The 71585-nt window shown below is 42.4% G+C and overlaps 3 protein-coding genes and 1 long non-coding RNA gene across 8 annotated transcripts; 2 read left to right on the top strand and 2 right to left on the bottom strand.

The window, feature by feature from the left end:
• Nucleotides 1-4778: 4778 nt before the first annotated feature.
• cebpb (CCAAT enhancer binding protein beta) lies at nucleotides 4779-6433 on the bottom strand. Its single transcript, XM_064299188.1, has one exon. The coding sequence runs from the start codon at nucleotides 6218-6220 to the stop codon at nucleotides 5330-5332; it is 891 nt and encodes a 296-aa protein (XP_064155258.1). The 5' UTR covers nucleotides 6221-6433; the 3' UTR covers nucleotides 4779-5329.
• A 7356-nt stretch (nucleotides 6434-13789) lies between these two features.
• On the top strand, nucleotides 13790-38913 carry peds1 (plasmanylethanolamine desaturase 1). Of its 3 annotated transcripts, XM_064299186.1 has the most exons (8): nucleotides 13823-13994; nucleotides 17230-17349; nucleotides 18656-18747; nucleotides 19211-19355; nucleotides 20845-21057; nucleotides 31845-31993; nucleotides 35240-35365; nucleotides 37435-38913. In XM_064299186.1, the coding sequence occupies exons 1-8, from the start codon at nucleotides 13838-13840 to the stop codon at nucleotides 37579-37581; spliced, it is 1149 nt and encodes a 382-aa protein (XP_064155256.1). In that variant the 5' UTR covers nucleotides 13823-13837; the 3' UTR covers nucleotides 37582-38913. The 3 variants fall into 3 exon arrangements, with proteins under 3 accessions (XP_064155254.1, XP_064155256.1, XP_064155255.1); XM_064299184.1 differs by lacking the exons at nucleotides 31845-31993; nucleotides 35240-35365; nucleotides 37435-38913 and adding an exon at nucleotides 22003-27262 and having other exon boundaries at nucleotides 13790-13994; XM_064299185.1 differs by lacking the exons at nucleotides 13823-13994; nucleotides 17230-17349; nucleotides 18656-18747; nucleotides 19211-19355; nucleotides 20845-21057 and adding an exon at nucleotides 28595-28741.
• A 4059-nt stretch (nucleotides 38914-42972) lies between these two features.
• Nucleotides 42973-44756, bottom strand: LOC135234508 (uncharacterized). The gene is made up of 2 exons (XR_010324124.1): nucleotides 44438-44756; nucleotides 42973-44201 (listed from the first exon to the last, which is right to left on the bottom strand). It is a non-coding gene; the product is annotated as an uncharacterized LOC135234508 (long non-coding RNA).
• Nucleotides 44757-44970: 214 nt separating this feature from the next.
• Nucleotides 44971-51423, top strand: slc52a3-1 (solute carrier family 52 member 3-1). Of its 3 annotated transcripts, none has more exons than XM_064299181.1 (4): nucleotides 44971-45237; nucleotides 47700-48897; nucleotides 49721-49844; nucleotides 50624-51423. In XM_064299181.1, exons 2-4 carry the CDS (start codon nucleotides 47891-47893, stop codon nucleotides 50834-50836), a joined length of 1344 nt encoding a protein of 447 aa, XP_064155251.1. In that variant the 5' UTR covers nucleotides 44971-45237; nucleotides 47700-47890; the 3' UTR covers nucleotides 50837-51423. The 3 variants fall into 3 exon arrangements, with proteins under 3 accessions (XP_064155251.1, XP_064155253.1, XP_064155252.1); XM_064299183.1 differs by having other exon boundaries at nucleotides 44971-45256; XM_064299182.1 differs by having other exon boundaries at nucleotides 45228-45318.
• Nucleotides 51424-71585: the final 20162 nt, after the last annotated feature.

The raw sequence follows: 71585 nt of genomic DNA, 5'->3' as shown, positions 1-71585 counted from the left end.
GTTCTGTGACAGAAATGAACAAATCCATTATATCTAACCATTTGATTATTTACACTTCTGTCAATTGTCTCAATGAATTTAGCCAAATGGTCTCTTTTACACAGACAGAGAGAGAGAGAGTGTGTGTGTGTGTGTGCTTTTCTGTGTTTGTACATGTTATCATGCTTGCCCTATGTCATAATAAAGCTACTCAAAGCATTCAGAATTACAATGCTGGACACAAAAGCAGTATTTATGTCAGTTTGTTTTTATTACAAAATTGGTAAGAATGGACTTATGGGCTGTTAGATCCACTATACTAGTATGAGGCAAGTTAAATATGGCCAAAATACTGTGCAGGCAAATTTGTAACCTTAAAGGATGGAATTTACTAAATTTATAGAATCTTCATTTTTCTCACCATTTGAATGCAACTTACAATTTGTGAGTTAGAATTAGGATTAGGGCTACTGCATGTACCCTTGAGTGAATGAATGAAACTGGCCAGCCACTTCTTTACCAAACTGTAATCTGGCAGTTAATCTGGGTTTTGCTGAGGGGGTCACACCCAGATTGATGCTATGGATAATTGTATAATGGATAGTTATAGTCCTGGATGCTGATTGGTCAACCAGCCATTCTTGATGTTCTGAGATTCATTATATTGTATGGCTCAATAGAATGTCTACACATCATTTTAATGTCATTACTTTAATATCATCTTTCAATTAACACAAACATCCTAAGCTTTTAAAAACTGTGAGCAGTCAACAGTAAAAAAAAAAAAAAAAACATTAGACTTGTAACATCTCCTCGGGTCAATGTCCATATTTTCAAAATAGGCTGTTTGGTGTTTTGCATATTGGTACCAGGAAAAAAAAATGTTTAATTTAAAAAATGTACTATTAAAATTTACTTGAAAATGATAATGTGGGCCAGGGTAGTAACAGAGTTGATGTCGGTTTGATTGTTTGAACTAACGGAGTGGATTACTCATTCATTCATTCCACACTTCTCCATCTGAAGCTTTGAAGCCAAATGCTCAGTTCTGCTATGAGTGAACATAATTCCCTGCATTAGTAAAAGCGGGAAAACTCCTGTGTTCATCACACTGCAATCTGTTTATTGCTTCAGTTCCTCTAGCTGTCTCACACACACAAAAATGTTGTCCACACGCAGAACACTTCCCCACTCTGACCACACACACAATTGCATGCACACACAGTTTGTGTAATCTGGGATCATGATTTACACAGCTTTGTTGTTGAAAACAACAAATGCCACGTTTTCAATTATCGCTTATTTTTCGTTTATTGCAAAGTAACATGGTCCTTGAAAGACATGAGTGAAATTACCTGTGAGAACAGCAAACAGAAATAAATTTGACAAATAACTGAATTAGCAGAGAAGGTATTTTGATCCATATCTTAAATGAGACAAGATTCTCTGTGTTCACAGCAAGTGGACACCCTTGGAGGGCAGTTACTTTCTAGCCTTCTCCTGGTTGCAATTAGAAATGTTCAGCATTTTACAACGGTATGAATCCTCTTTGTGATGTCACACAACCAGCTTCAATCTGTATGGTGTTTCTTAGCATTAACAAAACCACATTAACTGCTTGTCATACATACAGTTACTCATTGTTAAAGATTTATTCATTCATTCATTATTTTATTTGTAATAATAAGGACTATTTGTCGAACGTTTTTCTTACATCGTGCACAATAAAAATATTTTTAAATGAAATAAAAACAGAATTAATAAAAAAAACATTGAACAAATCAGTAATACGGGTAAAATGGCAACATGAGATTCAAAGTGATTTTTGAAAAATATCAGAGGCCCCATATCAGAGATTATTGTACAAAATTGGAACCCTGGCCACAAATGCTTTTTTCCCCTCCTGTTTTAAAATGTTTTTATTTACACATGGTGAAGGGAAGAATGCAAAGCAAATTCCTAAAAATGCTGATACATTTATAGATTTACACCCTGCCCCTTATACCCTTAATCCTATACCCTTGTACCCACAACAAATGTCTACTGAACTGTACTGAGAATTAAATCCTACATGTAGGGCATATATGTCCTGTGCTTTCCCATTCTGTAACGACATTACATTACGAATATTGCCTTCGTCTTTGTTACCATCAAATTGATGCTTGAGTAGAAATAGCTGAACACAGCAGTGCTTGCCTATACTTGACTGGCCAGCAAGCAGACAGAAAGGCCTTGGTCATCGGCTGAGTTAAAGGACAGCATCCTCGAAACTCCCGAATCTCACACCTTTGGGCAGGTGTGACCGGCCAAGCTGCACTGGAATGTGTCACCTCCGACCCAGAGCTTAGCAGGACCGCAGACAGAACGGAAGCTAGGTTTCCCCTCAGCGCCACCGGGTTGCCTGTTGCTTCAGTCGTCCACCGAGGGCAAACCGAGGCTCAAAGCGTTTACTGGCCATGCCGCCTTTCTGTGGGGAAGTGAGCACGAGGGCAGAGGAAGAGCAGCTCTAAGAAGTGAAGCTCCCTCGTCTTTATGGGGAAAAGGGCGCACGTGCTTTTCTGCACACTGCTGGCCGTTGTCTTTCCTCCGGAACCATATTATCTGAACACAGGGTTAAGTGCGCCTTGTTTTGACAAATTAAGTTAAAAAAAACTCTGGCTCTTTTCGGGCGCTGCGTCTGTAAGCAATTGCCCTGGTGCTTCATAGACCGCAGTCTATGATTTTAAACGCGTATGAAAGTTCCGACAGAGCTCTGAAGAAGTAGGTGAAACATCTACGTATGTGCATTTCATTTATTTCTTTTTTTTCCAAATATTGTTTATTCTGAGACACAGACACTTTTTTTGGCTCCAGCTTTTGGTGGTTGCCGAAGAAGTAGTTTCCCTCCTTTGCGTTTTGAACCTGTATTTCAGTGTTTGTTCTCAGGGCCTCGATGGGCTGGGACCCCACCCTCCATTGTTGCACACAATGAACCCCACAAAGACTGGATTTGTCCTTGGGTGTGATTTGGATGCATAGATTGTGATGGCAGTTCTAGTTTGGCTAGTTCTATGATATTAGCCACCATTTGACCAGTTTTCATGATTCCCTCTTTCAACTGCCTATAACAAAAGTGGGTTTACTGCTGGTACAGAGATTCAAACATGCTACTTGTTTTAGGGTTAAATAGGCCTTGACACTTTGTGATTTCCTAAGCCAATGCTGCCTCTAGAGAGCTGTGTAGCTGTTATTTAAGTGACTTCATTACAAACATTAAGGCCTGTGATTTTTAAAAATCGTTATTAGTTTTTTCCAAAATAGATTGAAATGAACTGAAATGCAGTTGAGGTCATTGTTTATGTACTTTTTTTTTTTGGCCTGGAGGATGTGCTTTTGTAAAGCATCTTTGATCTATTGAAATATATAAATGGAATAGCAGTCAGATGCCCAGATGAAAATAAGTGTGTTTTTGGGAAACATTTTTAAGTGACTCCCACAAGAAAATGCAAAAACAAAGCTGACCTTCTCCCTCAAATAAACAGTATTATTTTCCAGATTAAGCTTACTCATGCTCTTTTTTCCCTCTGTGTCAACCTTTGGAATGGACACTGCTAAGGTTGTATGTTCACTGTGCCCAGCTCTCTCTCTCTCTCTCTCCTCCCCCATCCCTCCCTCCCTCCCTCCCAAAGAAAGATAGAAATCAAAGAGAATTACAATTCCAACCACGTTTCGCACCCACAAGCTCAACCTTTGTTTCTCTTTTTATTACATACGTCTGTATGTATTTACTGTATCAGTGTGCTGGATTTAGGTTTTACCATATATCATGTCACAATCAAAAAAATTTTATCGACAATAGATTGCAGAATTTACTCTCAGATTTATAACATTCAGAAGATCCTCTTAGCCTTGCTGTTTAAAAATTATTTTATTGTGTATAGTCATTTTCTTTTGGAAAGGAGTGTTCTTTTAGCTTCAAGATGTATTATAGCTGACTAATCTTTGAGTGGCCTTGACACCCTACTCCCCACCCCTCCCTCAGCCCTGGGAGGTCATCGAACCTCGTACACTATTGACTGTGTGTTCAAGATAGCGTCCGTATTTGCAGTTTCAATTCGGCTTGCACGGACATGGGACAAATCTTTACAGTGCCCTCTTTTCTGTTCTGTGTCGATAAATAAGAAATCCTTTAATCGCTAGCCTAACAGAGCAAATTGAATCAAATTGTTTTTAATTTTATTTTTATTTAACAAATCTGTAGAAAATGGTAACCAATAAAAAAAATTAGACATCTCATTTCAGTGGTTGGTTTTTCGTCATGCTGAACATTGACCAGCAGGCTACCCCCGAGTTAAATCTATATGGCACGCATCTGGTCACAGGTCAAGAATACCTTAATGTGGCTTAGTCATTACATTTGTATATGCAAGGAAAAGTTGATTGTTTCCCAGTCTGAAGATAATATGTCTTTCCAAAATCTGGCTGAAAGGATCTGCAGTCTCGACTGAGGAATATAATGCGGAGTGGGTAAATCTTTTATAAACCCTGATAGCAATAGCTGTGGGACTGAATCACATATTGTGGATGTATTATATTTTAGTAATTCAACTAGCTAAGAGCTGTATGTTTTCTTTGTGTTTTATGGTTGATCTGATCCTCATCTTGACATTGACGTATATATTTTTATTTTTATGTCATTTAATGAAACATCAGGCTTGTGTAAGAGTGGGTGTGTCAAATACAAGATCAAATGCAATAAGCTAGGCCTCATCTGTTTGCCTTAATGTCATTAGCAGTTTTGAAAAACAGTCACACAAGCATTTTTCAGCAAAGTAAAAATATTTTTAATTCAATAAAATATTCTGTGGCATTAAAAAACATTGGTACCTTTTACATCTTTAACAGACTTCATTGCTTGCCAATACTGTTACATAGAGTTGCATCATGCCCATGCTATCCAGTTCGTCCCTAGACAACCAGCCACTGCTCGAAAAAGCGAGGAATGAATTATATTTAAATAACACAATATTAGACATATTTACTGTAAAACTGGTTTAAAATACTGTACATACACCATACAATATATTCAAGTGGCATGATGTCACCAAACATTGATGGTTGCGCAATTCATTCGCCCACGGTATTCTTTGAAAGTCTCTCTTCCTTTTGTAAACCGTTTGTAAATGTTTTTTTTTTTTTTTGTTCCTTATTCTCTTACTGCATGTAAACTTTGTACAGCCCACTCATGTATACATTGGTATGTGCACATGTCCCAGAGCAAATTGACTGCAGGGAACAGATTTATTCACAGTCCCGGCTTATGTTCCGTGTTTTTGGTGCCACAGTGCCATGATACGGCGAGACCCCCGGATTAGCACTGCCCAGTAGCTGAAAGCAAGTTTCGCAGGGTGGCCAGTTCTCTTGATAGCTGCTCCACGCGTTTCTGTAATCGTTCGTTTTCAGCGGCGAGCTCCAGGACTTTGTGCTGCGTCTCCATGTTGCGCATTTTCGCTTTGTCTCTGCTCTTCCTCACCGCCAGGTTGTTCCTCTCCCGTCGCTGCCTGTATTCCTCGCTGTCCTTATCCAGTCGCTTCTTCCCTTTACTGCTTGAAGACGTTTTGCCATTCTGCAGGGGCGACCCGTCCTTACCTGGCCCCGAAGGTGTTCCAGGTGGACTGGAGCAGGAGGAGGAGGCGGTGGAAATGTTCCCAAGACTACCGCTCGGAGCGGACTGGTACTGCAGATAAGACCTCATGTCGAACCCAGAAGAAACGGTACTGTGGTCCATCCTCGCGTCTTCTTTTGCCTCTTGCCTTAACCCGGTTTTTAAGTAGCTGCCAAAAACCTGTGGAGAAAACAGGTTGTCCACCCGGGTCTCCTGCAGTTCGGGGTAGCTCAGGATACTTGCGTTTCGCGAGTTGCTGTTTTGAAGGGGGTCTCGCTCGATCAATGGTAAGTAGTTTCTGTAGTTTTGTGAAGATACCCCTCGCTTACTTTTGCCTTCCTCGGCAAGGAAGTCGGCCAAGATATCCACCCCGCGTTGCTGGTACAGAGGTCCGTTTTGAGCAAGGTGCTGTTGATAGTGCTGAGAGGGGTCCAGGTAAATGCTGAAATCTATCGCCTTCTCGTGCTCTGCGATGCCCAGCTCCGTCATCGAGCCGTCACCTGGCTGCTTGCAGTCGACGTTACTGATGTGACTGTTACCGCTGTTGCTACTGTGGAAAGCAAGGCAATCCTTCTCGTAAAACCCGGCCACTTCCATGGATCTTAACACCCGCCGGATTGCGGAATCATCAGAGTCGGGCCAGCGCACTCTGGGGAGAACACTTGTTGAAATTGAATCAAAGGTCACAGTGGCCGTCAGTCGCAGAAGATGACGAAAGTAGCTCGGTCCACTGAAGTGATTCCTCAATTCAGTTCTGTCAGAGAGTCGTGCGAGTTAGAGCTCAGGCTTTGAGTTTGACATCTCAGTGACAGCGGGGTTTATATAGCTAACACCTCGCGGCTAGGGGGAGGGCTGAGTTGCTGTGTTTGACGTGTTTTACTAGTTTGGCAACAAAAGCCTACCTGGACCTGTAATGAGGAACTGATATCGTAGTTTTTCTTAACATGTTTGCCCCCCGCATTTATTTAGGTAATCTCGAGGCTCTTAATATAGCCCGCTTTGAAACGAGTAATCACTTTGTTTACAACAAGATAAACTAAGTTTGTATCAATTTATATTTACAGCCACGTTTAATAACTGACTGAATTTCGTTCAAATTTCTCGAGACAAAAACTTGGAACGTGTAGTATTTCTTTTTAACAATCATGACAAATGAAAGACTAATGTGTAAACAACCAATCTTTGGATCATAATTGTGGTATGAGTGTATACCAAAATTTGCAACGCTGCTGTAAACCTCTTGAGTTTTATACCATTTCGTTCCTGTTTCGCAATTAGAATGGACATAGACCTATTCATAATATGCCTATAAGCTTGCAGTAAATATTCAGATTATACATGACAGTTTGCCCATGCGGTTTCGTTCTCTGTTATCGAATGTTAATTATATAATGTGGACTGAAATACAGTTGCGCCACAAATGTGTACAGAAAACAGAAACGGAATGCTAACTTCGTCGAAATGAAGAAGTAGCCAGGGTGCCATTGCTGTAGCAAAACCTGACCGCGGCTCTTTAGATTGGAGGACTATACGGCCACCTAGTGGTTAGTTTGCTTATGCATCCAATACTCCAAGGGGAATATCAGCGTATTTTTTTTGTCCGACATTCAGTCGTTTTAAATTTTTGTTTCACGTGACGAAACTATATATTACAACATCACATTCTGTACCCAGCCCCTTTCTCGTTCACCTTAACACAATGTTAACATGATTGGTACATAGGGGAAAATAGGAATATAGCATACTTGAATATAATCAAAATAAGCAATTCAACAAGAATATTTTTGTCCTGATTCCACGAATAATGGTTTTTCTGGAATTATATAATTGTATTATGTTTCTATTTTCAGATAACGAAAGTATTTTTAATGAAAAATTTCCTGAAAAATTTTTGTCTTGCTGCTTAATCCAATTATGATTCAGCTTCAGCTTATGGACAGATGATCAGACATTCTCCTTAAGATGTTCTGGTTTAGAGCACGATTCATGATTCCTTCAATAATGGCAAGTCGTCCAGGTCCAGAGGCAGCAGAGCATCCCCACATCATCGCACTACCACCACCACAGTTGACTTGTTATGATATTCTCACTGTGAATCACTGTATTTGCTTTACACCTGACATAATGGGACTCTTGTCATCCAAAAACTTCCACTTTTGACTCATCTGTCCATTGACGACCTTTGTAGGATGCATGCGCAGGAGGTGCGCGGTGGGTCTGGACGGTTTCATGCTTGTTTCTCCTCTCTTCTGAAATTTCCTTTCATCGTGGCACATAAAGACCAACTGAAGACTGTCATGAAAAAGTGCGGCCTGAACCCGACCCAGCTGGAGGACACTGCCGGTCAACGCTCCATCTGGCGGCAGCTCTGCCAACAAGGAGTGCATAAACTCGAGGAGGACCGAGGTGATCGACGGACCAGGAAACGTCTAAAGAGACATGAAGCCAGGACCACATCCACACCCCCAGTCAGTGCTTTCACCTCTTCTGTTTGTGGCAGACAGTGTGGATCACGGATTGGGCTCCACAGCCACAAGAACACTCACAAGTAGCAGAGGCAGGATTGTCATCGTCGGACATGACGGGCAACCTAAAGCAGCAAGCAATGCACTTGTACAAACTTTGTGGTGGCAACTTCAAGCTAATGGTAAGGTTCAATATGAGTGAGGTTTAGATTCAACAAGGCTGGCCACAATCAAGCCAGGCTGTGTTTAATCAGTTATTAAACACAGCCTGGCTTGATTAGTTAATTGGTTGACTGAGTAACTTAGGGGGCAATTACGTTTTCACATGGATTATATGGGTTGGATAACTTTCTTCATTAAATAAACGAAATAATGATTTAAGAAATGTCTTGTGTTTACACCTTTGTCTAATATTACATTTTGTCTAAAGAGCTAAAACCATTCATTGTGACAAATATGCGATGAAAGAGGAAATCAGGAAGGGGGTTAATAATTTTTCATGACACTGTATGCTTCCTACATGTTTCAAATATTCAAGTTTTAATTTTGTTCAGATTTAAAAGTTTAAATGTTTTGCTGAGATCTGTATAAATGTTTTGGTGATCTGTGGCTTTAGAACTACTACTAAAAGCTACACAAGCAGTACTGGAATCCATCAGATTCAGATCTACTATGCTCTTCACTTTGTATGTTCTTTTACACGTCTTTTTCATTGCACTCATCTGCTCTCACCTCTCCAGTCCTTATCATTTCTTTCCTCTCTCTTCACTTCTATCCTCTTCTATTCCATGCGCTCATTTCTTCAACCCTTTCTACTGCCCCCCTTCATCCTGTCCAGTGTCATCTCGCTCTCCTTCCCAAGCTCAGAAGCTGAGAGACGGACAGACAGATGAGGGGTAAAAATGGTTTGCTGATTTTTGGTGACTTTAATGAAATGATTGTTTCCACAACGAGCAATGAGTTGGTTGAACAGAGCCGCCTTCTCATTAAGACAGGAGTGAGAATTTCATGTTGAATCTTCAAGATCACAGCAGGCATTAGGAGAATTCTAAAATCGTTTTGACGGCTGATTACTTTTTGATCTGAACTCGCCTTCAATTCCTTTTCTGAACTGAAATGAATACTGTAATGAATGCTGTAAAAAATCTCACGTGCCAACAAAAGATTGCTTTATATAAACTTTAAAACTAACATTTTAAAGTAACTTGCTAGACTTCTAGCTAGAATTCTCTCAAAACTTTTTTAACCAACCAGGTATGACAGTGATGTTACTCGGTGGATGACTGTGATTCATTGTTAGTAAGGACTGATAAGACAGCACAAAACATGCAAAACTGCCACACCCAGATACCCCTTGAGTGGAGTGACTCACAGAGTGTTGATTGGAGGTCCCCTCCCTCACAGTGTACCAGAGATTAGCAATCTCTCCTGCATGCTTACAGCAAACCTCCAGAAAATGTTGTCCAATATGATCAGCTCTGTCCTTCTGTCCACCATCTCTGCAGTCGCGCTCTAAGCCCCCCAACTGCCCTCCTCATCGCCTCCACATTTTATAGAGCCGAGTCTTCTGGTCACTCACTGTTCCATAGATCGAAATGGGAAGAGGAAGATATGTCCAGTTTCAACCACAAAGGATGTAGCACCTGTAGATGCCCTGAGGGAGGCCATCTGGCCATTGTGATGTCACAGAGATTCATCTGAGGGAGGCAAACTGAAAAATTGTGAAGTTACAGTCAATCAGAGACAACTAATTGGCTTGGTTCAGATTTGAATGACAGAGTAGTCTCACCAGTCTTCAAGCCTCTGGTTTGTTAGTCTCATACACCATTTGCAAAGACAGAGAGCTGATTATTTGTTCACAAGAAATCTTGTAGATTGAAGAGTCATCAGCATGAAAACTGTAAAAACAGAGCAGCCATGTAAACTTCACAATATAAAAAACTACATTTATTCACATGAAAGAGACATTTTTATTTTTATTTCCACTGGGTCTGATTGGATAAGCACAGTAAAATGTTCAGTATTACTTCCGTTATATGAGCCCAGTAGGGAATAGGGATCACATGTACTCTAACATTTAACACTGAATATATTACTATGCAGACTAAAGTATTCACATACTTTTACATGGTGTCCATTAAATAATACAAAAATTATGGCAAAAATACATATTACAAAATATTTGTAATTGTTCAACCACAAAAGACCAAGTTGATCTTCACATTAGTATAAGTAAATATACGGCTCAAGGTCGCCTTCTTACATTTTTCCACCACAGTGTCAATCTGTCTTGATTGCAAGAGGGAGTAGGCTGTCAGCCAGGTTAAAATACTGGTTAGAAGAGTACCTTAATCCATTGTCAACTTTAATAACGACAGAATCTATCAATCATTTGAGAACTGGTACACGAGATTAAACCTCTTGACAACGCAGAACAACTGTGTACAACTCAAAATATCAGTCCGATTGTTTCACTTGTTTTCCCTCTTGTAACCAAGCAAGCTAGATTGTGTCATCACTGTAGACTTTACCACAGAGTTCCATTGTAAAGTGATTCTGTAATATAGAAGTCTTGTTTAGTAGTATATCAGAATTCCTAATCAAATTGTATACATAAAATAGCATTTGTTTGTTTTTTCACCACTTAGATCAGTCAGGCAACAAAACATATTTTATTTCTTTTAAATTAATAAATTTACCTAAGTGCATTTCATCCCTGCAATTCTGAGGGTATAGAAGATGGATGTCTTCTGCATATTAACAACAAATTAATAGCTACAAGAAATACTTGTTGTTGTATGATATTTGTTGTGGCATGCTAAAAATTTTAATCGTTGAGTTTCCAAACAGGTATTGCCTAACACATGTTATGAACACCATTTGTTTTCTAAAGAAAGCTTTTTAATTAATTTTTAAAAAATTGTTAACATTGAACCTCTTTTTATTCTAGTTATTTATTATGTAGTTATTTCCATAGTTATATTGTTCATGGATGTCATGTGTTTTGGCCAAATAAGTAAGCAATTAAAAAATATGATAGTAGTATGAAAACAGCATTTCAAAACCATCTTTGTTGAGCCTAAAGGATTACTATGTCAGACAGAAAAATTAGTCTGAGGCTTTTTTCCCCACTGCTAAAACAACAATAGCCTATTGTATGTGCATGTGAAGAAATTCCTAATTAAAACATATTGCCAGTAGTCATAAAATTGTGCCTATGACACAGACTACTTTATGACTAATTACATCAGTAACAACCTACACATTGATTTTCATTGGTGATTGATGTTGGATTACCCTCAACCCTGGGATGACAGTTTTCCTGGGATAGCTTCCCACGCAGTTCCCACTAGCTTTCTTTAACTCTCGGCCTAACGTGCTCTTGACAGTTTAAAAACTTTGGTACTAAGTAATCCTGCTTTGAAGCAGTGCTAAGATAACCTAGACCTGACATGGGCACTGTCTGGCATTTGAGGATGCAGATTTGAAATGAAGTTTAGTCTGGGGTTTAAGGGCACCCTTAACCTGTGGCCAAGAACACTCTTTAATGCCCTTAGCCAAGGTCTGAGTACTATTTGAAAGCCTCCATTTCTGTTTGTTTACTTTTCTATAATTCCAACCAACCACCAGTTTCTCACTCAGGCTAATTGAGTGGTCTTGAGAACAGTTCTTCACTCTGTGCCAGTTGGTCAGTTGGAGGATACATGGTGGCTCATGCAGTGAGAATCATGCTGGCCAGCACAGTATGGGGAGATGGATGAGACTGCACAGATGGGTTTGTCAGACTGGCATACCTGATTAACATTCCTGCTTCTGTAGACCAGCTGAAATCAGGCCTATCAAGATATAAATATAACACTCACTGAGTTCCAGCGGAATGGTAAAGGACAGAGTGTAGCACAGTGGGTAAGGAACTGGGCTTGTAACCGAAAGGTCGTAGGTTCGATTCCCGGGTAGGACACTGCCATTGTACCCTTGAGCAAGGTACTTAACTGAAATTGCTTCAGTATATATCCAGCTGTATAAATGGATACAATGTAAAAATGGTATGTAAAAGTTGTGTAAGTCGCTCTGGATAAGAGCGTCTGCTAAATGCCTGTAATGTAATGTAATGTATAGCAGCTGTAGATGGAGCTGGAATAGTTTGCCAAAAATAATGAATTTGTTTTATTGAACAAATGAATTGAATGAACTGTTTTATTTATGTATCTAGAAAAGTGTGACAGCTTTCTGAGGCTTTAAATAAGTTTTTAGCAATTTTCATAGTTTTGTATCAATACTTGTGACCATGGACTTAATAGGTTTATGGATTGGTCAGGGAAAACTGAAAGTATTCAAAATTGTTGATAAGGTAGCTACATGGTTGGAACGGCAGACACTGCTAGTGAAGGGGAAAAAATAATGACTTTAGTTTGATTTATCTCTTTGCCCTGTTTATCCTGAATAAAATGTTTAAATGGGGCCCGCCTCAATGATTGTGTAGGTTTCCTTCTATTTCTGTGATACTGTGGTCTATGACCCCGAGACTAATTATACTTTGATTGTGTTATCAAATGTGAGGTGGTGTCATCAGCTGGTGATAATAGCATATTATGCAATGACATATAACCACTAACTTGTATTTTTGTAGGTCAGGGCTGTTCTAAGATCTAGGCTATGTAAACGTTTTGTGTCATTCAGGCCATGCTCCCTTTGAGCTTGTAATTTCTTGGTTGTAGCTTTAATGCTCTAGGTTTGGCCTGCTCTCCTTAAGCATTGCACCAAGCTAACTTGACACATTTCTTTGGGTATCTTCTGGTGCATTTACACTTGAAATGATTTTCTTTCCTGGGGAAGAAAACAGTCAAGGAATTCAGCTGAAATTGTTAATAAAGCTGCAATTGTTTAAATTTAGCTGCAAGTTGGGACATAGTAAGTAAATGCTCCATTTATAATTACTTGTGTTAAAGTCTTCATGCACTTTTATGGTTAGATGTAACAGATTGGAATGTCCCCAAAGGACCTGTTCCAAGAAAAGAAAAAGTAGTTCTTATAGCTACCAATACATGCATTCTGTTCAACAAATTACAAATTGATTAGAATGTTCTTTTGTAAGGAACACATTTTAAATTGGATTAAAACAAATGATGATCAGTTGGTTAACTTGATCCATTTTTGGCTGTCAGACCCCACATAGTTTTAAGAATGATAGCTAAACTTGAGTATTTTATTTGGCTAACTAGCCATTTAAATATATGTTAGGTCGTTACTTGAGTTTTGTCTTATATTCATATTCAACTAAATCGATGCGGTTGAAGGATCTGTCTCATAAACCTCGATACAAAAGTCAGGAAAACGGCAACGTGTTTGTTAGCTAAAGCTACAAAAAATTCACGAGCTTTCTGCAGTCATCTTCTTGGTCTTTCTATGTAACAATGTTTCCATTTATCTTCGCCACTTTGAAACTGCCGGGTTATGTGCCTGAGTGTGGGGTTTGTTGTGGGATTTGTTACAAACGTTCAGGAGCGTTCTGCATTTATCGCCTCTGATTGGATATTAAAGGGTGGGGTCCGGAAATGTGCCCTTTCTCGTCGCCACCAGAATGGCTGCACTGTTGAAAAATGCACGCCCCGTGCTTCGCGTATTGGCCGATTTCAATAGCGAGCTTGCTGTTAGGGCGATAAAATAAAGATGAGTGGCTGGACGGGCGAAGGCGTGGTTATTCTGTTGAGAGTTCGACACTCCTGTTGGCTCCCCGGACTGACGAGGGATGGATCTGTACCAGAACATGGCGGTAGAAGAGAACGATGTCGGATGTAGGCGAGACATTAAGAAAGACCCAAAAACACCGGGGCCAGGCATGGGTCCACTTCGGGGGGGCCCGCAACACGCAGGTGCTCAGGAACTTGCAAATTTATATTCACCAGGTGAGAGAAAACTAACATTTGCTGTCAAACTCTATTGAAATGTTGAGGACGTCACCAGTATAATAGCCTGTAGTCTGGGTTTTCACGAACTGTGGTTTTTCAGTTCTTGCCCATGACTTGACAGCTTTATTATTGATCCATACGAGCCCTGGCTTACTGTAGGCTATATGGTACAACGACTTGGGTACATTTGATCTGTTCGGTAATGTTGACACCGTCTTACGGTGATCTGTGATCCAGAAAGTCATATTAGCCTTGTTTCCGTGTGTGGGTTTCCTGTCTTTAACGCAATGACTGCCATCAACTAACTAAATCAGTGTGACTGTACTTTCCAGTCTGACACTAGTTCGGCAAATGCAGATAATGGATGGCTCGCTAGGTAGAAAAAACTAACCAAGTATTATGTTGGTAGCTTTTTGGCTAATTGCATTTCCAAAAGATAGCGTTACTTTAGCTAGTTAGTACAGTAGCTAGTTATATTAGCCAATGAACAGTAGTGTTTCTTACAATTGACCATATGGGCCTGCACTTATTTTATTCATGTTCTTGTCATGAGACCTAAAAATACGTTCTGCTTTCTGAAACATTATTTCCCTATTTATTGTATTTAGTGTTGGATAATGCAAGGGTTTAAGTGCTAGTTTTTACAGTTATTTATATATATATATATATATAACTACATAGTTAGATGTAGTTGCGCAGGGGATTATTATAAATATCAAAGAATGGCAGGTATCCATAGCAGTTTTTATTAGTGTTGCTAAATGAAACATAGCTAGGTAAGCAGTAATATTGACTTATTTCCACATTTAGCTAAAATACTGACTAAATATTTACTTATATTACAAGTAAACGTATTATAAGATATGAGATGGCTTGGCTTGTTAAGTTTTTCCTATCAGTGCTGGCCTGTCATAGACAAACAGTACATTCACACACAGTACTTTGGAAAATTGTTTTGTAGCCATAATTAGATAATTAGGACGTGCAGTGGGTAGCACTGTCGCCTCACAGCAAGAAGGTACTAGATCCGAATCCCAACCTGGGCCTTTCTGTGTGGAGTTTGCATGTTCTCCCTGTGTCTGTGTGGGTTTCCTCCAGGTACTCCGGTTTCCTCCCACAGTCCAAAGACATGCAAATAGGCTAATTGGAGACTGCCCATAGGTATGAGTGTGTGAGCGAATGGTGAGTGAATGGTGTGCGTGCCCTGCGATAGATTGGCGACCTGTCCAGGGTGTATTGTGCCTCTTGCCCATTACACGCTGGAATAGGCTCCAGCACCCCCGCAACCCTGACCAGGATAAATGGGTGTAGATAATGGATGGATGGAATTCCATTGTTATGGTGAGGAAGTGCCATCAGCAAAAATCTATACGTAAATTATCTGTCAAAGCTAATATCCACAACACCCCATAGCTCCCAAAATTTGCAAAACCACAACCCATTTAATGAATGTTTTGTTAGCGACAACTTCTTAAATGATGGCTTCATCTGTTCTCCAATATGGAATTAAAAAAAGAATATTTTGTAATGTCATAGCCAAGCACTGTGTATGTAACTAGGCTTTGTTCAACTGGGTTATGGAAAGTGTAATGTACAGTACAGTGTTGCACAGGGAGTTATTTTTCACATGCACGTCATGACCTACTTCAAGCCATCCCCATGACACACCAGTGGTTCTTGCCCCACAGTTTTGGAAACTCTGGTAGGCTATAATGTGATTAAACACATTTAGCCTACATTTATTTGCCACTATTTGCAGCTGCACAATGTACGAGTAACAGATCAAAACAGGACGCAGAACCCAAAGTCATAGATATCAAGCAGTTTTTGAAAGCAGTCCTATTCTCAGAAGTGAATGTTGCTGTATATCTTGCCTAATTTTGTTGCGTTGCATTTTAAGGCGCTCTAATTCAGCTCTTCTGCAAAACCGCTGTATCACTGTCATCTTGTTTGTGTACGCAACGCAGCTTTCAGAGACCTGAGTCAGCACACGAACGTCCTCTGCAGGCATCTTCCCTGGGGAAGATCAGTTCCCTAAACTGGGGACCTTGGTCTTTAGCACACAAGCTAGTCGTAGCCAATTGTAGCGCCTGCAAGGGCTGTGGTTGGAAATCCCTGTGACACCGACCCGCATGGAGCTGTGAGCAAGTGTAGGCACACGTGGTTATCCGTAAGACTTTCGCAAACTGGTGGTTACAAAGCTACCTTTTCTAACATTTCAGCATAATTTGCGCCTTTTTAAATGATCAAACTTGATCACAGCCTAAATTGTCCCATCTTCGCCAGATTTGTCTCACGGCAGGATTTGGTAAATGGTAAATGGACTGCATTTATATAGCGCTTTTATCCAAAGCGCTTTACAATTGATGCCTCTCATTCGCCAGAGCAGTTAGGGGTTAGGGGTCTTGCTCAAGGACACTTCGACACGCCCAGGGCGGGGTTTGAACCGGCAACCCTCCGACTGGCAGACAATCGGTCTTACCTCCTGAGCTATGTCGCCCTATTTGGCTGGGTGCCATCTTGTTTTTTTTCTTTTCCCACCGGAATGTTAGAGGTTTAAACTGTAGGAAGGAGAGGCGCTTTGTTTTCTTCCTTTACCTTCTGAGATTGAGGCCTAGTCTGGATTCAGTTTAAACGGGATGGCGCTTGGGGAAACCTGTCCGCCCACCGGAGCCCTTCTCCTGAGACCGTGGCAAGGTCGCAATAGGAGGCTGCGTTATGCTCGCCGGGCAGATATTTCTGTGCCGGCTGCGTGAGTCACTCAACAACCCATTAAGTGATTAGGCTTTGTTTAGAACATCACATAATATCAACAGAACCGGTTTCAGTCCGGTACAGTGACCCTCCCCAGTCACGTTACCCTGAGTGGCACAATAGCTTCCTCACGCTTACATTTGATCAGATGATTAGCAGTGTGTGTGTGTGTGTGTGTGTGGCAGGTGGACTTCCTGTAGAGACAATTTATAAAAATAGTGTATCAGGAATACTCAATACTCAAATCTGGGCCTGTAGTACTGCTGGTTTTCATTCCTCCTCTCTAATCAGGGACCGATTCAAACCTGACGCACCAGGTGAGTGTAATCTCTGGCCAATCGGTGACGTTATTGGACTCTGGACTATCAGACAGAAGAGAAAATCAGCAGTGCTACTGACCTTGAGGGTCAGATTTAAGTATCCCAGTTTTATGTAATGAATATTATTTTTTCCATTTTCTCCCTTTGTCTCTCTCTAGGGAAACGGTTCCAGGAATGGGTCAGCGTTGTCCTCTGCTTCTCTCTCATGGCCTTCAACTTCTGCCACCTCCTTGCCAACTTCCATCTGAGTCACCTGTGGTACATTCTGATTGGCATAGGTAGGCACAGGCTTGTGTGCAAGCAGACACGCCCCTTATTTTTGTCCCTTTCACCTAAAGCCTGGAACACACCCTGCGCGATTCCAGGCAGAGTGCTGGGCGTGTGTTAATGCATTTTCATTTTAGTCTCATATAATGTGCTGCTCAAATTGAGCAATAAACTCAGTGGTTTGCTTTGTACTATGCTAAATTGGCGGAGGGTCATATCAGTTTGATAAATCTCTGAACATACATTTTCTATAGATGGCAGTGTCTTACTTTACATTTCGGTTTACATTTAGGCAATGAGCAGACTCATTTACTCCTTTACATAAGTGCATAAAGGTTTATGCAATGAACAGTTCTGACACTTGAACAGTTCTTCAAGTCATTTAGGCCAATAACAGTAGTCGATATATAAGCTTTCAACATAGATTTAGAGCCCAAAAAATTGAAGCCCAAACATAGCCGAACCCGAGCTGTGCCCAAGACTGAAAGGGGGGTTCTCATCTGGTACCCGACGCCTCCTTTTCATTTTCTGCGGACTGGCTGCGCGGTGCCTGATGGAAGCGTTCCGGCGAGTGGTGTGGTGCCGTCGCCGGCTCTGCATTTGCCTCAGAATGTACTCCGTCCTTGTTCTATGCAAATGAAGGCGTCCAACGTAGCGCGCTCTGGCTCAGGAAACTCTGATCGAACTTTCAAACTAGGTGTAGCATATCAAACATGAATCAACATTCCGCAGCCACATTGCCTATTTCTTGCCTCAAATGTTTTCAAAAATATGTTTTAGTGGACTGTTTGAGTGGAATAAGAGAGTTTATCAACGGTCTGCCATATTGTTCCGGTTTTGAAAATGGGAGCTGAAAACTGACTGCAGCGCATATAGCCAATCAGGTGCTGGCAGTGTTCCGTTGTGGATTACAGCACTAAAAATAGTTTCAGGGCGTCATAATGTTTGGGACAAATGGCATCACAGGCGTTTCTGATTAATCAGGTGCTTCCTCAGTACAGGTATAAAAGAGCTTTTAGCATCTTGTGTGATTTCAGTCTTCTGATTGCCTTTGGAGTCTTTTATTGGCCTTTGTCTGAGGTGTGCCAATGAAAGTCAAGGAAGCCGTTAGGAGGCTGAGAAATTAGGAAATAAAGGCCAGATAGGCCAAACCTTAGGCTGACCAAAATCATTTCATTAAGAAGGAAGAGAGCACCGGTGAACTCAGAAATCAAAAGGCCAGCTTACAGTTTGCTAAGAACCTCATGCATTTTGAACCTACTGTCTGTTTGACTAACTGAATCTGTCTGACTGACTGACTGTCTGTGTCCATCTCAGTTGCAGGAATCCTGACTGCGGATTTCGCCTCTGGATTGGTCCACTGGGGGGCTGACACTTGGGGGTCGGTGGACCTGCCAATCGTTGGAAAGGTGGGCATCATCACACACTGTATTTTCCTTGTCTCTGTACAGGGCTGTTTAGACCACAAACATTGAGAATATTTAACAGGCACATAGATAACAATGCTACAATGCTGGACATTAGACAATCATTTTTGCCTTTAGCTAATTCCAGCCGGGGAATCGGCAAACAGCAATTTTGGTGCATAAAATTTTGCTACCCCTTGCTTCCTTAGAATGGTAAGAAGTATTATACTGAATAATCTCAGACATGGTTTCACCTGTGAAACGCTATTAATCTTGGGAAGCCTAGCGGATGAACATTTGAGACTTTCCGTCATTTAACCTCTGGCCCTACCTCTCTGCTTTGGAGGAATGGTAACCAGGAAACCACGCCCCCTCTGTGAGCTCTTTTTTTCCCTCTGTCACCCCATTGGTTTCTCCTCTTGTCCTTTTCTTGTCCCTTCTGGAACCCCCCCCCCCTCTACTCCAGGCCTTCATCCGACCCTTCCGGGAGCACCACATCGACCCCACCGCCATCACCCGCCATGACTTCATCGAGACCAACGGGGACAACTGCATGCTGACCCTGCTGCCTCTGGCGAACATGGCCTTCAGCTTCCTCACCCTGTCCCCAGGTAAGGATCCAACTGGGCAGGACCTCCGTCTGGATGGGCTGCTGGCCCCCCACTTTAACTCTGCACACACCCATGCGCATGCGCACACACAGTGCATATATCCTACATGGCCAAAAGTACATGGACACCTGACATCCAACATTTCAAAATTATGGGCATTAATATGGAGTTGGTCCACCTTTTGCTACTATAAGAACCTCTACTCTTTTGGGAAGGCTTTATTCTATATGTTGTAGCATTGCTGCAGCGATTTGCTTCCAGAAGAGCATTGGTGAGGTCAAACACTGATTGGGTGATTAGGCCTGGCTCGCAGTAGGCTTTCCAATTGATCCCAAAGGTGTGCGATGCGGTTGAGGTCAGAGCTGAAGTCAGTCAAGTTCTTCCATACTGATTTCGAAAAAAACGTTTCTATGTGGACCCTGCTGTATGCCTGGGGGCATTGTCATCCTGACACCAGGAAAGGGCCTTCCCCAAACTGTTGCCAGAAAGTTCCAAGCACAGAATTGTCTAGAATGTCATTGCCTTAAGATTGCCTTCACTGGAACTAAGGGGCTGAGCTCAAACCATGAAAACCAGCCCCAGACTTAGGGGTGTCCAGATACTTTTGGTCATATAGTGTATATGCACATACTACACCGGCAAGACTGGCAAGACCTGGATTCCTGGAGTTTTTTTTCCATTATTTACTGACTTTGCTGAGTTTAGAAGTTATATTTTTCTGCAGAAGGACTTCAGTGATGTGGCAGGCCCAAAAAAAGGAAGTTTGTCACTAGATTTCCCCACTTCCTGTAAGTGAATAATGGGATATTTGCTGAAATATTTGCTTTGACAGAGAAAAGATATTTTATACTAATTACTTTATATAGTTTTGTCCTTTTTATTTTATGTTATTGGATGCAAAAAAAAAAACCCTTTCTGTTAGCTTTGGTGCAGGAGTTAAGAAATCGCACAATAAAAACATTATTGAGCATATCAAGCCATATTTTAACATTTCTGGTATTGTATAATCCAAGGTATGATTATGAATTTATAAATAACGATATCTTATCGTTATCACTGTAGTTCCTTTAGTAGAACGAGGGGACATAAATGAAAATTAGCAAAAGGTAAATTCCGGACATTAGGAAGAATGTTTCGCGCAGAGAGTAGTCAATGTGTGGAATAGCCTGCCAGGACACGTAGTAGAGGCTGAAACTCTGAGGATTTTCAAGACTAGGCTTGATGCGGTGTTAGATACTATCTCGTCTGTAGGTAATCAGAGCACTAATTTAGTCAGAAAAATGGCGAGTATTGTTGGGCTGAATGGCCTGTTCTTGTCATTATGTTATGTTATGTTATAACTGCAAAATATCATGACTGAATTTTAGGCCGTATTGCCCACCCCTGCTTAAGGGTAAAGATCAGCGCATGGCAGTTAGAGGTTGAATAGGGGCCTAAGTGATCCGAGCGCCACACAGATCTTTTATTTCACTTCTTTCCCTGTCTGCAGCGGAGCTGTATCACAAGTACCCGTGGGACTGCTACGTCTTCGCCCTGGCCATCTTCGTCACCCTCACCAACCAGATCCACAAGTGGTCGCACACGTACTTCGGGCTGCCGCTCTGGGTCACCGTCCTGCAGGACTGCCGCATCATCCTGCCCCGCAAACACCACCGCGTGCACCATGTGTCCCCGCACGAGACCTACTTCTGCATCACCACAGGTCTGGCCCGGCCCCGCCCACAGCCGGCATGACAAAGCACTTTTACAGCAGTTTAATCCATTACAAAATTGAATCCTCGCTAAAGAAAATGGTCCTTTCTAAAGGAGTAATTTGCAATTAAATAATTGCAAACTAGATTTAAAGTACTTGGATGAAATATGAGACATTGAATCTTCATGGCATGCTTAGATTTCTGACATGATGTGGTTCAAGTTGGTAAGTCAACAGACAGATAAAGCATTTCATTAAATTACAGATAACAGCTCATTGCAATTCAGGGATTGTGAATGTGCTTGGAGTGAAATCCAGAATACACCAGGTTGGATGGACCAGGTTTCAGATCCCCTGGTGTAAATTAAGGAACAAACTGGGTCTTCTCTGCAGTGTAGAGAAGTGGTGGCTACACTTTGTCCTCAGCATAGACACTTCTGGAACCCTCTGCAATGAAATATACCGCTGGAAATCAGTCCACACCTTTAAAAACAAACGTCAAGATTTTACATGAGAACTGGTAAATTAATCACGAAAAAGGGTCATTGAAAGGTCTTAAAGTGCTTGAATTTTAATGTAGAAAATGCATGGCTTGAAAGTGCCCAAATGCTGTGTAGAGCTGTGCATGCTTGTTTTTCTGCAGGTTTATGCACTATACAGTCCCCTGACTATTCAAACCCTGTGAGGCTGATATTTCCAAGAAAATGTCAGTAATAAGAAAGAAATGTCCTTGAAGGCTTAAATTGTACTTTAAAAAGTATCGTCAATTCCTTGTATTTTGCGTTTAGCATGCTGGAGGAACCCTGATTAAAGCAAATCATTTTTTTCTTCCCAAAAGGGCTCTACATTATGAATTCTCGTTGTTGTCACATGGTCTGTTCTGTATTGTGTTCTGATTGTTCCTTTACACAGAGACTCACAAGCTCTCCCATCTGCTTCTGTGCCTCTCTGCAGGCTGGCTGAACTACCCTCTGGAGAAGCTTGGCTTCTGGCGTCACCTGGAAGACCTCATCCAGAGCGTAACGGGGGAGAAGCCCAGGTCCGACGACATGCAATGGGCCCAAAAGAAGTGACCCGGCCCGCTGAGGGCAACACCCCTTTCTCATCTCAGAAGACTGTACCCCTCACCTCTTGGCCACTAGCCTAAAATCAAATGAGCCCTCAACGGTAGAGACAGTAGATTTAACTTGGCTGCCCCATCAGCAATGGCACCGCTTTAAGTCTGCAGGTTTTACATCATTAGTTTCAGTTCAGTTCAGTCGAATGTTTTCACTGTAGCCTTTGTCAGGAGGGGTTTTACAAAAGACTCAAAGTCCCAGGATAGGGAAGGGGTGGGTGTGGGCTGTGCTTTGCTTGGATGACACTGACACTGAAGCTTAAGGCCCGCCCCTGTAAAGCACCTGCCTCCGCCTCTTTCGCCCAACCCACCCCCTCAGCAGATGTCAAGTGGCCAAAGAGAAAGCCGTCAACCGCAGATGGCCGCTGTTCCACAAAGACTTCTAAAGCCAGACGTTCTTCCCAAATCAATACTTGAAGAACAAGTAGAAGGGGCTTCCGACTAGTCCCCGTGTTTTTCCGTGGAGAGGAAAATAAGAAACCTGTTACTGAGACAAGCTCCTTTTTTCTTTTTTGGTGTGTCCGCTTGGCTATTTGGTGTCTCTAAGAATAGCATTGGGAATATAGCCTGTTACATGCATTTGTGTCCTCCTCGTCCTCTGTGCACTTAAGAGATGGGGGCTCTAGCCCAGTCGCATCTTTCTAACTGGGCCATTATCTCAGAGGCCTTAGTGAGCTGGAGCTCAGATCTTCTTTCTTCGTCTAATGCCCTTGTCTGGACGAGCGGGGCCTATGCTATACAGTACTGTGCAAGTAGCCTTATGTACGTCAGATGCAGTAGACTGTCTACATCATCTTTTTACAGAGCGCCTTTTCTTTGCATGACCATGAAGGTCTTCGTTGCCCTATCTTGGTTCTCTTCAGCAACTGGGGGAACTGGATTGCCTTATATTTATAAATTGCATGTGCATATTTAGGCATTGTTGATCATTTAATCTTCGACCTCAGATCCCACTGTACCTCTCCAGAGACGCACAGCACTTGTGCCTGAAACTGAAATTGTGCTCAGTTCCAGAGCAGCAGTGTGAGGCCTGGGTCGAGCTTCAGCTCACAGACCGAGCGCACGAGCGATTGGCTAATGCAGGCGTGCACGGCAAGGGCGAGGACTGGCAGTGCTTGTCAGAAGAATGAGGTCCACTTTAGGTGAAAGAAATTAGATTACAGATGAATATCTGTTAATGTTAAATAGAATCTGCATTTTGCTTTTGTAGTGAACATTGTCTTAAAATTGAAACCTAAAAAGAGCTTGGCATGGCTGATTGTCTGGCATTGCTGATGCCATGCGCATTTAATTCTTGGCTGAAATGCCTTTTTTCACCATACACGTTTCTGCCAAACTGACTCGATATATAGTTAATAGTAGTTGTATAGTATTTAGTTAATAAGCTGAAGTTATAAAGAAAAAATGTCAGCAGTAGTGTAGTACTCTTATTTCAACTCCTAATTTCAAAACATTTATCATTTTAGAAACGTGTATGTTAGGAGCAGACCTCAGTTAAAAAAATACAAAAAAAAAGAAATAACATTGCACAGCCTAGATACTTTTCCCCAGACTCACCCTACTATTCTTTTGATTGCCATTGTGATGTCATTTTTAACTGCTGTAGCCATTTTGCACAAAATCCAGTCAATGTGACCTTAAAAATGTTAAGCAGTAAGTTTTGTGATTCACAACTGCATTTCTGTTTGTTGAGGGCAAGTTTAATGTTACAAAGCCAGAGCCCCTCAGATCATAAAATAGAAATCATTATTTATGATGAAACTAGAATGTATCAAGCATGCTCATATTTTGAATTCTAGGACAATTATACTGTGTATGACTGCTGACCTGCATTTCTATCAATTTAAAATTGATCTTAAGCATTCATAAAATAATCTCAAGTAAATTATTGCTTTAAAATGTAAAGGTGGCAACATTCTGTTTAGATATACCTGATATACTTCCTGTTTGAGATTTTAAGTTCACATTTTCATTTATCATTTTTTCCCCATTTTGGAGAAGGGTTTATACATTGTTGGATCAACATAGTAGAGCAGTATTTCAGATTAATATGGCTACAGTAGCTACATCACAATACACTGGCATAGCATGGCAGTGGTGATCTTGGATGACAAGTCAGAATGATTATAAAAATTGTCTATGTTTTATAATCAGCTAACTGCTTGGATAATCATTCTGAACCATATCCTTTAACCATAGAAATCAATCCTCCATTTGATTATGGACTGATTACTCCTCAATAGCCCATGTCATCGACCGCAAAGCTACTCAAGTCAAATCGTAAGGCGCATCAAATTTTTATTTTTTACCAGACTTCTCTTCAAATAATGAAACCTTATTTCATTCTAGTCACTTGCAGGTAATAGGTTACTGGGGCTGGTTTTTGTTAGATGAGTGTCTTTTTATGAATGGTTAAGAAGATTTTTATTATATTTATGGTAAAATGGCAGTCAGCTTTGGGGATTCTCCCTTTATATAATCACACTTGTAAGGTGTGATTTTATTTATGGTTTAGATGGGGGCTGTGCTTATGTAGAGAGCACTGTGGGGATGTAACAGTTTTGCATACGCAGAATTGTGGGCCGTGCTCAGTTTTCCACATTCAGATTACTTCACTGTATATCTTCCACTGTATTACTTCACAAGGGGTTATTATGAAGACCCTTGGATGTTTGGTAAGGGGGGGGGGGGGGGGTGAGGAACTGACCGTTTTTTAATAAATAAACATCTGTGCTTATGTTATAGTAGGACCATGATGGCTATGGTTGTGATGCCACCTGTGAGGTTTCCTTGACTTTGTTGGATTAGTATGGCATTATTTTTAGCTGCCTTATCATCTTGTAGATCAACAGCCATCTGACTGTAGCTGCAGATTTTAGTGTCCCACTCAAATATGACAATTGGTCAGTTAACTTGGGGTTTTGGGTGTTTTCCCCCCAGTATTGGATACTTTTACAGGTAAAAGTATAAGACATGCTTTCTTCAATCTTTCAGTCCTTTTTAGGTTTAATGTGTCGCAGGTTCATTCAGTATACTGTAATACTACACTAGACACTGTTTAAAATAAATAGATAGTTGTTAGTTCATAAATGTAGTCTATTGGAGCGTATAATGGAAAAGAGCATATTCCAACACTAAGCTGAAAACACAATGAAATATGGCAACTTTAATACCAGTAAAGTATAATTTGGTTAGTTGAGCAAAGTAACAGCTGCATTGAATAACATGATAGTTTATTCTGGAAAAGTTTAAAGGAAAACATTGGCAATAGAAAGAAATTGTCTTTGAAGAATCCACTGTTGTAAAAACTGCTGTACCTCAATTTATGAAAACAAGTTTTGCTGAACACACATGCATGAAGATGCAATGACATCATAAGCACACATAGTCAGCAAATCATTTTTATTTTTTCAGACTTGTAAGATGTCTTTTTTTTTTGCAAAAAGAAAAACTATGCACTGCACACAAAAACTTGTGAGGAGAAGAACTTGTGAGAAGAAAAACTTGTGTTTTTTATTGTATTTCAAGTAAATTGGGAACATTGTTTGCTATAAAAATGGAGCAAATGCTTAAAAGGACACCTACGGTTGTCGGAGAAAAAAAACAAATGGTGATTGCCTGGGCATATTCAGCATTTATAAAGTTGGCTTCTGAGTACAATTAAGTTTGTGAGTTGAACTTTCAGCTGAACACTTTCATTGTTCAGTTATAATGATTCGTTATGTTCTTTCAGGAAGGCTTGGACACAATTTCAAGTTCCTAAGGGTATTGCATGTTTAATGCACATTGTAAGGTAAACAGCAGGCGATTTAAGACGGAGCAACCCTTGCTGCTTCTGTTGGCACATTTTCCAAATTAATTAGCAAAATGAAAATGATGCCGGTTGGTGCCTGCACAGCAAATGGCTTTCTGTAATCGTGTGCATCAATGTTCCGAAAATGTCACACCTTGAAAATATGCAGTTTGTCGTAAAGAATTCCACAGCATGAACCATTGATCATGTGTAGAAACTGGTTGGTGGCATTAGCCTCCTGAGGGGGAATGCTAAAGGTTAAAGGCTGACATTCCTTTTGAACCTATTTTAATTTTAAGACTGTGTGGGAGCTGGGAGTGCTTTAAGGTACTTGGGTGCATTTGGTTGCACAAAGGTATCTGAAAACTGAACAAAAACAGTGATATTTCCAGAAATTAAAGCTTGAAATGAAAGAACTGTGGAAATGTGGGAACGTGGCGGCTGTCCTACCTCTGATTGTCATATCCTTCCATCATTTTGAAATGCATGATTATATCAAAAATTAAAATGAGGAAACTGCTTTCATTTTTTTATATATAGTGAAGGGTATTCAATATATTTTAAAAAATCAAATGTATGTATTTCATAATAGAACCCTCATCTTAAGACCATGAGGCTGTATGTTTCAGGAAACATTACATTTGTCATGTTTGATGGGATCAAGTTGGAAGGGAAAATGTATTGGAAAATGATTGAAGAATGATTTTCATTAATTGAGTGATAGACGTTCCATGTTTCCTGAGAGTGAAAATGGCTTTTTCCACAAAACCAAAACAAACCCACAGTCAAGTTTTGGAAATTGTGTATGCTGACACCTAATCTGGCATTCGTATCATTTGTAGCACTATCTCATGTGAGAATATGTCCATTTGGGGTTTGCATAATAAGGGTTAAGGTGTATTAAAGGAATTAGAATTTCACAACAGTTTATCCAAAAGCAAAAAACAAGGTTTTGTTGATTAAATTGACCTTAAAATATTCAGAAATATTGAACAAATAGATATTTTAAATATGACAGTATATGCTTGATTCCTGGATTGTTTTGAGCTCAAGTCGGTTTTTGCACTGAACCAGAAATGTATAGATATTGAAATGCATTGATTTGTAGCTTTTCATTTAATCTGAAGTAAGCAAGTTGGTGGTTTTGTTGGTGAAGTATGTTTGGAGTGATTCACTTTTTTGTAAATATTATAAACAATGCCTTGATGCCTTTTTGTTGTCTGCTCTTGGGGAGACTAATGTTACAGTGTATATACATAGTACATTATATTTATAAGGAAACAAAATAAACAAATATGTACTAACATGTCTTCTTTTTTACTTCATGTTTTGGTCTTTTCTATACCAAGAATTTCAAACTGCATGTTTGTGCAATAGTCAACCCATCCTTTCCCTTTTATGCGCGTGTGTCTGTGTGTGTGCGCGCATACGTGTGCAAGCACTAGGCTCAATGAACGTTTTCAATAAAACTGTTACAATTCCTTGTGAGGTGCCTAGATCTGTACCAGGCCTTGGCTCAACATGGCAGGTTGTGGTGAACACCATCTGAGAGGCTTTAACCAATGAGAGTATAGGAGGCTGATTGGAACAGGCCTTCCGTTTATGCCCTGATCCCTGCTTGCCATTACAAATACCTACAGGGTATAAATTGGAACGTGTGCACATCCTTCTACTGGTTTTCTGCACTTCTTGTTTTCTCATGTGTCAGACTCTGTCCTTAAAATGTCTGCATTATTATGTGTACTGACTTATTGATTAATGTGATGCTGATGTGCTTTGTGCACCAGTAACCACAGATCTCAAAATCTTAGTCAAATGGCTATCAAATTGGACATGCACAGGAGCACAAAAAATAACTGCTGGCAGCGAGAACCAGTAAAGAAATCACTGATAAAGAAAACAGAGGCAAAAAATGAAAATACATTACTGAAAGAAAAAAAAAAGATAGGAATTAAAAATCCACCCACAGACATAAAACCACGATAAATGGAAAGAAATAATCAAAGTTCAGTTCTGGTAAGCTAGTAACTGATGCAATCAAATGTAATAAGAAAAACAGCTTACTGTTTTCAGCTAAATTATAACTAATCATTGCTGCACCCTGCTATTTCTTCTAATTATTACCAAACCATGGCAAATACTCCACACCATGAATAGCATATTAACCTGCACCATACTTGCCAAGGTTAAGTATACCCATAAGTATGCCATTTAACTTACTATACACACCAACCTTGTTCATCAACACCCTTAAAGAATCCTCATCTAACATAATATAAACCTCACCATTGCCATGCAATAGGCTACATGTTAGATAATGATTGCCAAGGGCTATTCTTAGAGAGTGAACAACAGAGACATGTCCTGGGATTTTTAGAAATCACAGCGTTCCACTGAACCGATTTCTTAAACATTCAACAGCGGAACATCAATTAGCTTCGTTCATAACCGATGATTTAATGTGGGACAGGTAGACCAATTAATGATGTCATGGGGTGATGTCGGTTTATAGGCTGGGGAATTTGTCTCATGTACTAAGTACTACCACTTAATACATAACGCATGTCTTCTAATAAATAAATAAATAAATAAATAAATAAACATATATATATATATATATATCTGATGGTAATTCTGTACCATGAACAGTGCCATTAAATTAAAGTTCCTCCATAAACTTTTACTTTCTTGTTGCGCTTAAGATCATGCACGGCTGCACCAGGGAATGGTAACGTGCGCGTTCCCGCTTTACAGCGACAAGATGGCGGTCGCCGCCGGATCAGGTAAATGAATTTCACAATCGGATAAATAGCTAGGTTTATGATTAATCCATTTCAATTTGTAGTATTTAGTAATGCAAGCATATGTCCTTTTACAAGAGAACTCTGATTACCGACTTATATTGTCGGTAGTCTAAATCGTTCCGTGGAAATTCTGGGTGTGGAGCTAGCTAGCTAGCTATTTGTTTTATTTTGCGGCGCTGGCTTAACAATATCAGTAAGCCTGCTAGCAAGGCTAGGGCTAAGTGGGCTTTTGTCCATCGAGGTTCACTCTTAGTGTATGTGTAACGAAACCTAGTATGGCAAAAGCTCCGGTTTATGTTTGATGAAATTAGATGACGGAATAATTCAGTAGCGCCCTTCCCAGTTCTGTAGTTATAGAAGCATATAGTTGCTAATTAGTTAGCTAGTTAGCTACTACTGTACTTGGCTAGCTACTCTCAACTGCCGCGTCATTCGGGTGCATTGTTAGCCAGCGAAACCGAGCCAACCTGCTATGGTCTTGTCTTGCTAAAATCGTTTGAATTCCGGTAATTCCTGTAGATGCAGCTTTTGCATTGTTTGGAAATGGGTACTTGTGACCGTCTTTGGTTATTCCGGGAAAGTATTTTGTCAGTGATAATTTACTTGCCAGTTAATTTTAGTTAATCTAGCTAACGTCAGCTAGCGCTAACACTGCAGGTCTAGCTACGAAAGCCTATATGATGTAAATAATCCGCCGATGGCTACCGTTATTTTAAAATAACCTCTGATTTTAGGCACTCATTGTGGCCTAGCTAAACCACCTTCCGATGAAATTATGGTTTTTAGGGGTAATGTTCTTAACGTACAGAGAGCCTGTTTATTTCCTCCTAACAATGTGCTATTCAGCTGTTCCACAGCATTGTGTCGATGTAATAAGCATTTATAATTATATTGCCAGCTAGTACATTTTTGAATTGCGTATGAGGTGTAGTGTTATTGTTTAACGTCAACACTCTAACCCCTATCACATCTTGATTTTAATTGAACGTAGCTAGATTACTAGCTAGCTGGCTATCAGGTTCGGTAGCTCGCTAGTTGGCTACATGCATACATTCGATCAAGGAAGTGGTTTCTGTCAAACCCGTTTCCTGCACCAGTGAATTTGTGTAGCTACAGTGTTTTTTATTTTTATTGAGTCCAAAATACTAATCTATTATCACACTGAAATGTTATATCTCATGAAAATATTGTGGCTTAACTCCAGTTATCAGCACCAGACACGACCGAAACTACCTGATGCCGTGTTATATTATCACGACCAATATTAGATTTTAAGGGCATAACGTATTGTGCTTTGCGCACGCTTGCTCTATTAACATTGGATCTGTAACATTGCGAGCTATTTTGCATAACGTTGCTTATCTAAATCATATTTTTTACGTTATCACTTTCATTATGAACTGTTATTGGAGGAAACCATTTTGCAATTTTATTTTGTTAAAGACAACGTGAAATGCAGACTGTTCCCTTTTTTGGGTCTGTGCTTGAAAATCTTCAGTATTTGTAATCAAAACCTAACGATCATTTTCATGGGGTGAGTTTTATGCATGTGTTTGTGCAGTCATTGAGGGTCATACTCCTCCTTTGACTGGCTTTTATTAGTACATTTATTTTTACATACTTGCTGTTTATGTATGAAATCCATTAATTGAATGGAGCAGGATTCCCATTGAAATACCTAAGCAATTCACACTCTCCTTGCACTTGCTTAGGTTTACATACATGCCAGCAGTGATTGTGACATCAGCATTAGAATGTTCGGTTCTGAACATTCTAATCACATATTCCTGACCTTACGCCTTCAAAGGTTAAAGGGTTCTTAATCCGATCTCACCGCTGCATTTACACTGGGGTGACATAGCTCAGGATGTATGTGCGTGCCGATGTATGTGGTAAGACCGATTGTCTGGCAGTCGGAGGTTTGCCGGTTCAAACCCCGCCCTGGGCGTGTCGAAGTGTCCTTGAGCAAGACACCTAACCCCTAACTGCTCTGGCGAATGAGAGGCATCAGTTGTAAAGCGCTTTGGATAAAAGCGCTATATAAATGCAGTCCATTTACCATTTACATACATAGATCCCAGGCAAGTTTAAGGAAATTTGTGCATCTTGACAAATCGGGGCCAGTGTGCAGAGAGAAGAAACATCTCATTCAATTTTGCATCTTTCATACTGTAATAGACATTTTCATTGCAGTGTTGTTGTAGCCTGTCCATTTAATATCGAACAGGGTACCAGAAAATAAAGGACTACTTGATGGGGTTACAGAATAGATCACCTGACAAGCTAACTGAATGCCACTGTGCACAATAAAGATTCATTCATTTGTTTATTGATCTGTATCTCAACAAATGAGCCTCCAGCACTTACGCCAGCATCATAGCAGCAGGTGCTGGCTGCAGCATTTTTACCTGTACAGAGCTTGCCCCCGATTCTGTCTGACCCGGTATAGATGATACACTTCACTGTTGTTTTTATACCCTTGTTTAGTGATTTCAGTGACATTTACTGGATGAAGTGTATCATTAATAATGACAGGTGTGAATAAAGGCCATTACAGTACATTTTGATACAACTAATTGCTGCCAATCCAAAAACACTGGATGGGATTTTCTGTGACTCATGTACACAGGAGTGAAGTAACCATTTTGAGAGTGGCAGGGCAGCAAAAAGAGGTGACTGTGGTCTGTCAGTGGAAGCAAGTTGCATCAGTAAGGTTTGGTTGTTATAGCCAGGGACACTGGGGCTTTACTGCAGAGAAGCAATTGTACCAGTGGGGGACTGCAATCCTGCCAAAACCACCACTCCCAAAACACGTCCCGAGTACCTCAGCCTAAGAACAAGCAGCTTGTCATATCAAATCAAATCAAAGCAAATTTTATTTGTGTAGCGCTGTTTTTCCCAGAGAACTGTCACAGATGCTTTACAGAGTATCAGAAGGCGATTTGGGAAAAAACCAGGCCAGAATCCCCAAAAAGCAAGCGAGGTTAAAAAAACACCAAAGAACTCCTTGGTGGGAAGAAAAGCACTCTGCTTGTAAAAAAAAACATCTTTTGATTGGTGCATCCTTCTCTTGCCTGCCCAGGCGTAAAAGTTCCTCGTAACTTCCGGCTGCTGGAAGAGCTGGAGGAAGGGCAGAAAGGAGTTGGAGACGGGACAGTCAGCTGGGGCCTGGAGGACGACGAGGACATGACCCTCACGCGTTGGAGAGGAATGATCATCGGCCCCCCCAGGGTGAGCGCTGGGGACGAGAGCCCTCCACCTCCTGGGACTCCAGAGCCGATAACCTGGTTCCCCCGCAGATATTTTCCCAGTGTCCAATAGATTGCTGCCACAATGCAGGTTTTAGAAAACCTGTTCCTGCACAAAGCCATGCTTCACTGCCCGTCACCCTGAGAGTGGCTTATGTTTCATATGCAAACCTGTAGATCTATATCTAATAAGCATCTCTCCCATCTCTCATGTCACACAAAATAAAATAAAAACCACTGGTACCATACGTATCTAATGCATGTCACTAAATGAACAGTAGATGGGTCCATGAAAATGTTCTTTTTTTAAATTTTGCCTGTTGGCTGAAGGGAGGTTGGAATTTCAAAAATGGTGAGTGCGCATTAAGTAAATTGGAAAAAGTTAGTGTTTGTTTTTGTGTGAGTCCTAAAACTTGCTCGGCATTCAGTTTCAGATTAGCAGCTGCCCACTTCCATGCCACAAATTGTCACCATAAATGGAAGGACATAGCCTGAACATATTGGTGGTTGGGTATCGAAGACCAAATGTTATTTTTGCCTGTTATAAATCGGCCATTTTTACTGTCAGAACTTTAATAGGCATAAAGCCGATCTTGATATGATCAGATGTTATTTTGTTGTTAAATGCATTGTTCTGCACTGCAGACTAAAGCCAATTAATGCATCATCAACTGTCCAAGTAGGCCTATTCACTATTGATGAAATTGCTTTTTTTACCTTAAGAATTAAAAAAGAAATATTTATTCAGTAAGAGATGATTCATCTTGATTCCGAAGAAAATGTATTTCAGTTAACAACCTATGATGTAAGATTATGGAGGCTATTTTTGTTGAGAAAGGGTACATATACACATCAGGTGTGCACATATGCAAAAAAATATACATGTATGGTGAGCTCCAGAATGTTTGGGACAAAGACACTCTACCCCCCGCTCCCCCTTCTTGATTTGACTCTCCACAATTTTAGATTTGTAATAAAACAATTCACACGTGGTTAAAGTGCAGCTTCTCAACCTTTTTAAAGGGTATTTTTTGTACATTTTGGTTTCATCATGTAGAAATGAGTGCACTATTTCAGGGCATCGTAATGTTTGGGACAAATTGCTTCACAGGTGTTTGTGATGAGTCAGATGTGTTCAGTTCCTTCTGTAGTGCTGGTATAGAAGAACTTTCAGTATCTAGTCTTGATTCTAGGCTTTTAATTGCCTTTGGAGTCTGTTATTGCCGATTACTGGTGAGCTCAGTGATCACAAAGGGTCCTGGCCAAGGAAGACCTGTACATTTGATGAGTATTCTCACCATAATGAAGAAAAACCCCCAAACGCCTGTCTGACAGATCAGAAACGCTCTTCGGGAGGCAGGCGTGGATGTGTCAGTCACTACTGTCTGCAGGAGACTTCACAAACGGAACTTCTGGGGCTACACTGCAAGATGCAAACTACTAGTAAGCCGCAAAAACAGGATTAGCTGGTTGCATTTTGCTAAGATTTAACTAAAAGAGCCTGCAGAGTTCTGGAAAAAGGTCTTGTGGACAGATGAGATCAAGATTCACTTTAGTCAGAGTGTTGGCAAGAGCAAAGTGTGGGGGCCAAACTGGAGCTGCCCAACATCCAAAGCCCCCCCCCCCCATCGGTGAAACGTGGTGGTGGAGGGTGTTATAGCTTGGCCATGTATGGCTTCCACAAATACTTGCTCACTTGCCTTAATTGATGTAACTGCTGATGATAGCAGCTGAATGAATTCTCAAGTGTACAGAAGCATTTTATCTATAAAGCAAATGCCTCTAAACCCATTGGACAACATTTCTTCCAGCAAGACAATGATCCCAAACATACTGTTAAAGCAACAAAGGAGTTTTTAAAAGCCAAAAAATTGAAAATTCTCTACTAGCCGAGTCATTCAGCCAATCTGAATCAAATTTAACTTGCATTTTATAAGCTGAAGTGAACTTCAGCCAGCTAGCCCCTGAAACAAGCAAGAGCTGAGGATGGGTGCAGTACGGGCTAGGCAGAGCATCACCAGCGAAGATACTTAGCAGCACCTGGTGAGGTCTATGGGTCACAGACTTTAAGCAGTCATTCCATGCAAAGGATATGCAACAAAGCACTCAACATGACTACCCTCACTTACATAACATTGATATTTCGCAAGCATTATGGTACCCTGAAATGCAGGAGGGGGGGGTCTATGTATAAAAAGTGCTGTAATTTCAAAACATTACAGTGTATAAAAGTCTATAAAAATACCCTTCAATAACAGCTGAGAGTGTGAATTGGTTCATTACATGTCTAAAATTGTGGAGCACAGAGCCAAATCAAGGAAAAAATGTCTTTGTCACAAACATTATAGAGCTCACTGTATATGTACATTTCATCCTGATGTGCAGTGTGTTTGTGTATTTCATCTCTTCAGTCAATGTTGTTTTTAAATAGTTTTGAGAGTTTGTAAATGCTGCATTATGTTGTTGCATATTGTTAACACACTTGACTGTTGTGCACACACTGATGTGGCTGGCATGTCCCTCATTTCCTTTTGTTGCATTTGCCAGCCAAAAAGTCCTAGCACAAGCTCTTGACCCTAGTATTTAACATTAATTTTATTCTCCGTTTCTAATGCATTTTATAAGTACCGTTCCACTGTTGAATAGTGGCCCTCTATTATTTGCTAAATGTAAAGTGCAGAGCATTTTCCAGTCTGTGAGCATATTATGTACAGAATGTGGATTCTTGTGCTGAATACCACAGATATGTCAATAACAGTACTGTGTTTATCTGGGTCCTTAGATTTTATGCCTAGAAGCCCATGTGTGCTGACTTTTATTCTCTCTGTTACTTATTTAGCTTAATCATTTACAATTTAGACATTCCTGGCATAACCGTTAATGATGCATCAGATCCAATAATAGCATTTTTTGCCATAGTTTGAGGAAGTCCTTCCTTTGTGCCTGTTTTGAGGAAGGCACAGCAGTTAAAGCGTGGGAAAAAGCATCTGATTGGAACAGTCAGACCAGGGACTTAAGCTGGAAGAAAGACAAGCAAACATGCCGAACACTCCCAAGAATGGAGTTTGACATCCAGGTGTAAACGGAAGATATAAAAGTCATGACAGAGAGGGAGAGTAATTCCAAAGCGGCACAGTTTAATCAGGAGTGAAAAGGCTGGAGTACATTTTGAAACCGAGGCTGCTATTGACCTCACTTGGGACTTTTTTTTTTTTTTTCCTGATTTCAGACAATCTACGAGAACCGGATGTACAGCCTGAAGGTGGAGTGTGGGCCCAGATACCCAGAGACACCCCCCTTCGTCCGATTCGTGACCAAGATCAACTTGAATGGCGTGCACAACTCCAATGGCGTGGTGAGTCAATGCCGTGGGCCGGGAGTCATTCAGGCGTCCTTAAATCTGCTGCACAGAATTAAAAATTAAACTCTTAGTGGTTAGTTTAAGAGGTCTGTGTTTTGTGTTTGTACAAAAATAGATAAGGCAAGTAATCTAAGGTCTGCATTCAGTGCTGTTGCATTCCAAATGGAAAAATATGGTCCCGCTCCATTAGTCTTTCATCCTGCTATTTATACCAGGCCATTTATACAACTTATTTCTCTGGTGATAGGGATATGCCGGTATTACAGAAAGGTAAATGGGAGAAACTCATCTCAGCCAACACCAATGTGCAGCACCCACCTGGGTGATGCACGGCAGCCATTTTAGCACCAGAATGCTCTCCTTCCATCAGCTGAGGTTGAGAGGGAGAGAACCCCTTTTTTCCAAATAAACTGGGGGATGATTAGGTGTCAAGTTGACAAAGACGGTTTGGGAATTTGGCCAGGACACCGGGGAACGCCCTACTCTTTGCGATGTGTCCTTGAGTCTTGAATGACCGCAGTGAGTCAGGACCTCGGTTTAACGTCCCATTTGTAAGACCGCATCTCCTACAGCAGAGTGTCTACATCACTGCGGAATTGGGGTTTATTTGACCGGAGTGAAGATCACCCCCTACTGGCCCACCAACACCACTTCCAGCAGCGACTCAGTTTTCCCAGGAGGTCTCCCACCCAAGTACCAGCCAAGCTCACCCTTACTTAGCTTCAGTCATTAGGCAGGAGCAGGATACAGGGTGGTGTGGCTGCTGACAGTATACTTAAATATACTGAAAATATAGTTTAAAAATAAACATGATGTACTTAAGCAGCCTATACTTAAGAAATAATGTTTATGTACTAATTTTTTGTAAGAGTTAAAGTTAAAGAGAGACTGGTTAGGGCCATGCTCCTGTTCCTGACTGACCGAAAATCTTTGTCAAAAGGTCGCCGGAACAATATTTAGTGCCGTGGAAACATATGCATTTAGGTCAAGTCAACTCATCTCCGTAGTTCTCTAAAGGTGGGCGTGATCACACAAGACTTTTTCTGTAGCCTGCCTCTGTCTCTGCACAATCAGAGGAAACGCCATCAGAGGAAACGCAAGGGGGGAAAAAATTGGTTGTGCAAGAGGTCGTCACAGTTTTATTTGTGATTCGCAAGTAGTGCATTTTTGTGGACTGCATTTTGTTAAGAAATTTGCAATCTGCAAGTGAAAATCCTTGCAAATCGCTTTCGTGAAGGGAGCCGCCGATCGCCATGGGAAAGCCATTTGCCTCAAGGTTGCAAAGCAGAGACGTCTGGCTGGGGTGTTGGGTTTGGAGATTAAGTGCCCTGTGGGCTAGCACCTTGGTTTGAAACTTGTTATGAGCAGTAAGAGGCAGTGCAGTGAGATGCAGAGGTGTATGTCATGATAGGATTGAGAAGATTGTAGGTTAGTTCTGCAGGAGCATTCTGTGGGTCAAGTGGCGCAGGCAAGAAGACTGAGGGAGAGGCAGTGGTGAGGGAATGAAAAACATCTTCGTTTTCACCAGGTCCTGCTTTAGGTGACAGTCTGCCATCTACCTGCCATCAATGGGAAACTGATCCTGGATCAGAATCTGCATTGTACTCAGAATGGTTTGAATTTGGATTGGGTTTTAGGGAACTACTCCTGGGACGGCATTCTTATTCAGCAATATTGTAGCCTTTTTCCTATTTCCTTAACTACTCTGCAGCACTTGATATAGCCTGCAGTCTGAATGGGTCTTTGAATTTAGGGACTGGGACCTGTTATAGAGTACAAATGTGGAGTGATTAGGTCATCTTAAAGCCTATAAAAATTGTGTGGTCTGGTCCTCACAAGGCCTATAAAATTGTTAACATGGTGTGAGATTGGGTCCTCATAGGGCCTGTTAAAATGGTGTGTGTGATTGGGTCCTCGCAGGACCAGTAAAGATGGTGTGATTGGGTTCTCGTATAGCCTGCTAAAGTGGCGTGTGTGATTGTGTGCTTATACGGCCTGGAGAAGTGGTTGTATTTGTATTGAGCGCGAGTGTAACCACGCTAACGGCTCTGGCTCCCCTGCAGGTGGACACGCGGGCGGTTTCTACACTGGCCAAGTGGCAGAACTCGTACAGCATCCGCGTGGTCCTGCAGGAGCTCCGACGGCTGATGATGTGCAAGGAGAACATGAAGCTACCCCAGCCCCCAGAGGGACAGATCTACAGCAACTGATCTCCTCCTCTTATTGCTCCTATTCCTTCTTCCTCTTCTCCTTCTTTTTTAATCTGTTCATCCTTCCTTCATCCCTTGCCCTCCTCTCAACTGCAAACAAAAGTACGCACACATACACACTCGCAAATGCTCTTCCACACACACCAACACACCAACACGCACGCACGCACGCACGCACGCAACGCACACTGCAGTGTTTATCTGCAAGTCACTGAAAGACCATACCCCTGCACTTCAACCACCACTCCCCCCTCAACCCCCACTGCTCCCCGCCTTCAGCCTCTTGGCTCCGCCCCCTCTATCTGTGGAGCTCTCGCTGGACAGCAAAGATGGCCGACAAGAGTACGCAGCGCAAACCATGCCGAACCAGACCATTCGAATACTGTACATCTTATTATTATTATAAATGCATATTGTACAATAACATAAATAATCTTACTGAGTGTATTAGTGGTTGTGTTGCGTTCTTCAGTGGGAGGAGAATTGTGTAGCTGTACAGGATGAAATGAGGAGGGACTCCTGGCTGCTCCTGAAGTAAATAGTTACACATGTGGATCTTGTCCAGCAATGAATGTCCGTTGAGTTGTCAGTTGTTTTTACTTGCAGTCTGGTCTTCAATTCAGAGCCGACGCGGCCTGAGCTTTTGTCACGCGGATCCCAGATTAGCATTTCACACCGAGCGCCTCTCAGTGTCACTAGTCTGAGCTAGAGTGTGGGCAAAGACACCCCAAATTTGATGTTGTTTTGGGGAGGGTTTGGGGATTACGCTGTTATGTGTGAGGACAGGTCACGGGTCCTGTTGAGATACACTCCTGAGTTGCTCTGTAAAACATGTTTTGGGCAAAATTGATCGGGCCATCCCATGGTTCCATGCACCACAGTTGATGGGCTACATTATTTTATGAGATCTGTTTTGGGAAATTTTGTGCCATAAGGCCCTGTTGCTCATTATGAAAAACAACTAATGGGAAATGCTTTTTTTTTTCTTCTTTTTTTTGTTCCATCCAATACATTTTTGTGTTTTATTTCGATTTTCATTTCCCGGCTTTGGCCGACGTGAAGAGCGTTTGATGGTAGGCCGGAGCCCACTCGTCCCACGGTTGGTGACGGATAAGGTGACAGATGAATGTTCCAGAAAGAAGCGACTGTCCCTTACCGATCTCACCAAAACTTGCAGTCAGCTTAAAAAGTGGGCGGTGAAGTCATCACGTGTAATGAGCGTTTGTTTGTAGAGACAGTAAATAGTTCTTTAAAAAATTTTGTTGATGAACTTGTATTGGGAAAATACAGTCTTCAATATTAGGACATTAATAAATGCCACTTTGGAATAACCGCAGCCGTAGTGAGTGAGTTTACTGTGGTTTTTAATCTCCCTGTTTCAAGTGTTGCATGAGCATTTAGATAATGACACCGCTTAAAATTCATTTTTTTGTTTGAGGGGGGATTTACACCCTTAGTAACATTTTTGGGAGGGATTTCAAACGTCTGGTGGGGAATTTGAGTTAGGGATGGGATGTGGCATAAGAGGTATAAAAGACGACACAAAGTTATGCAATATGCTTTTTATAACCTTATTTTCAAAAATAGCCTGACCCTTTCCCTTTCTTCATGAGCTGCCTTAAAACTGTCAAAATAACTTGAAACTGTTCAGGAAAACTGTGCCGGATAACGTAACAACAAAACAGAAAAAATAGTCTTCCTTTGCTATTGTGACACTTCTCCACTTCCACTTGATTTTTCACTCCTCTCCTATCAGCTGTTTGCTGTCGTGGTATTGTGCGGTTGATAACGCTTTGGACATAGAACCATGTGAGTTTTCACGCTTTCATTTCAAAGCTGCGTTATGACTAGCAGTGTTTGTATGTCTGATTAGCGTGGACGTTTAGAAACATCGACTCGCCAATGTCACCGTGCTATGTACATGGCATATGGATCAACTAATTTCTTCTTTTCTTCTATAGACTTATCCATTTCCATTGAAACTTTCTTGCTACTTGCGTCCTCGTTAGTTTCATTGTTTTTCGCACCTACGCTTGCCTCCTCTGGCTCCCTGTCAGTGTCGAGCACATCTTCAGAAAATGAAGCTGTAGCTTCCTGTACAAGCCAACGATCCATATCGATGGTGATTAATTGCACAGGTTATTTACTGTATTGGCCCAGTCTACTGCTGTACAGTCAACTTGCCTTCACTCTTTTGAGGTATGCAGCTCACGGTGGACGGTGGGTGACCGGCTTCAGTGTTTGTTGAAATAACGTTTTTTTTTTTCTTTTCGCATTTCACCAAAGCAGTCGGCACACTTGCACACAAACTCGTTTGCTTGGAACGTGCCTGTGCGCTCGCAGTTGTATACTCAGTAGTACAGTTACGCAATCCCATGCTGAATTTTCAGCCCTGTGACAACCGTCTGGTCTCACGTGAAGCAGTTTAACGGTTTAGTTTATGTCTGGAACATGAGACCACGTAAGCTGCCAGAATGATCAGCGTATTGCTGTTACTTGGCCAGTCTTTGGTTCTGCACTTTAGGGACAAACTTTAAGTCCCTGACCTCAGTGTACCTCGGCAAATGCCTCTGAGCCTTCGGGGAAATGTGCCTCATTGAGCTTGGGAAAGTTGGTCTTAACAAATTTTTTTTTTCCTGTTAATACTCACAACCCCTAAAATGGCAGCAATTTGGAATGGGACCAAAGGGGGTAACCAAAGTGCTTGTTCATGATGAGTGCAAATAAACGTTCCCCCATCTTCTGCTTGCAACAGAACCGGAAATTGAGGAACAGTATATGTTGTGCTGTAGGAAATTCTTGGTGGGCATGCAGCATTAATCATTTTTGCCTCTAGATTTTTCTTGATGCTTCCTTTCTTGCAACAGTTAAATTATGAAACAAGTCTTGTGTATGGGAGATCATTGGGGCCAGGTATTGCTCCATCAGACATTTTGTTCTTTCTCAGCGGTTAAGTCAGTAAATAAAGATTTGTGTTCAAGAGAACGCCGTGACCAGGATCCCACTCCTGAAAGCATGTGCTGTTTGTGCCGTAGGATACGTCACATGGCCCACAGGCTGTTATGCGTTCTATCAATAGCCATCATGTACAGTGGCGGCTGAACTTTGACACAATAACACACTACTCATTTACACCGGGGAGTGTCACATGGCCGCCGCCGGTCTTCCATTGTCTGCTTGAGAGAGTGTTGTGCAGTGTGCGACCGGTCACTTGACTCCAGTTTACCGCAGCTTACAACGAATGAGGATGATACGGTCAGGAAAAAAAACCAGTAGTAGTTGGTAACCTTAAAAAATAACATTAGCAAGATAACATGGTCGCTTCTGTCCGGATCACAGAATGATGTGCAGATGTGATTGCCCCATTTATATGATGCTTATTCTCACACAAACAGGCTGTATACCTGGAAGTCAAACCAACCCCTACAACCCCCAACCCCTGGCTTCACAATCTCTACCCGCTTTAATTCCTTTGGTCGGGGATACTCAAATCTGGTTGTCAAGGTCAGTAGTGCTGCAGGTTTTCTGTCCAATAGTGTCATTGATTGGGCAGAGATTAAAATCACCTGGTACGTCAGGTTTAAATCAGTCCCTGAATAGAGGGGAGGAATGAAACAGAGCAGTACTCTTGGCCTCGAAGACCAGATTTGAGTATCCAAGTTGTAGGTCATCACTGCAAATGAGAGTTGAGTTCTCACTTGATCTACCTGGGTAAAGTGGATGACTAAGGGGGTTTGGCTGGGTGATATCGAATAATAGCAGTACTTAACCCTTAAAAGTATTTGAGGTTCATTGACATTAATAAAACTAGGTGGTTGTTTGAAAATGAACCCAGTTGAAACAAAAGATAAATGATGCAAGATGACATGATGGCACCCTGCTAGGTGGCAACCTACTCACCCTCAAGGTGAGAAGTCCCTACATTTACATACATTTAAGTAATGGCCTACGCAGACTATTTATCTGTATGGAAATGCACGTTGTGATGCCTGTACATGGATACATTCCTTAGAATATTTACACAGATGACAGGCATCAAAGTGCTCACATGACCCATTTCCACTTTTGAAAGAGGAAGTAGAACAGGCTGAGCTTTCACTGGAGTGTGTCTTTAAGGTGAAAGCTATCCACTGAAGCACAGTGTTCACTGTGGTTCTGGGTATCAAGGGATCTTGTGTTGTAACATAACATAAAATAATGACAATGCCCACCATTTCTCTGACTAAATTGTACCTAGTGCTCTGATTACCTACAGATAGTATCTAACACCATATCAAACCCAGTCTTGAAAATCCCCAGAGTTTCTGCCTCTACTACATGACCTGGCAAACTATTCCACACATTGCCTACTCACTGCATGAAAACATTCTTCCTAATTTCTGTCCGGAATTTACCATTTGCTCATTTCCATGTGTCCCTACTTTCTACTAACAGAACTCAACCTGAAGAATTTTTTGTAGTCAACTTTGTTTATTCCCTTTATGAATTTAACACAGAATTTGTACACGAAAGACTTGAAGGTTGGAATGGATAAAAAAATGTAATCAATCTAGTGCTGCTCAAGCCGAAAAGGTCTGACATATGGTGAAACACTTGAATAAGGGTATCTCTTATAAGATACAAGGATATTTGCCGAAATGTTTGTCTTGGATTTAAAAAGGTGAATTTAACAGTGTTTTTCATTAATTCTCCAGGGAGATGTCCATTATGAGAGCTCTGCACAATATACATAAACTACAATTTTTGACACAATTTTTGTTTTGGCTCTGTACTCCAGAAAATTTTATTTAAAATGAACCAATGAATGAGGTTAAAGTGCAGACTGTCAACTTTAAGGGTATTTACATCCATATCCAATGATCCATGTAGGAATTGCACCCATTTTTATACATAATCCCCAATTTTAGCAGACCAAAAATTACATTTACAATCTAACATAATCTAAAATAATGTCATCATATTTACTACTTGGTTGCAAATCCTTTACATTTGATGACTGTCTCAAGTCTGTGACATATAGACATAACCAGATACTGGGTATCTTCCCCGGTGATGCCCTGCCAGGCCAGTACTGTAGCCACCATCAGTCCCTGTTTGTTTGGGGGGATTTTTGCCTTCAGCTTTGTCTTCTGCAGGTGAAACACATGCTCAATTAGATTTGAGTCTGGTTATTTACTTACCCAGTCAAGAACATTCAACTTTCGGGCCAAGAAAAACTCCTTGGTTGCTTCAGTAGTGTGTTTGGGATCATTGCCCTCCTATAAGGTGAGGCATTTAGTTGGATCTGAGCAAGCAAGATGTTTCTGTATTGTGCTGCTACTGTAAGCAGTTGCATCATCAATGCAGACAAGTGAGCCAGTTCGAGCGGCAGCCATACATTCCCAAGCCATAATACTACCTTCACCAAGATGAGGGGGGAGGCCCTTTGGATTATGAACAGTTCCTTTCTCCACTCCTCTCTTTCCATCACTTTGGTCCATGTCACTACTCATTTGCCCTTAAGACTTTGTTACAGAACTTAATAGTTTTTTTAAAATGTACTTTTTAGCTGGCTATAACCTGGCTGCTCTGTTCTTGAGGCCTACCAGAGTTTTTGCATCTAGCAGTGAACCCTCAGGTTATGCTTGAGTACTCTATTTTAGTTTTTGTCTTGACACATCTACATCCTGGAGAGTGTTCTTGATCCGTTTGAGTTGAAAAGGTGTTTTACTTCATAACTGAAAGTATTCTTCAGGTCATCCACTACAGTGGTCTTCCATAGTCTACCAGGTTGTTTGCTATTGCTGAGCTCACCAGTGTGTTCTTGCTTCTTAAAAATGTGCCAAATGGGTGATTTTGACACACCTAACTAATATTTTGGCTATGTCTCTGATTGATTTATGATTTTCTACCCCATGATGGCCTGCTTTACTGGCATTAACACTTCTTTGGTCCTCATGTTGAGAGACAGTAACATACAAATTCCTCACCTAGAATCAACTCTAGACCTTTTGTTTGCTTTCTTTTGCATAAACAATTGAGGCTACCACACACAGGTGGCCAAGAAACTGAGTTAATCAGACAACTGGACAATTACTTTCTGTCCACCAAAATGTGGGGACTATAAAGGGCTGCAGTTTCTACATGGTTCACCTGATATGGATGCAAATATCCACAAATTAAAGCTCTGTACTCTAACCTCATAATCATGGTTTCATTTAAAATCCAATGTGCGGAAGTACAAAGCCAAAACAGCAAAACGTATGTTGCTGTCCTAATACTTATAAACTGCAACCCAAATGTTTACTCTGTATCACCAAAGCACCTTAACCTTGTAAATGTTGGGATCCAGTGAACATTTGTCCTCAACTTAAATTCAGTGCACAGGTTGGATAGTTTGGTGGTTATAAAATTAACTTGGTAATCTGATTTTTGGAAAGAAAGAAAGAAAAAAACGGTAATACATGCATTTATGTCAAGGTTCAGGAAAATGTTTACAGAGTGCAGGCCAATATCCTGATGTCCATATTAGCTCACTGGTGTCGCTTCTATAGGCATAGGCGACATAGGTGGTTGCCCAGGGTGCCAGTCCTCTGGGGGGCAAAGAAAGTGGAGGCTTCTGATTCCGAGCCCTTTGAAACCTGAAAAAAGCAAAAAATAAAAAATAAGTAGAAAAATAAATAAGTTTTAAAAAAAACACACACACAAAAAAACAGACGTTTCGAATTATCAAGCGAGGTGTAGATATAGAAGTCCACGATGGAAAAAAGGTACGAAATGAAAAAAATATACTGACAAGAACAATATCCCACCCTATCATGCATTTTCAATGATTTCTCAATAATAAGATTTTTGTCTGTGCAGTCAGTTTCATTACCCCAAAAACTGAGGCTCACTTCAGTTTTCTTATGTACAAACGACGGATTCTCCCCTGAACTCTATGACGAGTGTTGCGGAGATATCCATCATGATAGGGCTATTACTTGAATAAACAGCGGATGAGGTAACAGCGTTTTTCTAAATGAAATACAAACACTTTCCCAGCCTCCTCTTGACTGTTTTCGCAGAATTATGAAATCGGCTCACTTAACAGCAGTTGCGGCTGGTGCCAATGTTAAGTTAGGTCAATGTTCAGTAGGCTACGTGTCATAGGTGCCTGCATGAGATTACCGAGTTTATTTTTCTACTGTGCGTTTTTACAAAAATAGGACATAGTGAATGTCTTTGAATATTATCAGCTAAACTAAATGCCCCCTCCTCTAACATCACACACAAACAAGTAGACGCTTGCTATAATTCTGAGTGGTCCCGTGGCTCCAGCTGATACGCAAGTATTAACTCATAATTGGAGAACGCGATAAGACACCCGTGACGTTCTGTAACTGAAGACCGAACGAAGAGGGAGGAGACGAAACGCCCACATTTTCTTTCTTATGCTACTTTTTTGTAACGCCGGTAACAGTTTATTAGGACTGTGGAGTTTATTCCTGCCTTTCGATCCAGTGGGATCTACGCTATCCAGTTGTCAGCCACTGCTGATCTGAACGACAGCACACGGTGGAGCTGCCCGAGCTTTGTGAGTCAGAGGGGCAAGAGAAAGAGGGAGCTGGTTTTCAGTCCCATGTGCGAAGACCGAAGCGAGAAGGAAGTCAAACACGGCAAGGATCTGGATAACGAGTGAGCGCTGACAGCCATTGCGCGTGAATGTCTTTTTAGAACACACGTACTGTTCTTTCTGATGGAAACGCCTTCTTTTTAGTAGGGCCTCCAGCCTTTTCCAAAATGCCATGACTCCTGGGCTAGGGATTTTGATTGGACAGCCAAAATGTTTTGTATGTTTAAAGTTTAATTTGTCTGCTATTGTTCTATATGACCTTGCTGACTCCTCAGGTGTGCTAGGTATAACTGAAAGCCTTTCGATTTCACAACTAATCAATTAATGTGTTCATTTTGTGCATGAGAGCAATAGCTTGCTCACTGTTAGAACAAGCAGCCACATTCATGTTTTTGTCACACACTCAACCACTGCTTGAAGTAGGCCAGGTCAAGTTAAGCATTTGCAAAATATTGACCACACTTACCTTTAATGTGCACAGTAATTATCAAAAGAATTGCTACTGTTTTTGTGTTATTTAATTAGGTTCTATACAGCAAAAAATAATTCCAGCTGCCAAAAAGAATACAACTTTCAACAACTGAATCTAAACCAGACAGCAACCAAAAGTGTTCAAGTGTCTTAAAGAAACACAGTACCGGCAATGTCTGGGTTAATGTCTCCTAGTCTTCCTACCAGCTCATGATGACATTTGCTTGAGCTTTGAATTCACAGAGTTGGCCGAAATCTAACACCTGCATGCTTGTAGATCAACACAAGGCTAAGATTCTGTGTTGTTCATGAATAGATTTTGCAGTAGGATGTTTCTTTGTTTACCACTTATTGGTTTATCATAAAAAAGATTCTAACATTAGCTGAGTGTGATGAAGAGCCTCCTCTTCATAATTAAGGTCTCCTCCTCTTCCATGGTAGCTGTTTGGTAATGTAATGGATGACAGGACCTGCTCATTTTCAGGGGGTATGCAGAGGAAAATAAGGTTGGACTGTGATTTAATTGTAGACATTGAAGTACTTTAGGTTGCTATTGAATGGATTCTCATGCATGAAGCGTAGTGTACTTGGCACAAATTGGCTGACAAGTTACAATAATAGGAGTATCCAGGATAGCCGCAGGGTCTGCTAATTTTATTTTTCACTCTGAGATATGCAGCAGGTTCACCCACGAAACCAAATTAGGTGAGTTAATATAGTTAATCAATGAAGTGCAGAAAAACCAACATACCATGCAGTTCTCCAGGACCAGAGCTAGCAACCCTCCATCAATAGCAATAGAGGCAGTTTGGGTTATATTATCTTTGTGCACAAGTATGATCTGGAGACATGACCCACCTCTTTTGCCCCATCCTTTCTGCAAAGTGAGTACTATACACATAAATGCCCAAAGTACTATATCAATTCACCTACTTTTCTTATGAAATCACTCTGGCTCACTTAACCAGATCGAGGCGTACTTCACCAGAATTCTTTGGTTGCTGTTCATTTTAATGCTTAGGGGTAACTACGATCGCTATTGATTTACATATGACAACGCTTTCAGCTGATGCAACTTTATGCATATAATTTTAAAACAAATTGCATCACTGTATTAGGCTTGTGAAACATTAATTGTTACATATGGATTGTGCAATGCGGATGGAATATGCCCCCTCTGATCCTGCTTTGGTAATGTGTAACTTATCTAAATGCTCAAGTTTAAATCGGGTTCTCAGCCCATAAAGCCTGGAACAGGATGCCTTGTCTGGTTTACTTTCCTAATCTGAATTTGTGAAGGTGTCCGTTACTTATTGTCAAGACAAGTCAAGTCAACTTTATTTATAAATATTTAAAAACAACAACATTGACCGTATAACTTCAGTTAATAATAATAATAATAATAATAATAATAATAATAATAATAATAATAATTATTATTATAATAACTTTATTTATAAATCACTTTCCAGCAAAAAGCACAATGTGCTTTACAATAAATAAGTAAATAAATAAATAAGAGTGGACATGAAGGACAGAACACAGTACTAAGGACAAAATACATTATGTAGAACATAGGACAATACACCAAAAAAGAAGGGACCTTATATAGACTGAGAAGCCCATTCAGATGGGATTGAGGTGTCGATAGCGGGGGCAGACAAAGGGTTAAACTCTTCTGTGTCAGCAAGGACAGTATCACCCATAAGCTTTAACCGAGCCTGTGAAATAGACAGTTCAAGTTGGTGAGAGTATCTAAGTGACCTAGTCGTGGAATGAGGGCAAATGAGATCAAAGGATGTATTGTGCAAGCGGGAAAGTTTTTTTTAACATGCAACACGTATTATCATATCTCTGACCCTGTTTGTTGTCATGCGTTAAGGAAACTTCTGTTTCTTTTGCAATATCTTTCTTATCACTTTTACTGTTGGCTTGGTCGTCTTTATGGCAGTGTTCATTCAAAGCACCTGATGTTTTTGAGAGCATATTTTGTTACAAAATGTTACTATTTTATAATTGTATCATTTGTATTTCTCTGTTTTTATGATTTTAGACTTGCTGGCACTTGGCATTTTGGTGAAACTGTGAGAGAGAAGAGAAGAGCTTCACAACTGCTGGGCCTTCACAGATAGCACCGCTTTCTCGAGTAGCCCGGCCTCAAGGAGCAGCCCTTCCTTTGCCTGCACCCCCACCCTTCTCAAGCAGCCCCGCCTCCTCGAGTAGCCCCGCCTTCACGGACGCCTCATGGCACTGCTTGTCCACCTGCTGGCCTGCGCCTTCGGGCTGGGCTCCTGGGTGGCCATCAATGGCCTGTGGGTAGAGCTCCCCCTGATCGTCAACGAGCTGCCAGAGGGCTGGGAGCTGCCCTCCTACCTGACGGTCATCATCCAGTTGGCCAACCTGGGCCCCCTGCTGGTCACTCTCATGCACAAGCTCCGGCCGGGCCGGCTGAACGAGCGGGCGGTCATCTACGCCATCCTGACCGTGGGCATCCTGGCCTGCTTCCTCCTGGCCTTCTTCTGGAGGGAGACCACGGTGGTGGCTGGCGCGCCACGCAGCACCGCCTTCCTGATCATCACCTTCTTCCTGTCTCTGGTAGACTGCACCTCCTCCGTCACCTTCCTGCCCTTTATGATGCAGCTGCCCCCCGAGTACATCACCACCTACTTCATCGGGGAGGGGCTCAGCGGCTTCGTCCCCGGCCTGGTGGCCCTCGGCCAGGGCGTGGGCATCTCCAAGTGCGTCAACGTCACGCACTCCTTCGACAACAGCACGGAAGCCCTCAAGGACCCCTACGCCATACAGACCCAGTACCTCTCGGAAAACTTCTCCACCGAGGTCTTTTTCTTTTTCTTGTCCGCCATGATGGCCATCAGCCTGGTGGCCTTTGTCCTCCTCAACCGGGTCCCTCGAATGTTCCAGCTGTCCTCCGAAAACCTGGTGGGTGACTCGGTGGCCTCCGTCTCCTCCGGCCTGGACAACCCGGCAGCAGAGGGTGTCCCCGTGGAGAGGGGGGGTGAGGAGGCAGGCCAGTCCAGGCCTCTGTTGGCCAAGCCAGGCTACACCGTCTCCAAGCTGGCCTTCATCTACTTCCTGGTGGTGTGGGTGAACGGGCTGACCAATGGGCTGCTGCCGTCAGTGCAGACGTACTCCTGCATGTCGTACGGGAACGTGGCGTATCACCTCTCCGCGGCGCTGGCGTCCATGGCTAACCCCGTGGCCTGCCTCATTGCAATGTTTCTTCCCAAAAGGTACCAAAATCCTGGAGTCTATACAGTTTACTGTATGCGTTAAAGGGAACCTAGAATGAAAGTGTTTAGTCTTTAACAGGACTTGGACGTACTAGTGTATCAGAGTCTATCAGGAGTTAGCCGTACCAAAGGCCAGAGACAGGAGCATTACAAAAGGCCAATGGAACGCTTCTGGGATTATATAACAATATATTATCGTATAAATCAATGGTTACACTGGTGCCTTTGTCAGACCACATTTAAAGTAGTGTGTGAAAATCTGGACACTACACTGTAAGAAGTATGGAGAAGCTCTTGGAAAAAGTACAAATGAGGGCAACTAAATTGTTTCCATGAATGCATTGTAATGATAAAGAATCAAGACTTAAGATAATTAATTTTTAAATTAATTTTGAAATGCTGGATGCTCAAGACTTTAATTTACAGTACATATTTACACGGGGTGTAAATCTGGACAACTGTAATGTCTTTTAAGGTGTACTGAAACCTTAATAACAAGTTCCAAGAGACATGTTTCACACAGGATGCTACTACAGCATATAGTGCGTTGGGACAAGCACACCATAGAAAAATTAAGTTTTATTTAACTTTTCAGCCACGGAGCAATCGGTGAAATATAATGACATCAAAATGGGTGGCTATTTTGTTGCTATTTAAGATTGGAGTTGTTGAGTTTCTTTTCAGTTCTTTTCAGTCAGGCTACCGGTAAAGCAGACTTAGGCAACACGCGTGATAGAGACTGTAGACATTGAGCCGCACAGTGCACCCTCAGGCTAATGAGAGATACGAGAGTGTCCTGAGTACTTCCTGTTCTGCGCTGCAGGTCGTTGGTGTTCCTGGGCCTGCTGTCGCTGGTGGGGACCGGTTTTGGGGCCTATAACATGGCTATGGCGGCACTGAGCCCCTGCCCCCTGCTCCAGGGCTCTGCTGCCGGCGATGCAATCATTGTGAGTAACACCCCCCCCCCCCCAAACCCCGAAATCGGCAGGTCCAGAAATGACTGACCAATTTAAAAGCAATCACAGTGCTACAGTGCTTTTTGAGTTCAAATGCTTTCTGAGAGTGCGATTGATTGAGAACTTGCAGGGGGTGGAGCCATCACGTGCTGTCAGTTACGCATGTGAAGCAGAACCAACGCTGATGTTGCAATCACCCCCTGAGCCTTCTGCGCTGATAAAAAACAGTTTTCTAAGAAAACGCAGACTTATCAATTGCGTCACTTCTAATACAAAAGACTGAGTCACTCAGCAAGGGCCAGAACTGTAGTGAACTATTTCCTTAACAAATTTTTGACTTTATGTTACATACCCTGTATAACATAAGACAAATGTTTTTTAGCACGCATGATGATTCATCTGGGTAATTATCCATTGTAAATTCAGCACATAGAAAAACTAAGAAATGTACTGAAAAAACATTCCTGTTCCTGTTTCAACATCAAAACTAAAAGAATGTTTGTTAAACTGAACAGAGGCTTAAGTCTTTGCATAACCCGCAGCACTAGCTAATAATGTCACAATAATATAAACTTTTATTTCTGTGCTGCTTTTCATAATGTGGTCTTCCGTGTGTACAAATGTATGCATTTGTACAAATAATGCTTTAAAAAAATTTTTTTTAAGAAAAAGTAATGAGTGAATAAAGCCATCTATGGCGCTGATGAAAAGAAAAAAACAGAGAGTACCCATCTTGTGAACGTGGAGTGCACTTTCTCCCCGGTCCCTAGGTGCTGTCCTGGATCTTCTTTACCGGGACCCTGTCCTACGTGAAGGTGATGGTCGGGGTGATTCTGCGGGACGAGAGCCACAGCGCGCTGGTCTGGTGCGGCGCCGCGGTCCAGGCGGGGTCTATGGTCGGAGCCCTGACCATGTTTCCTCTGGTCAACGTGTATCACCTGTTCCATTCTGGGGACATCTGCACCGTCAAATGCCCGTTGTGATGGTCAGTATATTCCACGGACTTGATACGCCACGGGCTGGCATGGAGGAGGTGTGGTCGGAGCACTGGACTCTGGGACTGGGGGTGTTCACGAGTTTGAATCCTAGCTGCAACATTGCTGTTATGCCCTCTAACAAGGCACTTCACATTTGTGGCTCCCATGAAAATTGACTTGTGGGCGGCAAAAAACAAGATATTTTATGCTCCCTCTGTAATGTTATTGTCTACATTGTAAAGTCTATTTACATTTTTATATGTATAAATTATGCACTCGTCCTTTCTTAAACGGTTATGGAATCATAATATACAGGATAAAAACCTGAATGAAAAATGGAAATTCTTTTGTCTGTGGCACAATTTGAACTCAAATTAAGAGATTTGTTTATGTTCCAATATGCACTAATGCGGGGTTTTTTTTGGCATGTGACAGTATTTTCAGAAATAAATATTGTCCAACTGATTTACTTTAAATCACCTGGAAACGGTGAGTGATGTGACTTCTGATTTGTCAACACTAGAGGGCGTCATTACACCATTGACGGTCAAACGATACCCATGGACAAAATAAACACTTGCACCATCTTCCGAGGGAGGTCACAGCATGAGTGTTTTGTCCTGTATTCATGGGCCCTCCAGTTAACTGTCACCAGTAAATCATTTTGACCGAGAGTGTGTTTGTGCATTAGTCTGTGAGTGTGACTCAACAGGTTTTTGAAACCAACTGTTAACATTGCCAATGTAGAAAGAATTCTCCTCAGGTTAATTAATTTTGATTACATCTCTGCCTTCTCAGTGTGACAGCTGGAGGGTGTTCAGAAACATCAGAATATTAGGCTGCGTTTCTGGCGCTTATAGAATAATACAGCAAGCTGCGCTGCTGCAGCTTACTGCCGGTGGACTCGGACAAAAGCCGATTGTGTAAAGTGAACTGTAAATGTGTTCTGATTGATTTTCTGAGCAGGCCCTTGGTTAATGAGCTTAGCCTACTGCTGTTTATGCTTTTAGCTTGTTAAAACGACGTGCTTTCATGCTCAGAGGCCTGCATGATAATGCGCGGCATCAGAGTTGCATTGTGGCTGCCTTTTACTGCGCCGCGTTTTATTGTTATTAATAAAACAGTTTGGCTGCAGGCACTATTTGCTCGGTGGAAGTGGCCGGTATTACTGTTATAATCCAATCAAAGTATATTTTTCGCATGTTGCTCCCTTCGCAATGAGCTGCCGTGGAATTTTTCTCAGGGTACAGAGGTCACTATTGATGGAGTCGCACTTGTTGCATTAAGAAAAATCAATTAACGCTAGCCCGATATGAAGGTGTAGTTCACCATTATACGGTGCTTTGATGGTTAAACGGCCGATGTAGCCTGCATTTGATGCAGATCCATGATCTCCACAATCCATTTCTGCACCAAGTGGATTAAAACAAAGCCAACTGATTATGAATCAAGAAGCGGAACCGGAACCAAGGCACTCTGTCCATATAAGGTTAAAATGCCTGTATTAAATCGGTAGGTTCAAAAATAAAAACAAAATACTCGAATGCGTTTTGGCTTCACGGCCTTCACGAGCGAATAAATTATGTGGGAGTGTGATTATGAACGTCTGGTACAGACAGCATCTAGTTGTTTCCTGTTCTTCACTCACTGACAGGTCCTGTGAGTTGCCTCTGGTTGGCATCCAATCCCAGGCACCCAGGCAATGCTGCTGTGCATATGGCCACGCCCCTCAGTACAGGAGACTAGCAGAGTTGGGGTTCTTTTTGGAAGGGGGAGTCGTTCCTAGGTTGCAGCTGTCCCTTGTCTGTCCCCTCCTACCGTACAGAGATGCTGGGAGTGGGATACGACCTCTAGTCCAATGGGAAGAAATGCTAATTAATCACAATTAGGGTGGATTTCTAGTCAGCTGCTGGCTCAGCCAATTGGTCAACCAGTAGTACCCCCCCGCCCCCCACCGTCAGAGAAGAGAAACAAAGAGAGAAGAGCTTCAATTATCTTGATGCTGCTTTTGGGGTCAAAAGGTCAGCTGATGAGCTGGGGGCAGATGCAGCCTTTTTGCAGTGGTGACCAAAAAAAAAAAAAACACAGCCAGTCCATCAGAGTGGACACAACAAAGGCACTGTGACATTAATCTCTCTGCTCTACAGGAGGGGGGAGACGTGCCCGGTTTCAAGGTGAATTTATTCAGAATCCACCTCCGAGCACTAGCGCCAGATCTCAGCTTCGGGAGAATTTAGAGAATAGCATGCACGGTGGAAGCTTAAACACTGAGAGAGGCTAATGCTCACCGTTTGATGGGCCTGGCTGCATTTTCGCTGTAGCATTTGGCGTAGTCACAGATAGGTATCTTATATGGATAATTTTCTTCTGATAAAAAAAAAAACATTTTAAAAACCAATCTTTTTTTAAAATGTATTTTTATCAGAGTGAGTTTTAGTCCTGTAGGTCTCTCATGCAGTTAGACCTGCTGCTTGTCTAACATTTAACTTGGAAGTTAGAAGACACAATTCATCAAAAGACGGGCCAATATAAACTACATTATTTCCAGTGAAAAAAAACAACAAAAAAAAAGGATTAGCATAGCCTACTTGAAGACGAATAAAATACTCCTATCAGACTACAGCCTAATTAGCCCGTTCTACAATTGGCCTACGTTTGCGGTTGCATTGAAATGCGCAGCACTAGTTGAAAGTGCTCCTCTGGAGCGTCAGATGGCCGCTGCTCTTCCAGCTGGCCGGGAGGGGCCGTCGCCACCTGGAATCCGCCGTCCCCGTACCCCCCTCCCCTCTCCCCCCCCCCCCCCCCCAGCCCCCCATTTTTTGCTCCCTCTAGATGCTGCCATCGCCTGTACCGCGCGGAGCTGCTTATCACACCACGGAGAGGCCCATCTGCTCGCGGCTGTCACCTCCGAGAGACGCTCCGCGACTTCCAGCGCCAGTCCGCCAAATGAGCAGTTTGGCTTTCCCATTGTCAATTGAAATGAGATTAGGCCTCCTTAGCTGCCTTCCCGTGACAGGGAATGAACTCCGGAACGATCGACGGTTGTTAAAGACACGCCTTGTCTCACGGAGCGGAGGGACGCGTCACGTGCCGAAAATTGCCCCCCCCCCCCACGCTTTCTAGGTAAACTACGCAACGTCATTTTACTGCATTCATTAAAATGAACCTTGGAACCATTGTTATTTAGAAAAAAAATGGGAACAAATTTCTCGTACAATGTATTTTGTTGCGCAATATATTTCGCCTTCAGTATTTTTCTTAAATATAAGTAAACATTATATTTGTCTTGGTAATGGGGAAGAAATCACCATGTTGTGCAATTTTAGCATTGCATTATAGAATGCAACCAGAGCATCCAGAGGGGGTTCACATGGGTCAGTACTGGCAGATTTAAAGGCAAAAGTAGGCCTTGATCAAACAAATTGTGAGCTAAGGACCCTTGCCCCACCCCCCCCCCCCCCACCCCCCACCCACTCCCCCAGTTGACAGAGGGGAACACCTTTACTTAACATCTTTGTCATGGCATTGACAAAATATGTAAAATACGCACCTGGGGAGCCTGGCACTGGCTGACTGAACGAACGCTCAGTCAGAGAGTGGCTGTGACAGCTGATGGCGGCCAGGTGAGCAGCACGCGCGGCCACATACCGCCGGTCTGCCAGGGCGGCTCGGAGGCGCTAACGAGGTGAGCTCGCCGCCGCGCTAATTGGGCCGGCCGCGGCTCGCTTGCCAAGGAAGCGGTCTTGAAACGAGCCTTCAGTTCTCCTGGCTCGCTGCACGGGTCGCTCCACCACTTCAAACGGCAGAACTTCGCTCGGTCTGAAAGTTATCGGAATGGCAGGTATGCCATCTGCCAAATTACGGCTTATATACCCATATAGCACCGAGAGTTTGGCACTTGTCAGGTTTTTATACAGAAAGGCCCTCAATGACTCAGTGACTACAGACTCTCAGCCCTTGAGAACATTAAGTTCTGTACCTTTTGACCTCATGTAAACACATAATTCAGATACAACTTCATACGCCCACACAATTAAGCCTCAATCTTGGGTTATTTTGCATTTTTATCCTTCTTTTTCCTGTCAATTTCTTCATCACAAATGCTCCTGTGCCACAATCCATAATTCTCCCCATTTGACATTTAGCTATCTTCAGCCAACAATAACCTCAGACTAAAGTCTGATAAAAATAGCCAATTGCAGGATACTCAGATTCACAGGCAAAATGGACATATAAGGAAGTGCACGTGATGTCATTTCAGCCAATAGATCACGTTTTAAAAAAAACTTTGTGTTCTTTATTTTGTGTGGAAGCTGACACTAAACTTTGAATGACCACATTCTCTTCAGATGATAAGATGAAAAAAACACCAAGGCCAAATTACATGACAATATAGGAAACACGGGCAGCATTGCTTTGGAATAGGGCTTGTTTAACTTGAGCTAAGATAGCCGATATTCTTTGCTGTTACTTGGCCTCATTTTGAAATCAATACTTTTACTGGCAGGCCGAGATGTTGCATGTTTTCATTAATTGCTTATATACAATTGCTTATATACTCTGTCTAACTTCCTCTGCTATTGGGGATTCACACGTGAAGCACAGCTTAGTGTGGAATTTCTGGTTTGATTTTCTTATTCATAAATTTGCGTGTTGGGTTGGTGTTACGTGCTGGTGATTTGACTGCCCAGGGGTTAGTGATCTGTACTTATCTCTCCCTGCTGATTGATTTGAAGCTCCGCCTACTTGTGGCTTGATACTACCTGTGGATAACTACTACCTGCGGATATAGCCTTTTGTGGTTTTGTTTGGTGAATTCTTTTTTGTTCTTTTGTATGGTGTTTGCATGGGTACTGTTCTATTCTCTTTTACATGCACATTTTGGTTAGGTTTTAATAGTGATGGCAAAGCAAAGCTTTCTGAAGCAATGACTCTTTCCTCTGAATTGTGTTGAACAACGATGAATTACTCAAAGCTTTTAAACACAATGCATGTTACTGGCATCTGGTGGTCGAAAGGACAACGTGCAACTGTTTAACTACTGTTTCTAACTACTGTTGTCAAAAATGAGCATAACTATGTACTAAAGTCAATAATGTTGTTTGGGCGTATTTCTTCAAATATATTAAATATTCAAGCATATCAGAATGCTATGTGGCTACATCTCATATTTGATAGTTAACCTGCTAACTGAAACATGGGGTGGTTCAAATTTAGCCTTAGCATTTACCTATTATTTAATAGGCAAGGTTTATGTAGGCTTCATATTTGAATTTGGAATCAAGATACAAGTGCTCAGTGGTGGTTGTGGAGGTGACAGTGCTTCATGAATGGCCAGTGAAGGTGCTTGTGTGTGCGTGTGGAGGGGGCAGCGTTAACTATTACATTGGGAGAGGAGGTGCTTATGCAACATGGAACAGGGTCATTGGAAGCAAAGGTTTTTGTTATATGTACTCATATAATAGTTTTCTCATTTCCTCCAGAGTCCCAGACATTCACGTTTGTCCTCTGTAGAGGAATCAGTTACCAAATCAGTCGCGTGATTGTGTGTCTCAAATGAAGCTTTGGTTGTCATTGATCACGTGTTTATGGCAAAAATCAAGCCTCGACACACTGTTTCTCGTACACTGCATTGTTTTTTTAAAAACACGCTTTGGAGCTTTGGTATCTAGGGTAACACCACTAGGTTTTAGTTCAGAGCAGGAAGCCTGCTGAAGACTCACCATTTTTGTTTCCCCTGGGAGAAAGATGAGTATCTGTAGTAGATCAGGGTTAGTCTTCTCTAGGCCCTGCTTTGGCCTAACCTGTGTCTTGTCTAGCACCAACGACTGTTGTATGTATTTTATGGTTTTTGGGTTGTTTTGTTGTTTCTATGTGCGTCTTTATAATAAATGTGTTTGTCTGTAGTACGGTGGGGGGAAGTTTCTATTGAACTTTGCTTTGTTTTGGGCACAAGGGACTTTGTTGTTGCATCCAAAGTCTTGTTCTTCATGTTATTGTATTGTGGGCAGATTTTGGGATCATTGGATCCAAATATGCCAATGACTGATTACATAATAATCAACTACCACCCCCAGAGAGGACTCGGTGTGATTATGCAAATGTGTTTTCCACTTGCAGTAGATCCAAGGGGTCAAGTGCAAGTCCTGTAACCCACTGGGAACCCTTTGTTTCTAAGGTCTACAGTTTCTCATATAGAGGGACCAATTACATAGCTGCACAGCAGGGATGAAACATACTTGTTACTCTCTCACACCGCGGTAATTATTACACTTAGGGCTGTCCCGAGACATACACATGTGAAATGCACAGCAGGGCGAACCAGCTTGGGTTTAGGAATGATGAGCCTGCACATCGTTAGACCCAACTGGGAGCTAACACGTTCGGGTTCAGTTAAAGTGGTGGAAAGAGATCTTCTCCTGATGGGCATCAGCATCAGCAGTGAAGTGATATCAGTCCTCATTATGCTGTCAATGGGTGGGGGTGGAGGGGGGAGGGGGGGCGGTTACAGTAACTGACTCTGAGCTCTGTACGGTTGAAATTAATGGAAAAGGACTAAAAGTACTGATGCCTCAGCTGGAACTTGCTGTCTCACTGGACTGGAATTTGTCAAAAAGTGATAGGGAAGCCACAACTGCTAGGCCATCTCTCTCTTTCTCGATCATCCTCTCCTCTGAGTGAGCACACATGGAAGAGCAGTGTTGGAAATAGATGATAACAATGCAGGAATACAGAGAGCAGACTTGAGCCTGGTTCTGTGTGAAAGCCCTCCCCCAACCCCCACCCCCACTTTGCCACTCCTGCCGGGGCCCCTGGGGGTCCAATTATGCAATGGTGACAGTCTCTACTGTACTGGGGAGGGGGAAGGGGGAGGGAGGGGGGGCGGCTGTGACCAGTAATGCGGGCCACACCTGAAGAGGACATTACTGTGCGAGCACCTTTCCCCACTGTCTGAGCGGTCTGATAAGCGTAAATAAAACATGCAGCGGAACAAGCCCGGCGCTGCGCCTCCCCACATGTGAAGGCCAGAATAATTAGTCCCACTAGCACCAGGCAGGCAGGTCCAGGCCATGATAAATAAACAGGGCTTTAGGGCCTGCCAGAGCACCGCGGGCTTTAATGGGGCCGTGTTCGGGACAGGAACTGCACTGCTGCAGCATGCAATAATAATAATACTAATAATAATACTACTACTACTACTACTAATAATAATAATAATAATGATAATACTAATAAAAATAAAATAATAATAATAATAATAACAATAATAAAATAATATTAATAATGATAATAATAACAACAATACAATAATAATAATAATAAAATAATAATAATAACGATACTAATAATAACATAATTTAAAAAAATAAAAAATAATAATAAAACAGAAGCACACAAAGAGCTTTCGACTAAAAGGTGAAGATGAAATAGAGAAATACAATTACTTGGGGTAGACCATTATCAAGGGCGAACAACAGCAATGACAAATGTTTCACCTCACAGACTTTCACAAGCCATTTAAGCGGTTGGGCATTTACTCTGGTAATAAAAGCCCTGCGTGGCGCTGACTTCCAGACCCTGTCCGGTTGAACGGACCCGTCTTGCTTGTTGTCTGAGAGAGCTTTTGTTCTGATCTGCTGCCAGAATTTGTAATGACGCTTTGCCGTGCGAGTTACTGTGCAGCAGGGTGTTCGTTCTGCTGCAGCTTTCAAACTACAGCCCCGTGCAGCCAAATGTCACCCCAAGACATAATGACCGGCTTGTCCTGGTAAAGACCAAGGTCTACAGCCAGCGGAATTAATCATGCTCTCTGATTGGCTGCGGACCTCAAGAGGTGATGTTGGACAGAATAAGGTGCTTTAATTGGTCCACTTCGGTTTGTTGTAGGTGCCACTGAGTGAGTGAAACATGTGACAGAACCAAGTCAGCACTTGTGCTTTCCTGTGGGGCAGGGTTAGGATACTACCTCGTGGGGCGACATAGCTCAGGAGGTAAGACCGATTGTCTGGCAGTCGGAGGGTTGCCGGTTCAAACCCTGCCCTGGGCATGTCGAAGTGTCCTTGAGCAAGACACCTAACCCCTAACCCCTAACTGCTCTGGCGAATGAGAGGCATCAATTGTAAAGCGCTTTGGATAAAAGCGCTATATAAATGCAGTCCATTTACCATTTACCATTACCTCAGTGCATTTACGAACAAACTGCCCTTCCCGCTCTTCCCTCTTGGCTTGCCTTTTTGACTTTGAGGTAATTCCAGCTGCTGTTTCTCATGTGTCTGACTGCAGGTATTGAGCACTCTGATATTTGCAGTACTCCGGGGCACCACATTCGACAGTTAGTTTAAAGAGACGTACGTTCTACAGATTGCAGTACCGACACTTAATTATCGATGCCATTTTAAGTGCACCTGTGAGCGGTGGTTATTCCCAGAGACGGCAGAATTTGGGGTGCTTGAGGGAAGGCTTGGAGATGTGGCCTTCTCCTATCCCCTGAAAATCCCCACCCCCTGCCCTCCCTAGCCACGCCCCCATCCTGCACTCCCACCCGGCTAGCAGCAGCTGCAGGGGGTGGGGGTGGGAGTGGGGGTTGGCGATGGGGGGGCTGGCTGCCCAGGCCTCTTTGTGCTGAGCTCCAGTCAAGTGGAAAATGGCAGCTCCTGGGAGAGGCCACTTCAAAGAGCCATCATCCTTTCAAGGGGTTGGATAGCCTTTGACAGGCACGGCATTAACACCAAACACTACCAGATAGGACACAGCCATTACCATCTTTATTGGGGAGGGGTGGGGAGAAGACGAATGAGGAGATGCCCTCCCATGATAATGTTCACGACCAGCCAGGGTGAGTGGAATTGGAGGGGGGGAGGTCTAGCTGGTTGGAATGATACCACAGCACTATAACTTGCAGGGATGATGTTCCTATTATGACCAGATGTGCATTACAGCCTGTCATCCGCAATATGGATAAATTGCCGCTTTGTCAAAGAAAGGTCAGGCGCAGAAGGTTTCCTGGTGGATCCGCAGTCATTGCGCCGTTTCCTGCGTCCCCCCCCCCCCCCACGCCCGCACGCGCCCGTCTCTGCTCCCTGAAGGTCACGCTTCCTTAACAACGGTGCCGCGGGGTGACCGGAAACGGACGCCTTTTCGAAAGGACGCGTGCAGAACGCTACGTGGCGTTCCTGGGTCCCTCCCCGTAAAGGGTACGGACACGTCACGCGTCCAGACGACTTCGGGAAGGTCACTGGTTTCCTTTGACCTTGAAAGCGGCCAAGGGTACCGTCGACGCTGCCCCAAATACTAATGAGGCGCATCTCCAGAACGACCCCTGGAATCAGAGCTGCGGACAGCCACCTGGCTGCCAAAGCGCTCTTATTGGAGTGGGCAGTTCTGGCCCCGTCCCACCAGAGGCTCAGAGGAGCACATTCATCCGGACATTTCACTTCATTCAATTATCAAATGTTTAGCCTCCACAGGAACTCAGATCCTCGTATTTCTTCAGGACTGACACCGCAAATGGCATCTTGGCTGCCCTCCCCTCTCGTCCACATCCCCTAGCGCTCCATTCGTTTGTATTAATTCTGGCGGTGGCATTTTTATGGTTTTATGTTTTTTTCTGGATGCATTCCGGATTCGTATTTTGGTTTTTGCCAGTTAATTTGCACTCGTACTTTAGCGATGCTGCATATACACTCACTAGTCTGGCAATGTTGTTAGCCAGATCTGTCATGATTACTCATATAACTCATTTGCATTCATGCTCTCCTGTAAGTCATTCTGGATAAGAGTGTCTGCTGAATGAATTCGATGTGATGCACAGGAAACATATTCCTCTAAGATTCTTAGAGGAATGTTTTTGCAGATTTGAACACCTTATAAAGACATTCTCGATTTCACAGAGAACTGAGGTTCTTTTTTTTAAATAAATCCTTCAGATAAATTATCAGCATGTATCTAAAAACAGCAAGGCAATTTCTGTCTTACACTGCAGGCCTGCATGTTGGTTGCTGACTAATATATGCATATGTTTTGAATATATTACATCATATTTTCACATAATGCTGTGATTGCTGGTAGCACAACTACTGTAATGGATATTATGACATCTACCACCACCATTAGTATGACTACCACTACAACTACAACTAATGCAACTGTGAAGGCCACTAGTATTTAAAAGTGTTTATTACGACTTCTCCCACCACAACTGCAACTATAGCTAATGCTACTGCTATTACTGGAATTGGTGCTATGTCTAATACTGCTACTACTCTCGGAACTCCTGCTATGAGTGCTACCAGTACTGTCACTACTGCCTCTATTGACACTACTACGGCTGCTACTGCTACACCACTGCTACACTACACTACAACTGTTACTATAACTTTAATCTTAGATTTCAAGACATCTCAAGATGCTCTCGCCTTACTGTCTGGGAACACAACTTACTGTAGCAACCATAGCAATGCCAGGCAGCTTAGACACTGGTTGTATTCTCAGGGGGCGGTTTGTGGAAGTGTGATATATAGTGCACGGTTTACGGAAGTGTGATGTATAGTAGATGGTTTGCGGAAGTGTGATGTATCGGGGGCGGGTTGTGGAAGTGTGATGTATAGGGAGTGGTTAACGGAAGTGTGAAGTATACTGGTCGGTTTGCGGAAATGTGATGTATAGGGAGCTTTTTGTGGAAGTGTGATGTATACTGGACGGTTTGCAGAAGTGTGATGTATTTAACATATCTCCTCTAGCTGTTCAGCCACCTCACTGTGTCTCATAGTTTGTTTGAATTGTTGCCTTCACCTTACACCCGTCTTCACTGAGTGCATGTGGATGGAAAACATTAGTTATGTCTTGAAAAGTGGGTGGCTTTATCACTGCTTTTTTGATGAGGCATTAAGTGTTACACACAAGGCAACTATGACTGCTTCCATGATCTCTGCTGCAATCCTCGGAACACAATAAAATGTACAGTGTGAACTATATTCTTATAGTTCATTTTATGCTGAAATAGTACATGTTATCCCTTGTGGATTCATAAAACTGAACACAGTATTTTAACATAGAAATTAAATTTTCTGTTATTAAACAAACTTTTTACAGGGAAGGGACTGTGTTTGCAGTGATGACTGCCATGGCAGATAAAGCAGTTTGTGTGTGTGCCCCTGGCATTGCTCTCAGGTGTGTGTGTGTGTGTTTGTGCCCCTGACAGTGCTTAGGTGTGTGTGTGTGTGCCTCTGACAGTGCTTAGGTGTGTGTATGTGTGTGTGTGTGTGCCCCTGACAGCGCTTGTTTGTGTGTATGTGTGTGTGTGTGTGTGTGTGTGCGTGTGTGCATGTGGGTATACGTGTGTCTATGCCTCTGGCAGTGCTCAGGTGTGTGTGTGTGTGTGTGTGTGTGTGTGTGTGTGTGTACATGCGTGCGTGTGTGCGTACGTGTGTCCATGCCTCTGGCAGTGCTCAGGTGTGTGAGTATGTGTGTGTGTGTCTGTGAATGTATTCTGTGGCACTGTAAGGCATGTGTTTGTGTGTGTAAGCTTATCTAAGGGTCAGTATGAGTAATCTCTGATAAACCCAGGAGCTGTAAGTGCGTCTGGAAAGACACCTGATCCCAGCGTTCACTCGCATGTCAGCCCCTTGAACTCCGGCCCCTGTCCTTAGTCTCGTCGTACCATGGGGACTGCTGCACCCTAATGGGTGTGAATATGTGCATGTGAGAGAGCATGTGTATGTACATGCATGTGTAAGTGCAGGTGTGTGTGTGTATGTCTTCATAAACCTTGTGCATGTATCACTTTGAATATAGAGGCCATGGAAAAGGTTCAAAGAAGGGCAACCAAATTGATTCCTGGTATGAAAGATAAAAGCTATGAGGAAAGACTTAAGATGCTTAATCTTTTCAAACGTAGTAAAGAGAGATTTAGGGTAATTTTATTGAAGCTTTTAAATTCATAAAGGGGATTAACAAGTGAACTACATGAGATTCTTCAGGTTGAGTCCTGTTAAAACAAGGGGATATACATGGAAATTAGCAAAAGGTAAATTTCATATAGACATTAGGAAGCATTTTTTCATGCAGAGAGTAGTCAATGTGTGGAATAGCCTGCTAGGTCATGTAAATGGTAAATGGACTGCATTTATATAGCGCTTTTATCCAAAGCGCTTTACAATTGATGCCTCTCATTCGGCAGAGCAGTTAGGGGTTAGAGGTTAGGTGTCTTGCTCAAGGACACTTCGACATGCCCAGGGCGGGGTTTGAACCAGCATCCCTCCGACTGCCAGACAATCGGTCTTACCTCCTGAGCTATGTCGCCCCCGCATGTAGTAGAGGCATAAACTCGGGGGGGTTTCAAGACCAGGCTTGATACAGTATTAGATACTAAGTAGCCTGTAGGTAATGGAGCACCGGGTGCAATTTAGTTTGGAAAATGGCGAGCATTGCTGGGCTGGAGGGCCTGTTCTTGCCATTATGTTATGTTATGTGTGCGCACATATGTGTGCACATGTGACTATGTGCACATCTGCGTCCATGCATCTGTGTGTGTGCATGTGTGCACACCTGTGTGTCTACATCTGTGCGTGCTTGTGCCCTAATTCTAAAGCTCCAGCTGCCATGGGTCATGTACCCTCTATTTCAGTAACTGGTGTCTTGATTTTCAGGTAATTAAGGCACAGTTCTTAATTAGCACAAACAGAGGTGGAATTAAGACTCGCAAGAGAATTGTTATTATTTAGTTTTGTTCCAAGGCAGCGAAAACGCTAATCCCACTTTATCGTCAGCAGTTTCCTTTTTGGCGAACAACCTTGAATATAGAGCATCAAACAAACGCTTATAACAAAACAGTGTTTCCCGTGGCGGATATGCGCGGTGCTGCTGACGGAAGGTTTTTTCCCCCCCACTCGTGTACCTCTGACCGCGTTATCTCCTCCAGCGGAATTGCCATTACCTTTTCTGCCTCTTTTGTGCACGTCCTGAATAGCGAAACGCTTCTGAAGTCGTCCCTCGCAACGGCCGACGGTCAATTCCGCATTCTCCTCCCAAACGCGCCGCGGCTGCGGTTTCGGAGTCCACAGGCTACCTGAGAGATACGGGAGACGGCTGTTAACTTCACCCGCACGACCCGGGAGACATGAGATAAGACATTTAACCACGCTGGCCCGTGTTTAATAAAATGTAATCCGCCCCCAGTTTATACATTATTTACAACTGGCCTTTCTTGCGATACGCGCGCCAAGAAGAGCTCTGAATTCCGCTGCGTTCGTGCGAAGGTTGAAGGCTGAAGCCGCGCCCTTGTAGCGGCGCTTTTATGCAGCGCATATCAATGATAACGCGGCGTGACACAAGCGTAAATGACGGCCCATATAATGATGATCGGTCGCCAGACCCGCCCTGGCACCGCGCAAGGCCTTTGGTAATAACTCTGAGAGTGTATGAAATGCAGAGAGAACCCTCGGGCTCTCCAATGTTAAGCGCGTGCCCCTAGGCCCCTCTTCCGTGCCACGGAGAATCTAATCACTCAGACCAACCGGGTTGAGAAAGCACGGACACTTTCGGGTTATGATTTATACACCGGCCTATCTTCAAAGGACAAGGGTTTGCGTGCGTGTGTGTGTGTGTGCGCACGTTAATGGCCGTTACAATGAATAGAGTGTCCATTTGGAAAGGAGCCAGCAGAATGTTGCATTTAAAACAACACCACTGACCTTGCAAGAGCCAACCGTTGTTTTTAAAGTTATAACACCACAGTTCAGTGCGCCTGATTTTAACAGCCCTTTTTTTGGCCTGGGCTCAGGATTTTTCGGTGTGAGATCCATTTTCTAAATGTAATCAAATGCCATCTTCCTCGAAGTTGCTTCTCTTCCTTGCAGTGGTAAAACATGATTCGAGGCAACATTAAGAAAAAGGGACCATCAAATTAAATTGGCAACTTTCTTTACCTGTCCAGAGGTATTGAAGTCATTTTACCATATGCCATAAGAAAAAGCAATATTTTACAGTTTGTTAAACTATGAGTTGGTCACTTCTAAAACGGAATTTTAACAACGCACAGTTTGAGTAGCGTTTGTAAACTGCGTGGTTGGCAAAAAAATATTTTGGGTTGAAGCTGCATTTTTAAACTCGGGCACAGCTGCATCTGATGCTGCATCGGAAAGACATTATTCAGAATAACTTCTAAACGCAGGCGATGGAGCAAATTCAATCATTTATATTTTATTAGCAGGAGGTGAGTAACAGACATATCAAATGAAGCATATTATATAAATATTGAAGCAGGTGGACGATTAAAAACTATTTTCTGTAAGCTCTCTGGGAAAGTATGCTTAGTCAAAAAGTAAATATGTAAAAAAAAAATTTAAAAAAAACCTTATGCACAGTACATGAGCAAATTTTCTTGTACTAATTCATATACCACATAAATTATCAATACATAGTCTCCAAGCATTAGACGTGCTCAGATTTGATTTTTGCTGGTAGTTAGGTTCATTCAAAAAATTTCTTTATTTACTTTATTTAAATCGACCAAGTTTACTTAAAATAAATTACTTAAATAAATTGCAGCTTAAAAAACAAACAACAAAAACATGTGTTTCTGTGTTGTCATTTTAGTAGGCGTTTTACACTAATTGACACTCTGCTGGAAGGCCTTTTGGTGTACATAGCCAGACAAAAATGTCATATGCTAAGTTGACCTGGGAAAGACTCTCTGGTCTTTGCCCAGGGAAGAGATAATCACATTTACACAAGTGCCTCTCTGGAGGACACGTCCTGGCAAACTCTGCCTTTCCACACTCACTCATGGAGTGAGTGGAATGTGTGTGTGTGTGTGTGTGTGTGTGGCTGTGCATTTATGTGTACATATGTTACCTGTGTATGTGTGTAGTGTGTTAATGCACATGTATGTGGTGTGAGTGTGAATGTATGTGTGTGAGTGTATGAATTTGTGTGTATGTGTGTGTGAATGTGTGTGTGTGTGCGTGTGAATGTGTGTGTCAGTGTGTGAATTTGTGTGTATGTGTGTGTGAATGTGTGTGTGAATGTATGTGTGTCCTTGACCTTGAGCACACAGATACATTCATCCAGGTTGATCAGCAATCCCTGCCAGTTCCTCTCATTCCATAATGAGCAAATGAGCATGCTGCATTTGGTTTGCTGCTTTGTGAGAGCGGCTTTAAGGGGCTCTCTTTGCACACAAGTGCTTTGGTCCCCCAGTCTGAGTGACTCTAAAGTGGGGCGTGTGAGAGTTTATGGGGGCCTGTTTGGCACTCGTCTGTGCTGGAGAGGTGCTGCAGGCCTGTTGAGTCAAACAGGCCCGGAGGAACAGGAACAGAGAAGCCGAAGCAGACAATGGCCGAGGCGTTCGCTGCTGCTTTTATCGTATGAATAATTCAGCCTCTTCTCTGCAGTTCGGGGGTGACCTGGGTTTGGCGCTAGCCACCCAGATAGTGGCGCCCTCCCCCATCGGCAGGCCTGGCTCAACGTGCCCACGCGACGTGGGACAGGGGACTCCTGCGGGGGGCGGGGGGGTGGGGACCGTGCACGGTCCATTAACGGCGGCTCGGAGATTCGGTCAGAACTCTCACGCCAAGCTCTTCTGCGTGCCCCCCCACCCAAATCGTAGCCTCGGGCACCCAAACAAGGTGAGCGCTTCTGTCATCGTTGAGAGACAGAGAAACAGAGGGAGGGAGAGAGAGAGAAACAGAGAGAGAGAAGGTGAGAGAGAGAAAAGAGACTGACAGAAAAACCGGGAGAGGTAGGGAAAGACAGAGAGTGCAAGATACCGAGAGAGAGTGTCTTGCGGTTTCTCGTCATGGTCTGCTGAACATTCGCGGGGGCTTCCTGAGTCGGTCTGGACCAGCAGACGGTTGTCCGGAGCGACGGCGTCCCTGACGAGATGGGCGGTTTCCGCCCCCGGAGAGAGAAGCGTTCCGGAGAGCTGACCCAAATTGCCTTAATGAGGAGGGAGGAGGTCTCTCTGTGAACAAGTGCAGCTGTGCCTGTTCCCTTTCTCCCCCCACCCTCCAAAACCAGCCTTTCCTTATCTCTCTCTCCTTTATTTTGTGCATTCTCTCTCTCTCTCTCTCTGTCTCTCTCTCTCCCTCCCTTGTCTCTGCCAACGGCGGGCACACGAAGCCAGGCGCAACCCGTTCACCACCTGGCCCTTGTTCACCCTTGCTCATGAAATTGTTTTGAAGACCAATGCTTCAGTGGGTAGCCCATGGACACTGGAGTCTCTCATGTCCCCATTGTACGTCTGCCCCTGATCATCCATTCACATTTTTCTCACCGTAGATGTCAACCTGCTTACTGGCGCATATCCACATTTTATTTTTATTTATTCTTTGGTGTGACAAATCATGTTTTACTTTAAGTTGATTTATGGAACACAAACAAAATGAATAAAAAGTATACATCTTTATTTTGTAGCTTACGGAACATTTAATGCAACATATTGATTGCACACGGTCTTTATCATTAATTGAGTTATTCTGCTTGATACCATGATTTCAGAAGAACATAAAGAACAATGTACAACTCCAGATACAAACCTACAACATTGTGGTGTAGTGTTTGTTTCAGACGTTAATCTGGTGGTCTGATGATGTGTCTTCTAGGGCAGATGTATTTGTGTGTGCATTTGTGTTCATGTGCCTATGTGAATATGTATGTGAGATTGTGTGTGCATGAGTGTGTTTGTTTGTGCTTGTCTTTGTGCACATTCTGTGCATGTATGTGAGTACATGTATGATGCCTGGAGCCAAAATCATTTAAAAAGAATCCTTCAAGCATAAAGTGGCAACATGAAAGGTCAACTGTTCTTACCCCCCCCCAATACAAAATAAAATAATATATGTATATACAGTACTACCAATCAAAATGCTTTATGCAGCCCAGTCCCCTTTGTCCAAAATAGAGTACAAACCAGAAATCCTTGAACACAGCTAAACATCGATGGCTTCTAAATCCTGCATGCTGACTGGCTAAACAACTCCTCCTTGATCAGCTATTGGCTCTTCATATTACAATAAGTCTTTATACTAGGTAAATGAAAAATAGAGAAATGTCTCTGCTTCATAACAGGTAGGAATAAAACCATAAAGAACACTCCTTGTTTTATAATCAGACATAACTCAATCCCTTCTAAAAATGCTAGGCTACATGTTACAATTCTGCTGTTCCATTTCCCAAGCTTTCTGCCACAAACCTTATATTTCAGTGCTAAGCCACTGGCTGCATGTGGAGAAGGAGATTCCATTCTGAGGTGCCTGCTGCTGAATTGTAATCACAGATCAAATCGCTGATGCCACAGCCTGCATAAACCGCTTGGATTTATAAGGCGCAGTGAAGAATTAAATTCAGCCACAAAGAATCCCTTCAATGTTTAATTGTCTGTTGCTGCAGCCTGCGTCACCGTTAACGATAAGCTTCCATTCCCGGCTTTCTCCAGCGCTTTAAATTATTTACAGAATACTTCACCAAACGCACCAGCACGGTTTTTCTAACGTGACCCCATCGGAGGGTTAGCCCAAAATCCATCTCCTGCGTCATTGCAATGCGTCTCGTTCTCAATGACGTATATGCACTCTGAAGCATCTATTTGCCAGTCCGACGTGCTGAGAGCTTCCAGTCGAAATGGCAGATGCACTACATGTCTCACAGCGATAACCGACAGCAGCTTGAAAATCAATTTATTTATTTGAACCCAATTACATAAGAACATAAAACATACTGTGTTGTGTGGAGCCCCTGTCCCGCCCCCCTTTTATCTCTTTCTCTCGCCTGTCTCCTCTCCCATTGGGCAGCGCTGCCAGCCCCACGGACAGCGGCCGCGGGGTGAGGCTGGGGTGAGACAGCAGAGCTCGCGCAGTGGCAACCGCGCCGATTGTTATTGGCAGCCAGCCGTCGGCCCTTATCCACTCCCAGCTTCGGGCCACTGGAATCCCAGAAGCCTTTCTACCAATGGGCTTCTGACCTACAGATAGGGGGCCTGTACACACACACCCACCCCTACCTCGTTTGGTGTAGTTATGTGTCAGAGACAGAATCAGAGTAGGTGAATACATGGTTATCCTGAACCCAGACTAAATTTAGCTCACCCGTTGCCTTGTCTGTTGCCTCTCTGGCATCATAATGAGAACAAGCCATTCAGCCCAACTATGCTTACCATTTACCTGCAAAGTAGAAGAGCTAGCACTGCATCAAGGCTGGACATAAACACTCTGAGGCTCTGTGCCTCGATTACATGACCTGGCAAGCTGTTCCATACAGCAGTAGCTCTCTTTGTAAAGAAACTCTTCCTGATATTCTTGCAGAAATTTCCTTTTGCTAATTTCCTCTTAGACCCCCTTCTACTGTCAGAACACAACCTGAAAAATCTATTGTAGCTATTGTTTATCCTTGTTATAAATTTAAAAACTGCAGTGCAATCCTCCTTTTACTAAGTTTAAGAGATTAAGCATCTTAATGTCTCCCCATAACTTACATTGCATGCCAGGAACCAATTTATTTGCCTTTCTTTGAACTTTTTCCATATAAGCCATTTGAGCTTCTATATTTTTCTTGTGTTGTGGTGCCCAGAACTGATTATAGTACTAAAAACGTGGTCTGGCAATGGTATACAATATCAACATAACATCCTTCAATTTATGCTCAGTATTCTATATGTAGATATCAGCCATTGCAGTCAGTTTCTTTGACTGCTACAGCACAATGCCTTGACCCTAATAGTCTATTCCTCTACTGCAGAACTATTATAAAGTCTTCTTTCGTTCTTCTCCTAATGTAATCCTGCCTCAAATTTGTATTTCCTACATGCAGAACTTAACTCTTAGTGATTGTGAATTTCATTTGCCAGGTTTCCACCTACTTCTGGAGTATTTTTAATCTTTTTTGATTACTTCAGCAGATTTGTAGTCAATGCATAAGTGCCAGAGAAAATACCATGGGTTAAATGAGTAGTATATCATCATTTTAAAATACAATAAAGAAGAAATAATAATAAAACCCAAAATATAAACTGAGACTTTGGCCAGGCTGTAACCCCGCTGTTTGTTTTTGCGGGCTGTGATTTTTATGTAGCGCGGCAGAGAAGCGTATTCTCGGATGTCGTGTTCCAATATCGTTTCCCACTGTGCAGAAAACTGCCTCTGGGACTCAGCCAGTGGTCTAGGCACACAGGGTGTCCCTCGCAGGTTTCATCATCCTATCAACGGGGAGCAGAAAAGCCACCCCCCCAATCGGTCACCGGCGTCTGCTCGTAATGGAAACCTCTGATGTAGGCAGCAGATCCAATCCTTTTTTATAGCTCTGTCAGTCTCTTTCTGTCGTGTGTGAAAGCTGCATGCGCGGTGGTGCCTTCTCTCACCATCCTTGTCAAGGCAAACAACATGCACATTATAGCTTCGCACGGTCCCTCTAATGACGGGTGTTGTGAACTGTGCAAGAGCGTGTAACAGGTAATGGGGTCTGTTATTTTAGGCGGCAGTCCATATCTTGCTTCTATTTCACCCTCCTCAAGTTTCCCCTCTGTCAATCTGTCTCCTTCTCTCTCGATCTATCCGTGTCTCTTTTTTCCTCTGTCTTGGGTCTTGTCTACCCCAGGTCCTGCTGTGTGAGTGTGTGTGTGTGTGCTTGTTTGTTTGTGTGTGTATGTGTGTGTGTGTGCCTGTGTCTGCATGTGTGGGGCAATTTGTGCTTATGTGCATGTGTGTGCACGCACGGTCGTGTGTATGTGTGTCTATGTGACACTGTGTGCATGTGTTGTGTGCATTTGTGCATGCATGTATGCATGTGTGTGCGTGCCTGTGACAGTGCACGCGCATGTGTGTGTTTGTGAGAGAGAGAGGCATTTTAGGACACTGACAATAAAGGGCTCCCCATCCAGGCCACTTGGCCCCCTGGGCTCCATTCTGTCTCTGTAGCCAATGGAGCTTCATCTCAGCATCTGTCTGCCTCTCCTTTCATCTCCTCTCCTCTCCCTTCCTCTCTTTTTCTCTCCTTTCCTCTGCTCTTCTCTCCTCTTCTGTCCGAATGCAAGCATTCAGACACCATTTCTCTCAGTCTCTCTCATAATCCCTTCAGACTGCTGTGCTCTGCTTGCTCGGGAATTTCTGAGGTGTTATTGTATACTACTTTTTTTACGTCATTGCTTTTTTGTTTTCATGTTTATTCTCTTGTACAGTTGTGTACACAGTTCTCCATAGTGCTCCTACATAGTGTGTGTATGTGTGAGGATGTGTGTGTGTGCGCTGCATTTATAAACAGAGCTTGACGATTAATGCAATATTTTGCAACAATTTCTCTTTTTGGCATAATAAATATCATAAGTAATAAATGTAATATTAACATAAAACAAAAATGAAGAAACAATTAGCATTTGTGTTAAACAAATTATAATCATTAGACTGTCCTGTATGTATATATCTTACTGTTGGACATTTCATAATCCGCTTGAACATGTATTTCTTTGTCCAGTATTCTTATACATTCTAAGATGATTACCACTCATGGTCAAGATGATGACTGTTTTGTATACAAAATGGCTTCGAGGAACAACAACAGAAAGGGCACAGATAAATGTTTTAAGACCACTGAACTTCTTTAACCACAGCATTTCCATAAATTGTGTCATTACTGTTTGTGAACGCTTGTGTGAGTGGATTGTGGTGCACGTGTGTTTATGTTTACTGTGTGTACAGTGTGTCTGTATGTGTGTCTGTATTTGTGTGTGTATGTGCGTGGATGTGTCCATGTTGATCAGCGATCGATT

This window comes from Anguilla rostrata, chromosome 11 (assembly GCF_018555375.3).
Source record: "Anguilla rostrata isolate EN2019 chromosome 11, ASM1855537v3, whole genome shotgun sequence".
NCBI classification, from domain to species: domain Eukaryota; kingdom Metazoa; phylum Chordata; class Actinopteri; order Anguilliformes; family Anguillidae; genus Anguilla; species Anguilla rostrata.
The sequence above is the reverse complement of the archived record's forward strand: the minus strand, read 5'-3'. Positions and strand labels throughout refer to the sequence as shown.

Coding starts and splice junctions, on each gene's coding strand:
- cebpb (XM_064299188.1), bottom strand. CDS start 6,220: ATGGAAGTGGCCGGGTTTTACGAGAAGGATTGCCTTGCTTTCCACAGT.
- peds1 (XM_064299186.1), top strand. CDS start 13,838: ATGGATCTGTACCAGAACATGGCGGTAGAAGAGAACGATGTCGGATGT. Junction 18,748..19,210: donor ACCTGCCAATCGTTGGAAAG/GTGGGCATCATC, acceptor CCTCTACTCCAG/GCCTTCATCCGACCCTTCCG. Junction 19,356..20,844: donor CTTCCTCACCCTGTCCCCAG/GTAAGGATCCAA, acceptor CCCTGTCTGCAG/CGGAGCTGTATCACAAGTAC.
- slc52a3-1 (XM_064299181.1), top strand. CDS start 47,891: ATGGCACTGCTTGTCCACCTGCTGGCCTGCGCCTTCGGGCTGGGCTCC. Junction 48,898..49,720: donor GCAATGTTTCTTCCCAAAAG/GTACCAAAATCC, acceptor TCTGCGCTGCAG/GTCGTTGGTGTTCCTGGGCC. Junction 49,845..50,623: donor CTGCCGGCGATGCAATCATT/GTGAGTAACACC, acceptor CCCGGTCCCTAG/GTGCTGTCCTGGATCTTCTT.